General features: G+C 40.6%; 2 protein-coding genes across 2 annotated transcripts; one reads left to right on the forward strand and one right to left on the reverse strand.

Moving 5' to 3' along the window:
* The first annotated feature begins 31,101 nt into the window (after positions 1-31,101).
* LOC107831809 (large ribosomal subunit protein uL24z) lies at positions 31,102-31,782 on the forward strand. The gene has a single exon (XM_016659603.2). It carries the CDS (start codon positions 31,175-31,177, stop codon positions 31,613-31,615), a length of 441 nt encoding a protein of 146 aa, XP_016515089.1. The 5' UTR covers positions 31,102-31,174; the 3' UTR covers positions 31,616-31,782.
* Positions 31,783-33,906: 2,124 nt separating this feature from the next.
* Positions 33,907-40,267, reverse strand: LOC107831810 (mitochondrial outer membrane protein porin 2). The gene is made up of 6 exons (XM_016659604.2): positions 38,963-40,267; positions 38,736-38,803; positions 35,010-35,120; positions 34,824-34,910; positions 34,530-34,738; positions 33,907-34,433 (listed from the first exon to the last, which is right to left on the reverse strand). The coding sequence occupies exons 1-6, from the start codon at positions 39,009-39,011 to the stop codon at positions 34,127-34,129; spliced, it is 831 nt and encodes a 276-aa protein (XP_016515090.2). The 5' UTR covers positions 39,012-40,267; the 3' UTR covers positions 33,907-34,126.
* Positions 40,268-52,303: the final 12,036 nt, after the last annotated feature.

The raw sequence follows: 52,303 nt of genomic DNA on the forward strand, positions 1-52,303 counted from the left end.
TTTTTCCTCTTTTTGTCGAGGACCACGTTATTTGTCTAGGGCATGGAATAAAAAATTAAATAACCTGATACTGAACTGTCATGTATTGAAATAGGTAACTAAAATGTCAATAAATAAAAAACTAAGAGGGAAAGTTATTGTACTACCTTCGTTCACTTTTACATGTCCACTATTGACTTTGTACACAGATGACGTCCAAAACATACCTTGATAAGATATATGCTACGGTCTTATACAATATAATTTACCCAACTATGAGTCGAGGTCGAATCCCTCAGGGAGCTAGGAAGCATTCTAGTTGACTCAATTGCTAAATAATCTAAGTTGAACAAAGAGGGACAAATATACTTGGATTTTGTGGGTATTAACTAATGAATTAGATTCGACTAACTAACAACAAACTAAACTAAAAATCGAGAATAACTTAATTTGTAGATGATAAAAAGGCCTAAGGTAGAGAATCCCCCAATTGTCGGGCTAACTCTGAGTGAAATCCTGAAACTTTGTTTGACATTATTCTATCAACCTTGGACCTAAAGTTGTTGTGCTAGAGTTTCCCAACTACTAACGACACCATTCTTGAACTATTTTTTCCAAAATAATCAAGATAATAAACTCGCCCAATTCTATGTCACAGTTGAATCATGATGTCCCCGTAACGATTCTAAATCAGCTTAAGTAATTTCTTAATTCAACCTGAAGTACTGTTGTTTCACTGTCCCAACCTTGTCAATCTTTCCCAGGAATAGCAAGAAATAGGGCATAAACAATTGCGAGCTCAAACAATTGAATTTATTAAAACTGCAGCCAAACAAATAGAATAAGTATCAACGATTCAGGAATCTTTACTCAAAACCACCCAACAATAGGTTCACCAATACTCTAGATAGGGAATTTAGCTACTCATGTTTATACTAAAAATAACATAATAACTATTGTCAAAACAATCTCCATAGTAAAGGAAAATAAGAAAAGTTGAGAGAAACTCTTCAAATCTTCGATTAGGATAGGGTTTTTTCGGACTCTTCCAAGCCCTTCCTTGCTTCGAAGGTAGTGTTCTCTTCTTTCCAAGTCGAGATTGTGGCTGGGGAAGCGAAAAGAAGCTTTATATCGTGTTAAATTTGCTCTAAAGACCAAAATATCCTTATAATTTTCGCCCAGAAATTTCTGCTCGCGTGCACCGTGCGTTCTGCATTTGACCTTGTCTAGATGAGCGCACAGTCAAGGGAATATGCGATGTTTTTGTATTTTGTCCTTTTCTTAAATTTAAGCAAATTTTCGTCCCAAAACTTCAAACATTCCTTCAATTTTTATTTCAACTCCCTATCAACCAAAGAGCATCAATTAGGCATATTGAACACATTAACGGAACACATTAACGGAAGCATTTAACATTTAAAGAAAACTGTTGAAACATAAAAAAAAATCCCAAAATAATACAATCTAGCCCAAAACCAGGGTGTCACTGAGTACATGAGCGTCTAGATCAGTAAATACAGTCTACTACAGTATCTGAAGATATAAAGTGAAAGTATGACAGAGATAAAGAAGGAGGGTCAAGGCCCGCGAATGCCATGCAGCTACCTCGACAATCTCCAAACTCTAGAACCTGGATCAACAATCGCCGCTACGACCGGTATTGCCTGGATCTGCATACGAGGTGCATGGAATAACGTGAGTACACCAACTCAATAAGTGTGATGACTCGAAAGGTCATCACTTATTTTAAAAGTTAAATTTGTGTTTTAAGGCCTTAAAACCTCCTTTTGTCTTACCTCAATTTGTGTGCGCAGTCCGACATATATCTGGAAAGCCCTTATGTGAAAAATTTGAGAAAAATGCTAATTTTGCCTTTAAAATTAAATTTAAGTTGACTTCGGTCAATATTTTAGGTAAACGGTCCCAGAGGGTCCGTAGAAAAATATGGGACCTGGGCGTATGACCGGAATTGAATTCCAAGGTCCCAAGCCCGAGAAATGAATTTTTGAAAGATTTAACTAAAATTATAAGAGTTTTTGAAAATTTAGCGATGTTTGAATTTGGTGGTATCGAGCCCGTATTTTAGTTCCGGAGCCCGGTACAAGTTTAATATAGTATTAAAGTTGTGCCTGTAAAATTTGGTAAGAAACGGAATTCATATGACGTGAATCGGACCCTCGGTTGTGAAATGGAAACTTCAAGAGTTCTTGAGATTTTTCTTTGATTTTGATGATAACTCGTAGTTCTAGGTGTTATTTTGGCGATTTGATCACATGAGCAAGTCCGTATGATATTTTTAGATTTGTGTGCATGATTAGTTTGGAGCCCTGAGGACTCGGGTGAGTTTCGGATAGGTTTCGGGATGTTTTGAACTTAAGGAATTCTGTTGTTTTGCTACTTCTGGTATATTGATACGTTATTCGCGATATAGCTCTCGCGAACGCGAAGTACAAGTTGGGCTAGGGAGGGATTTCTCCTACGCGAATGCGAGGTCTTGGTCGCGAACGCGGAGCACTGGGGGGATTGCTCTTCGCAAACGCGACTAGCCACACAAGAACGCGTAGTGCAATGGAGGTGGCTGGAGGGAGTCCTTGAGTTGTTCTTCGCGAACGCGGTCCCAGGCCCGCGAACCCGAGCTGCTCATAACGAACGCGGAGGCCCTTCTAGCCATAAGCTTCGCGAACGTGAAGAAGGTCTGTCCAGCGATTTAAAAACAGAGGCAGACCGGGAATAAGCCATATTTTCATATCTCCTTCCATAGAATCCGACCTAGGGCGATTATTGAAGAGAAAATTCAACACCAAATCATAGGTATGTGTTCTTGAACTCATTTCTTTCATTTTCCATCAACACCCATTAGATTTCTAGGCCTAAATCTTGTTCTTTAAGGGTAGAAATTAGGAATTTTAAGAGAATTGAGAATTTTACAAATTTGGGGATTTAGACCTCGATTTGGGGTCGGATTCCGAAACTAATTGCATATTTGGACTCGTGGGTGAATGAGTGAACGGGTTTTGGTTCAAACCTCGAGTTTTGACCAAGCAGGCCCGGGATCGGGTTTTGACTTTTTTGAAAGAATGTTGGGAAATTTGTAATTTCTCATTTGAATTGGTTTCTTTGGCTTCAATTAATGTTAATAAGTTAATATTGGCTCGATACAATTGAATTGGAAGTGGAATCAAAAGAGAAAGCGATATTTGAGGCTTGAGTTTGGCCGTGGAATCCGAGGTAAGTGTTTGGTCTAACCTTAGCTTGAGGGAATATGTGTTGTGCCTTAATTGCTATGTGTTAGTGTCGAGTACGATGTATAGGTAAAGTGATGAGTATCTATACGTTGGTGTCAAGCATGCTCGTGAGTCTTATATTAAGATTGTTGTGATTTTATTATGTCTTGTTCATGCTTAGATTGAAGATTAGCACTGTGGATCAAAACTTATGATAAATTCTTGGTAATTGATCATTGTCGAGTATTGGTTCAAGTTGGAAATTATTTTGTGAAGTAACTGTTAAACTAGGTTGGTTATAGCTGATTCCCTTCCCGGGATGATATTTTTCTATTGTTGACTCCCTTGCCGGGACGATATTATTTCTATTGATGTTTCTATTGTTGATTCCGTTGCCGGGATGTTAACATTGTATTTGTTTGGGTGAGGAAGAGTGTAAAGTACGAAGGGTGATGCTGTGCATGAGATTATGAGTGAGTGTTTATGCACGAAGGGTGATGTCGTGCCGATATTGTGAGTATTAATGCATGAAGAGTGATGTCGTGCCATATAAATGAAATTAAAAGCACGAAGGGTGATGTCGTGCCATGATTATGAGAGAGTAAAAGTACGAAGGGTGATGCCATACAGTTTTTTGTTGATTTCTATGGTGAGGACGAGAGTAAAAACACGAAGGGTGATGTTGTGCACTTGTTTCTGTGTTATTATTTCCGTTGCTTCAAGTTTGATATTTACTTTGTCGCCTTACTTTATCATTGTCATAACCCGATATCCCCCTCAGCATGTTCCCCTTTTTCCCCGTCTAATTATGTTTCATTCTTGTTATTATTGTTTCTCATATATGATTTAATTGCACATGTTTATGTGGTTGTCGCGTCCTAGCCTCGTCACTACTTCGCCGAGGTTAGGCTCGACACTTACTAAGTACATGGGGTTGGTTGTACTGATACTACACTCTGTACTCTTTTGTACAGATCCGGGTACTGGACCCTACAGACTGTAGTTCGAGGTTGCTGCCTTCAGTCCAGTGGAGACCCGAGGTAGTCCTACAGGCGTCCGCAGGCCTTGACGTCCCCTTCTATCATATTTCCATTTTGTTTTACTTATTTTAGAGACAGATATATATTTTCCTTATTCAGACCACTGTTTGTAATATTTGTAGACAGTCCGTGACATTGTGACACCAGTTTTGGGTAGAGTTTTACTATGGATTCGTATTTGTATTAAGTTAAGTTGTTAGATTTCGTTCTTCCACATTTTTATTCCGCTGTTGTTTTTATATTAGCTTACAAACTATTAAAAGATAAAGTAAAAATGTCAAATAAATCAGTAACGTTGGCTTGCCTAGCGGGTTCAATGTTAGGCGCCATCACTATCCCGACGGTGAGAAATTGGGTCGTGACAATAAGTAACAAGTCCAAACTTTGGACTGAAACATAGTGACGAACTCAATCTCAACAAGTATAACATAAGTAAATGTGCAGAAACGTAGGCATGCTTTCAAGTCAAATATACAGCTCGAGTAGTAAAGTAAACACATATCTGAACAGTGTACGATATACAACTCAGCTATCTTTACATGCCAATGCACAAACCGTATGAAATGCATCATGTGCCTCCACTCTCAAGTGCTCAACCACTCGGTACTGTATATGGTCATCCGGCCGAGGAAAATCCATCTCGGAACATATACAACACTGACTGCAAGTCACCCAGTACTGAGGAAAAAGGACAATCCAACCCTGTGGAGAAATCCATCTCCAGGTATCAAGTACTTCGGAAATATCCATGTCCAGAAAAATCCTTCTATCAATAATATCATCCCTCACTAGGGGTGTGTTACATACTCCGGAGGGGCTCCTGCAGCCCAAGCGCTACCATAATCATCAATATAACCGTTGCGGCGTGCAGCCCGATCCCATACTGTCACTCATAATCTGGCTCTCGGCCTCACTCAATCATCAACCTCTCCAGTCTCCCCACAGGCTCACAATGCCATAAAAATAACCCGGAACAATGATATGATGAATCAATGAATAACTGAGACTGATATATGATATAAAAATAAATGATCATGACTGAGTATGGAATATTAAATGAAAACTAGTGAGATGACAACAAGAAACGACCGCTAAGGGTCCAAACAATACCAACACAAAGCCTAAACAAGATATCTAGCATGATTTACAACTCAACTACTTTATCACACGATGAAAACATGGATATCAATAGGATAGAGTCATTAAACGGTGCCATGGAATCACCAAGGTCACAATTCTCACGGTGCACGCCCGCACGCCTGTCACTTGGCATGGTCACCTCAATACTAATCGCATAACACATAGTTCGAGTTTTGAACCCTCAGAACCAAGTTTGGAAGCGTTACTTACCTCAAATCAAGCAAAATCCTACTCCGCGATGCCTTTACCTCTCAAATCGACCTCCAAACATCCTGAATCTAGCCACAAGCAATACAATACGATCAATATAGGCTAAATGAACCAATTCAGCAAGAAAAATATCGAATTATAGTCAAAATTCGAAATCGACTCAAAATGGGCCCCCGGGCTCACGTCTCAAAATCCGACAAAAGTCACAAAACCCGAAAGCCCATTCACTAATGAGTCTAACCATACCAAATTTATCAAAGTTCGACCTTATTTGGTCACCCAAATTCCCAAAATCCACTCTTCAATTCTCAAACCCTAAATCCCCAAATTTTCTAGCTCAAATCTCTAATTAGATGATGAATTAAGCCATGGATTCACGAATTTATACCATTATGGGTTAGAATCACTTACCCCAACGTTGCTAATTGAAAACCTTCGAAAAATCGCCTCTCTCCCGAGTTCCTCAGTTCCAAAATTGAAAATAGAGAACAAAACCTCGAGCTGGGGTTTTCTGCCCAACAAAACTACACCCGCGGAACCGCATCTACGAACAGGGCTCTGCTTCTGCAGAAATTTATTAAAAGGCTGGCTCTGCTCCTGCGATCACCTGATCGCATCTGCGGCCATCACAGATACGAGAACCAAGCTGCACTTGCGATCCAACTGTGCATCTGCGCCTCTCAATCTGCTTCTGCGACGTGGTAGATGGAGGAATTCCATCGCACCTGTGGTCTGAGCCCATGCCTTCCTTAGCTGCACCTGCGGCTCTTCCTTCGCTCCTGCGACCTCGAACCTGCGGTTCCCACTCCGCAGGTGCGGAAACACCAGCAACAATAGCTTAATCTGCATTTTTCCAACTCCAAACACTCTGATAACTACCCGAAATTACCCCGAGGTCCTTGGGATCACAACCAAACATACCAATTGTCACACCTCCTTTTTCCGCGCCCGAGGGGCGCAGGGGAGTTTTTTCCAATTTAAAGGACAATCGAAACGGGATTGGTTTAATTATTTCAGAGTCGCCACTTGGGAGATTTAGGGTGTCCCAAGTCACCAATTTTAATCCCGAATCGAGGAAAAGAATGACTCCATATTACAGTCTGCGTACCAGAAATCCGGATAAGGAATTCTGTTAACCCGGGAGAAGGTGTTAGGCATTCCCGAGTTCCGTGGTTCTAGCACGGTCTCTCAACTGTTATATTCGGCTTGATTATCTGATTTTATACAAGTGTGAACTTATGTGCAAAATTTAACTTTTAACCGCTTTTATCATTTACTGTTTTTATCAAGAATTGCAACGTTGTAAAAATGTATCTCGAACCGCGTTACAATCAATGTACCCGCGGTCGTCGACACACTTTGACTCCGTTGAGATTTGGATTTGGGTCACATCAATGTGCACCCGATTTTAAGGAAATTAAATTATTAAAGGCGCGCCTAAAGCGACTAGCGTATTTATTTTGGGTAGGACCGTGGAATTTTACTAAACGGTCCATCCCGAAGTCTAAACAATTTTTTAAAACAAATATTTACTGAGGGCCCCGCAATTTGCATTTTTATTTGGCGAGGCTCATCTCATTCTTATTTTTTTTTTTAAAAAAATGAATTTGCAACGTCATGGACACGCATCTCGAACCACGTCTCAATCAATGTACCCGTGATTAGAAACACATTTCGACTCCGTTGAGAATTGGATTTGGGTCACATAAATGCGCACCCGAGTTTAAGAAGGTGAGATTTATTAAGGCGCGTCCTAAAGAGTCTAACGCATTGTTATTTTTAGGAGAGTTGTGAGATTTGCTAAACAACCCGTCCTGGAAACTAAATGCTTCACTAATATGCATTTAACAAGGGCCCCGTATCTGCGTTTTGTTTATTTTTATCGAGGCTCATCTCGTTGTTATTTTTAAGGGATATCCTATAGCAACTATGTTTCTCGTCGTGTTTGTCTCTATCAATTGAAAGCAGTAAATAGCCTTAGTTGATTATAAAACCGGATTTAAAGTGCTACTACAGAATAATAAAACGTGACTGCATTTATGGACAACTACTCGCAAATTATGGGCCCAAACCCAGCTCATGCGAGATGGCCCGACTTGGGCCCTGTTTTTCCGATACAGGCCTAGCTGATTTTCGATTTGGGCTCGGCCTTCCTGGGGTGGAGGCCTAGAACTGATTCTTTGTTCTTTATCAATTTATATGTGACAAACTAGCAAAAGGGGAAAGAACTATACTAATAGTGGATAGTTTACATGCCTGGCCTACATTAAAGAGTATGTTACACAATTTAAACCTAAGTCTGGGATACAACCTACTGCATTAGGAATATTCATCTAACAGCCTACATATACAACTAACATTCAATCCCCATACATTGATATTTACTAGGCGGGCAAGCTGCTTCCAGCATCCAAACCAAAATAAAAAAAATCATTCTACATTACATGATATTTAATGCAACAATCTACGTATAAAAGACATTCTTCAGGTTTTCTCATTTTTGTATTCATCCTCAATTTCCAATTACATCTGACAGTGTATTAGGTGTGTACCTGGTATAGAGAACAAAAGAAGAAAGGAATGATCAGCTGGGCAGTATGCAGTAAATACAGCAGCAGCAGACACACAGCAACAACCAACTAAACCAAGTGTTTTCCACAGCCACAGATAACCAACAATATCTCCCAGAATACAAGGACTAGCAGATAGTTGAAACCAAGCCAGCAATCCCAGGAAAGAGTAAGGAAATAACAGCAGTAACTGAGGGTTCAAATGCAGTAAAACTAACAGTTCAACAACCAACAAACAACTCAGCCAATGCAAGCAACAGAACTTGGCCAAGACAGCTTTGACCAATATGCACTATTGTACAACTTTCAGGCAGTGTTTGGTTACAATGTCTATTGGAAACTACCTTGTGTTTACGCTATTGTGATTTGGGACTCACTAGACCTCTCTTCAGACTAAAGTTTTTTCTTTCTGAAGACTCAAAAGTCCAGCCCTCTTTAAGTTCTCCAATGGCCTCTTTATAGGCCAAATGCACTAGTGCAGCTGAGCTGCCTGCCCTGCCAATTGGCAGAATACCCATACCCTTTAAACCCATGCCTAAGCATCTTTGGTGCCAGCCCCTTTTGTTCCCCACGCCTGGTCTTGTTTAATCAGGAGTTATGGGCATCCCTTTTTTATTCAATTTAAGCCCCATACCCTTGTGTCTTGCTCCCCATTAGTATTAGTTTAATCTTAATTAGTACCCTACTTGCCAGCTTCATTTAAACTAACCTTTTCTGCCTTTTTCAAACCCCAGAATACCCCTGCTTGACCTTGATTATTACTGCCCTGCCTATTGCAGCATCAGGGCATTTTTGAACTGATGAAAGTTCAAATTCAAAACTGCCTGGACTGAACCTTTTCAGTCAGTTTCACAATGCAAACAAACCATTTCAAACAGTGTTGGGGCATTCAGTCAATGGCAAAGTTCAATTAGTCATGCGACATTATTATCTCATTCGATTCATTAGTTATAGAAAACTGATCGACGACATTTATCGAGTCGACTATACTAATCATAACAGGTAATGATCAGTCGTTCAAATAAACAACACATACAGGGACCTAAAGGGCTTCAGACAACTTGGTCAGTCACTAGGAACCTATATAAGTTTATTCATGCGACGACTATACTAATCGGACATGCTTATCATAGGATACATTTAAATCATACACAGAAACCAATCGACCAAATAAAAGGTCTTTACAGAGATGAAGAAATCCGAATGAAAAATAACAAAAAAATAACAAACAAACACAACGAAACATGCTGACCACTTAATCAAAACTAACACAAAAGAAAGGAAAACTTACCGAAAATGTTTAAATCAAGCAGACCCAAATCTGATTCAACTTCGAACTTTTGAGGCCGAACAAACTTTAATCAGGGTGTTCTCACATGAGAACGCCTTGATTAAGGTCTATTAGACCTCAAACCCATGTCCAAACCGGCCGGATTCCCCAGGTGCATGTGTTCTAAAGTCTGGATTTCCAGATCTGATTTTTAGGGAGTTGTGGGTAGATTCGGACCAAACCAAGTTTGGTTTGGTCACGAGGAAGGTCAGGGGAGTGTCTGGTATGAAGATGGGATGGTTTGGCATAGATCCGGGTTCGACTCAAATCTTCAAATGAAGATTCGAGACGAACGAAAGTGATTCGAGGCTCGTGGTTAGTGGATTCGTGTTCAGGACAGTGAGGTGGTCCTAGGGTGTTCAGGAGGCGGTCATCAGCGTTCATGCCGCCGGCTTTAATGGCGAGGGATACTGGGGCGGCTGCTAGGGTTCGGGGGGTTTCAGATTTGGGTTTGGGGACGATGAAGGGTGGGGTTGGTATAGGGGGTGCGGGGTACGATAGGAGGCTTATATACGGGGAGGCTGATTGGATCTGAGCCGTTAGATCAGATGATCTCAACGGCTTAGATCTGATCCTGAGAAATGAGACGGGGTCGTTTGGTAGTGAAACGAGGTCGTTTGGTTTAAATGAGGGGTTGGGTCAGGCTGGTTATTTGGGTCGGGTTTTGAAACGGGTTACTGATAGAGGCCTTGAGCCGTTGGATTGGCCTGGACGGATGGCTCAGATCGAACGCCCTCATACGGCGTCGTTTGAATTGCTGCTTAGGCAGCCGGTTTTGGACTGGACTCGAGTGTCTGTTTGGGCCTGCATTGTTTTATTTCTTTGGGCCCAAACCGATTTTCCTTCACTCTTTTGCTTTCTTTTTTTTTTTTCAAATTAAACAAAAATTCCTAAAACAATGTAAAAATTAAAATAAACCTACACACATATTGAGTGATACCCACAACGATAAACACAAAAATGAACAAATAAAAATAAAAATAAAAATGGTTAGCTCACAGCTAAGAATGAACGATGCACACATACACATTTTTTGAATTTTCTTTTAACGACAGGCATTTTTGTATTTTTGTTTGATAATGCCTAGATGCAAAATGGACAGACCCACAAATGACCAACAACACATGTTACGGAAAGATCAAAAAATTGTACAGCGAAACCATTTGTCACTATTTTTATTTTCTTTTGGAGCGATCGTCCGTGAGGCAAAAATCACGTTCTTACAGCTGCCCCTCTTTGCACGAAGACACGAAGGGTTTTCGCGCAAAGATAAGCGAGCGATTTTTGCCCGTCCGAATACTCTGTGTGAAGCATTTTTTGAAAAAGATTTGACCGAACCTTTGCTTCAGAGGTTTCCTACATATCCTGGGCTGAACAGGAATCAGGTCAATGTAGTTCGGGAAATCTTTGGTAGCTGGGACTACCGTGTGACTGTAGTGTCTGCTGTTGTTGTGCGTTGTTGTATGCTGCTGTAGGATGCTACGGCTCAACCGATCTCCCTATTACATTGCTCTAAAAGGGAAAACAAGAAGCTAAGATAAACTGAGGATCCTGAAATCTCATCCATCTTCGACTTGTTCTTGTTGCCTTGCTTTCTTATCGGCTATCGCTTTCCTCCGATGCCTTTATCTTGTGACTTTGGGAGATGATGTTGGTCCTTTGCTGACCTTTGAATGCCAGTTTTCATCACTTTGCTTGATTCGCTGGGGATACGGCTTTCTTCTTTAAATCTTCCAATGGTTTCTTCAGTGGTATGTTTCTTCATCAGCATCGTTATACTGGGCATGCTACAACGTTCCCAAACTGCTTCTTTTGAGACGCGTTCCTTTTTCCTTTTGAATTGTGCGCTTGCCTCTGCAGTTGTCTGCTTCTTGGTGCTGGGATTTCATTGTTTCCCGTTTGGGGATCTCTGTTGTACCCTTCCGTCTTCAGGTGGGGTGACTGATTCCACAATCTAGAGCTGAATGTATTCCCGCATTATACTGGTGGGCGACCTAGAACTTGAATGCATTCCCGCATTATACTGGTGGGCGACCTAGAACTTAAATGTATTCCCGCATTATACTGGTGGGCGACCTAGAACTTAAATGTATTCCCGCATTATACTGGTGGGCGACCTAGAACTTAAAAGTATTCCCGCATTATACTGGTGGGCGACCTAGAACTTAAAAGTATTCCCGCATTATACTGGTGGGCGACCTAGAACTTAAATGTATTCCCGCATTATACTGGTGGGCGACCTAGAACTTAAAAGTATTCCCGCATTATACTGGTGGGCGACCTAGAACTTAAATGTATTCCCGCATTATACTGGTGGGCGACCTAGAACTTAAATGTATTCCCGCATTATACTGGTGGGCGACCTAGAACTTAAAAGTATTCCCGCATTATACTGGTGGGCGACCTAGAACTTAAATGTATTCCCGCATTATACTGGTGGGCGACCTAGAACTTAAATGTATTCCCGCATTATACTGGTGGGCGACCTAGAACTTAAATGTATTCCCGCATTATACTGGTGGGCGACCTAGAACTTAAATGTATTCCCGCATTATACTGGTGAGCGACCTAGAACTTAAATGTATTCCCGCATTATACTGGTGGGCGACCTAGAACTTAAATGTATTCCCGCATTATACTGGTGGGCGACCTAGAACTTAAAATGTATTCCTGCATTATACTGGTGGGCGACCTAGAACTTAAATGTATTCCCGCATTATACTGGTGGGCGACCTAGAACTTAAAAGTATTCCCGCATTATACTGGTGGGCGACCTAGAACTTAAAAGTATTCCCGCATTATACTGGTGGGCGACCTAGAACTTAAAAGTATTCCCGCATTATACTGGTGGGCGACCTAGAACTTAAATGTATTCCCGCATTATACTGGTGGGCGACCTAGAACTTAAAAGTATTCTCGCATTATACTGGTGGGCGACCTAGAACTTAAAAGTATTCCCGCATTATACTGGTGGGCGACCTAGAACTTAAAAGTATTCCCGCATTATACTGGTGGGCGACCTAGAACTTAAAAGTATTCCCGCATTATACTGGTGGGCGACCTAGAACTTAAATGTATTCCCGTATTATACTGGTGGGCGACCTAGAACTTAAATGGATTGAAATTGTTTCCCCGTTCTTCCGAGAAAATTTGCGACAATCGGCAGAAAATTTTCTGCCCCGGTTTTTGGTGACTTCCATGGCGTTGCATCTTGCTGCCCTCATCAATCCTCTGTTCCCCTGCAACAGACAAAAGGATTTGGTCAGTTTTAATCGTGGTGGTAGAGGGTGCCTTTCTGGCGAGCAATTTTTCTCTCTTCCTCTTTTCTTGCTCTTTGTCCCCATAATTGGTTGGCGGGCAAAGTTGCCTGTTGGGGGTCTCTAGCCTACTGGGGATTGGTTTTCAATTTATCCCCTTTTCTGCTTTCTTTTAAAACATATGATGTGGGAGTCTGCTTCTAACTCCCGAAACCACTCCCTTTTGGAGCTTACTTCTTCCAAAATTTCCGGGCACAATCACTGCATTGCCCGGGACCGGCCTTTAAGACTGTTTGTATTATCCTGCACTGGATGAATTCCCCTTTGGTTCCTGGTAGTAAGCTTTTTTTTAAAAAAAAAAAAATCCTTTCAAGACACATTTTAGGAAAAGAAATAGAAGATATGGAAAGGAGAAAATCTTTCTGAACCAATATTTTTTGTGGGAGGAGACAATCAAAAGAACTTATCTGGAGGACACAACTGGTCCCTGTGATCATGGCGTGCACCATAGATTCCTGACCCAGTCTATTTGTATCAATTGATTTGCCCGATGGTTTGACTTGCTGGGGATGATAAAGGAGTGTTCCTTCCGTTTCGAATGTGGTAGTTTCGCTGATCTGTCTCGTCGCCTCATAGTGCCCTTCGAGGGGTTTTCACTAATGAGACTCTCTCTTTTCTCTCATCTCCCGGCGCCTTATGGTGCCTGTGAGGGTTTTCACCAATAAGACTCTCTCATTTCATATCCCTCATCTTACATCGCCTCTCGGTGCCTGCGAAGGTTTTCACCGATGAGACTCTCTCATTTTATTTCTTTCTAGGAATCGGGGCGTTGTAGATACGACCCTCTCTTCTGGAGATTCCTTCGACTATCAATTCATTTCCAGTCTTACGATCCTCTTCTTTGCTGGGGATTGGTGTATTATTCTCGGTCTTATTTGCCTGACTTGGCATCTCTTGAACATTGATCGGGAGGTCTTTGGGACGTTGATGTTGGTTTTGGTGTGGAGTTAAAGAAAGGCTATGAAAAATGAAAATAATTTGATGGGTGATGTGCTACAACTTTTGGAATCAAACCTTTGTTGGAATTTAAAACATAACCTCTGCCCCAGTTCTCTCGCTTGGGGAATTTATTTTTTATACTTATGTTGCGCTATGTGCGTTACGCACGCTGTGCTTATTATGCACACTATGTACCTTATGCATCCTATATTCACTATGATGCATACTATGACCGAGCCGTGAGGCGCCTACGTATCCTCTTTGAGGAATCAGGTCAAACGTAGTTCCCACGGTTTTATATTCCTTGATTTTTCTTTTCTTTCTTTTCATTTTCTTTTCCTTTTCTTTCTTTTTCTTTTCGTATCTTTCCCATTAGTGATTCCAAAAGAGGGGTATTGAAAGAATTTGCTTAAGGCTCAAAGGGGGAAACGAGGGTTAAAAGTGTTTGGATAGAAGAAAGAATTGCCTCCGTCATCTCATTATTCAATAAATGCCAAATACAAACAAATAAACCAAAATTGCCATAATTGAAGAAGTTACGCATAATATCTCTTGACTGCATCTGAATTGATAGCCATGTCGACACATCTACCTTCGACATCTGTCAAACACAAAGCATCGTTGGACAATACTCGGGTCACGATATAAGGCCATTGCCAATTTGGGGCGAATTTGCCTTTTGCCTCGACCTGATGTGGGAGGATCTTCTTTAATACCAGCTGCCCTACATCAAACTTCCTGGGTCGTACCTTCTTATTATACGCTCTTGCCATTCTCTTCTGGTACAGCTGACCATGGCACACTGCTGCCAATCTTTTCTCATCTATCAGGCTCAACTGTTCCAATCGAGCTTTGACCCATTCATCATCATCAATCCCGGCTTCAGCGACAATTCGGAGGGACGGAATTTCGACCTCCGCTGGTATCACGGCCTCAGTTCCATACACCAACAAATAAGGAGTTGTGCCTATGGAAGTCCGGACGGTAGTGCGGTAACCCAACAAGGCAAAGGGTAATTTCTCGTGCCATTGTCTGGACCCTTCCACCATTTTTCGCAGTATCTTCTTGATATTCTTATTGGCTGCTTCGACTGCTCCATTCGCCTTGGGACGATATGGGGTGGAATTGCGGTGTATAATCTTGAATTGTTGGCATACCTCTTTCATCAAGCTACTATTAAGATTCGCACCGTTATCCGTGATGATCACTTTTGGGATCCCAAATCTGCAGATGATATGGGAGTGAACAAAGTCCACCACTGCCTTCTTGGTTACTGATTTGAAGGTTTTAGCCTCAACCCATTTGGTGAAGTAATCAATGGTCACTAGAATGAACCTATGACCGTTGGACGCTGCTGGCTCGACGGGCCCAATGACATCCATGCCCCATGCCACAAACGGCCAGGGTGCTGACATCGTATGTAACTCTGTTGGCGGAGAGTGAATCAAGTCTCCATGTATCTGGCACTGATGGCATTTCCTCACGAAAGTGATACAGTCGTGTTCCATGGTGAGCCAATAACACCCTGTTCGAAGGATTTTTCTTGCCAATACATATCCACTCATGTGTGGCCCACAAACTCCAGCATGTACTTCTGCCATAACCGTTGTTGCCTGCCTGGCGTCTATGCATCTCAACAATCCCAGATCCGGGGTTCTTTTGTACAATATTCCCCCACTGAGGAAGAAACCATTCGACAAACGCCGGAGGACTCTTTTTTGGTCTCCAGAGGTATGTTCTGGATATATCCCCATCCTGAGGTATTCCTTGATATCACGAAACCAGGGTTCGCCATCCGCTTCTTCTTCTATGGCATTGCAGTAGGCGTGCTGATCACGGACCTGGATGTGTAGAGGATCAACATACATTTTGTCAGGGTGGTGCAGCATTGATGCCAAGGTGGCCAAGGCATCCGCAACCTCATTGTGAACTCTCGGGATGTGTTTGAACTTCACCGATCGAAATTGCTTGCTCAGATCATGCAAGCATTGTCGGTATGGTATGAGCTTTAGATCTCGTGTTTCCCATTCACCCTGAATTTGATGTACCAAGAGGTCCGAGTCTCCCAAGACCAAGACGTCTTGGACATCCATGTCGGCAGCCAGGCGCAGACCCAGAATGCAAGCCTCATATTCGGCCATATTGTTGGTGCAATAGAAGCGCAGTTGAGCCGTAACAGGATAATGCCGTCCTGTTTCAGAAATGAGTACTGCTCCTATTCCAACCCCTTTTGCGTTCGCAGCTCCATCGAAGAAAAGCTTCCAACCCGGTTCCTCAGGTAATTCCAACTCATTCGTATGCATCACCTCTTCGTCAGGAAAATACGTTCTTAAGGGCTCGTATTTTTCATCAACGGGATTCTCTGCCAAATGGTCTGCCAGTGCCTGGGCTTTCATGGCCGTCCTCGTTACGTAGATGATATCAAATTCTGTGAGCAGAATTTGCCGTTTTGCTAACCTTCCCGTGGACATAGGTTTCTGAAAGATATACTTCAACGGGTCCAAACGGGATATGAGATAAGTAGTATACGAAGACAGGTAGTGCTTCAATTTCTGAGCTACCCAAGTTAGGGCGCAACACGTTTTCTCGAGTTGAGTGTACTTGACCTCATGCACTGTGAATTTCTTGCTAAGATAGTAGATGGCCTGCTCCTTCCTTCCTGTGTCGTCATGTTGCCCCAATACACAACCAAATGAATTTTCCAAGACCGTCAGGTAAAGAATTAGGGGCTTCCCGGGCTTAGGCGGGACCAATACGGGTGGATTAGACAGATACCCTTTGATTTGGTCGAAAGCCTCCTGACACTCTGCCGTCCAACCTACTGCAGCATCCTTTCTCAGTAGCCGAAATATGGGCTCACAAGTTGCTGTGAGTTGAGCGATGAACCTGCTGATGTAATTGAGTCTACCCAGCAAACTCATTACCTCTGTTTTGTTCCTTGGCGGTGGCAAGTCTCGGATGGATTCAATTTTGGATGGGTCTAACTCAATCCCCCGTCGACTGACGATGAATCCTAGCAACTTTCCTGATGGAACCCCGAATGCGCATTTGGCCGGGTTAAGCTTGATATCATACCTCCGGAGTCTTTGGAAAAATCTCCTTAGGTCTGCCACATGGTCCTCCTGACGCCAAGATTTGATGATCACATCATCGACGTACACCTCAATTTCCTTGTGTATCAAGTCATGAAACAGCGCAGTCATTGCTCGCATGTATGTTGCCCCAGCGTTCTTTAACCCGAACGGCATTACCCGATAGCAATAGGTTCCCCATGGCGTAATGAACGCTGTCTTCTTAGCATCCTCCTCGTCCATTAGGATCTGATGATAACCCGCATAACAATCCACAAAGGATCCGATCTCGCGCTCAGCGCAATTGTCGATCAGGATATGAATGTTGGGTAGCGGAAAATTGTCATTGGGACTTGCTTTGTTGAGGTTGCGGTAATCAACGCACACCCTAATTTTTCCATCCTTTTTTGGGACTGGTACCACATTGGCCAACCACTCGGGATATCGAGTGACCCGAATGACCTTCGATTGCAACTGCTTGATCACTTCTTCTTTGATTTTTACACTCATTTCTGTTTTAAATTTCCTTAGTTTTTGCTTGACCGGAGGGTATGCCGGGTCAGTGGGTAGTTTGTGAACCACTAAATTGGTGCTCAATCCAGGCATATCATCATATGACCATGCAAAAACATCTTTGAATTCCCTGAGAGTTTCGATCAATTCTGCTTTGACATTCGGCTCAATGTGGATGCTAATTTTGGTCTCTTGGATGTTATCAGCGTCTCCTAGATTCACAGCCTCAGTGTCATTTAGGTTAGGCTTGGGTTTCTCTTCAAATTGGCACAGTTCTCGGTTTATTTCTTCGAAGGCTTCCCCTTCGTCACATTCAGATTCATTATCACAAACGACCTCTTGCATCATTGAGTCAGATTCAGATTGATTTATTAGACTAGGTCGAAGATCCGTTGTGCATGCCATGTCATTAGGACCAGTAAAAAGAGAACTGTTCAGAAAGAAAAAGAACAAAACAAGAAATTAAAATGGGACAAAAGAAAAGAACTTTATTAAATTTGCAGGATAAAAAGGGTTCACACTTTTACAAAACGAAAGTAAAATTGGGATTACACCCTTGAATAATCCGATCAAACAAACAAACAAACAAAACATTAATCAGAGCCTACTACCAAGACTCCCCTCGGACAGGAAGAGGAGTAACCGTCCAATTGTTGGTCTTGGCCTCAGGCCCCACGAATTGTATCTCTGCTCTGCTGGAACCCTCTCCAGCTTCCACCATACTGACATCCGCGAATAGTCTCTCAAAACTCTGATTCAGGTCTTCACTTATGCCGATCAAAGGTCCTCGAATCTTTGGGATCGCTGACCCTTGGCACTAGCTTTAACAAAAGACCTTGAGAGGCGTGGCACTGGTTTAGGCAGAGACCAGACTCTCTTCTTCATTTTTCGCGCTTGCTTCCTGTCTGCTGCGGTTGGTTTGAACCCCAACCCGAAAGTTTCCAGATTCTTAGGAAGGGAGACAGGTTGGATTATCCCTTGAAGTTCAACTCCCAGGCCTTTTCCCGGCACAAACCCATTACCCAGCATTTCTGATACCATCATGACTGTTGCGGCAGTCACCCTAGGGTGCGGGATGATTTCTCCTTCAGAAATTTTGTTGGCCGACCCTGTATCGAGAATCTGGTAGACCCAGGGACCCTTGTCATCAGTGGTCTCTATGAAAGGCACAATGGTTCCGCCCATGGTGCATGTTGTATCCTCGCCGTGCAACACGACCTCTTGTCTTTCCCACTCGAACTTCACTGTCTGATGTAGGGTGGAAGGCACCGCTTTAGCTGCATGAATCCAAGGTCGTCCTAACAGCAAGTTGTAAGATACTGTGGCGTCCAACACCTGGAATTCCATGGTAAATAGGACCGGACCAATGGTTAATTCAAGTACAACATCCCCCACAGTGGCGGTTCCGTTTCCGTCAAACCCCCGGACACAGATGCTATTCTCCCGGATTCTTCCACGGTCAATCTTTAACTGGTCCAAGGTGGATAATGGACAAATATTGGCGCTTGAGCCGTTATCCACCAATACACGAGTTACCACCGAGTCTTCACATTTGACAGCTAGGTATAGAGCTTTGTTATGCTCCGTACCTTCCACCGGCAGGTCATCATCTGAGAATGTTACCCTGTTCACCTCGAAAATCTTGTTGGCGATGGTTTCCAGGTGGTTTACAGAAATCTCACTGGGTACATGGGCCTCGTTCAATATCTTTAACAGGGCCCGATGATGTTCCTCGGAATGGAGGAGTAATGACAATAGTGAGATCTGGGCAGGTGTTTTTCTCAGCTGCTCAACCACAGAATAGTCTTGTACTTTCATCTTCCTCAGGAAGTCTTCAGCCTCTTCTTCTGACACTGGCTTCTTGGTTGCCACTGGGTTGGTTTTTCTTAACTCCACCGGAGCAAAACATCGACCTGATCGAGTCAGCCCTTGCGCTTCACAACTGACTTCTTCCACCTGTTTTCCTTGGTACGTCACCACTGCTTTTTCATATTTCCAGGGCACAGCTCTGCTGTCAAGCATTGGCAGTTGGACCACCGGCTTTATGGTCACCCGTTCTCCACATACCCCTTTCAACATGACTGCCAGTGTGGGCAGGATCCCTGGTATTACCAACTTGCTTGGCTCGGGTTTGCTTGCGATGACGGACGGGCTCTTCCCCCATATTACTACCGGCTTGACGCCTTCTCCCTGCGACTGTACATTTGTTCCTCCACTGGTTAAGACTTCTTTTGGGGCAGCTTGGATCATCATCACTGTTTGTGAGGGTTTTCTTAATTCTCCTCCCTCACACACCAACTCAATCATGTGAGTTTCGTGGTGCACTGGCAGTGGGTTTTGGTTGATGTTAGGAGCCTCCGGTGTCTGGACCTCGATCTTATTGGTGTCAATAAGATCCTGTATGGCATGCCTTAACTTCCAGCACTTCTCGGTATCGTGCCCGAGCATCCCTGAACAGTATTCACAACTGATTGAACGATCCAAATTCTGAGGCGGGGGATTTGGTTCCCGAGTATGGACAGGACTAACCAAACCCAATTGTCGCAGCTTGTGGAACATAGTGGTGTAGGTTTCTCCCAGTTCGGTGAAGGTTCTTTGCTTCCGCAACCTGTCATTTCTGGCATCTGGATTTCCCCGGAAACCTGCCCCTGAAGGATTTCTATATGCCCTTGGTGGAGGGTAAGTGTTTTGTGGTGGTGCATATATGTTCTGGGGATCCGGTGCACGCCATTGTGGGCGAACCAGAGGCTGAGTGTATACCTGGGCTTGGTGTACGGAACAATGTGGTTCTCGAGGTGGATAGAAATTTTGTGGTGGGTTGTATGGGTAGTTTGACCTGTGAGGCCTGGGTTGGTTGTAGTGCGGCCTGCCAGCCCTGGACCAACTGCTTGCCTCGATCGTGGCAACCTCTTCTTTCTTTCTTCTTAGCGCACCTCCCGTGCCGCTTTGAATAGCCTGGGTTGTGGCCTTAAGTGCCGAATAGTTTAAGATCTTTTCCGACCTCAAACCTTCTTCTATCATGACCCCTATTTTGACCACCTCGTTGAAAGATTTTCCAACCGTTGTCACCAAGTGACCAAAGTAGGTTGGATCCAATGTCTGCAAAAAATAGTCTACCATCTCTCCCTCTCTCATGGGAGGATCGACCCTAGCTGCTTGTTCTCTCCAGCGGAACCCGAACTCGCGAAAACTTTCCCCGGGTTTCTTCCCAGTTCTCAATAACGTGAGACGGTCAGGGACTATCTCCAGGTTGTACTGGAAATGACCTGTAAAAGCCTGCGCCAGATCATCCCACGTGTACCACCTGCTGAAATCTTGCCTGGTATACCATTCCAGTGCAGATCCACTCAGACTTTGGCCGAAATAAGCTATCAAAAGCTTATCCTTGCCTCCTGCCCCTCTCATTTTGCTACAGAATCCCCGCAAATGTGCCATGGGATCACCGTGCCCTTCATATAAATCAAACTTGGGCATCTTGAACCCAGCCGGGAGTTGGACATCTGGGAAAGGGCACAGATCTTTGTATGCCACGCTGACTTGATTGCCCAGCCCGTGCAAGTTCCTGAAGGATTGCTCCAGGCTTTTGAACTTTCTTAACACTTCATCCTGTTCAGGGGCCTTAACCGGCTTCTCAACCTCTGCCGGTACTTCCAAATGGGGATTGTAAGCCTGTGGTTCCGGTGCGTGGAATGTAGGCTCAGGGGGATAGTATTGTGTATCGTGAGCCTGAAACAATGGCTCACTGGTCGTTCGCTGCAAAGGGGCTGATGCAGGTCCCACAAAAATGGGAATATTGGGTGTTGGGAGAGGTTGATGGGGTGGTGGAGCTTGGGAATCATGAGGGCTTCTTTCTTGATGATAGAGGGGATTTGGGCGGCTTGTGGAAGGGCCAGAGTGAGGGTACTCCGGCACGTGTCCTAGTGTCTCAGGGCTCTTTTGCGTTTTGGCCAGGGCTAGCTGCATTGCATGCATCTCTAGTCTCATCCTTTCAATCTTTTCCATTGCCTCTTTTAGCAACTGGCTCATCGGCCTTTCTTCCTCATTACTATTCTCTGAAGTAGTCATGCTTGTTGCTACCGGTCCTTTGGATCTGGTTTGGTATGAATGTGTTGCCAGAATTCTTTAACAACTAACTGTCTGGTATCAGACAACAACAAACTTTGTTAGTGTTAGAGCTTAACAGATTTGATCATAACACATAGAGGATGCAATGCACCTAGGCAGTTAACCGTTTCTACATGCTTTGCTTCAAACCACATGCGTCATCCCGGTTTGTTCATTCGTCTCTTTTTAAAGTATTTTGCGAAACCCCGCGTTTTATTTTATTTACATTTTTTCTTTATTTATTAAAAGCGGTCGAATCTTATGGGGATTGCCTACGTATCACGTCCCCGCGTGAATCAGACCAGGCGTAGTTCTGCCTCAAAGTAAAGAAACACACAATTCTTGTGAAATCATTAAATTCATTCTCAAAATTTTGCTATTACAAATTACATCAAGCGAGAAATAGCAATCGTACAGACTCCACAGTTCTTAACCCGTTTTGACTAAAAGAAAGGAAAACAACATATGGAAAAGCGACAAAGCCAAATAAACAGGACTCAACCAAAGATTAATTTTCCAACTTAGGGACCCGCGAGGCATCATTCGGCCTTTCCGCGGCCCTAGGTGTGAGGTCCCTCTGCAGGTTTTTCAGCTCATTCATGATTCGGTGGACGCAACCCATGATGGAAACAAGGAGGGTCTTTCGAGGCTTTTGCTCGCATGCCAGGCATCTCATGTAGATGTAATGCCCGATCTCGTCGATCTTTCCCCGAATGTTGTCCCTTTCCGCGAACAACTGCCTTATCTGTCGGTTCTTCAATCCTAGTGTTTGTGCATTGCTGGCAAGCCGGTCTTGGAACATCTCCATCTGCCTTTCCATTCTGGTCATTGCCTCGTAACATTGCCTTTCTATCGGCTTGGGCATCTCGTGTTTGCTTGAAGATCCTCTCTTGAAGAGAGGCATTCGTTTCCCTTAATGTCCCGATGCTCAGTTCATAATCCCTTATGACTCGTTGCAGGCGCTGCCTCCGAGCTATCGCACCCTTTGCCCACTTGGTTCGCAATTTTGCTGTGCTGTCCCTGGCCTTTTCCAAATCTTCCCGGCATTCCGCAATCTGATCCTTTAACCCTGCTATCAATCTTTTATCTGCCCGGCTTCTCAGTTGGCTATTAGCCTCTTTTTTCATTCTCCGGATCTGAGCTTTGAGGATCTCGCCTTCTCTGATTAACCTGCTCTTTTCTCCCTCGTGGGCGGCAGACTGTAATTGGCACTCAAATCTCATATCCTGAACTTGTTGCTTCAGTTTGCCTGCTTTGACAAGATATTCCTGCTCTTTGGCCAACCAGCCCCACTGTTCTTGTGAAGATTTGGCAAATTCTTGCAGGTGAGGTCTTTTGGTCGGTCTTCCAGATGATGTCTCCCCTTTGTACCAGGCCTGATACCCGGGCGAAACTTCCCCTTTTGCCCGATTCATTACACAAGTATTTGCTTCTAAGTATTGACATTGGCTCCAAATTTGACGAACCCTTGCTTTAGGAAACTGGCCGTCGGGACTGATCTGGATTACCTGGATGCTCAGATCCTCGTCTTTCGGCACTATCTGATACCTCCCAAGTTGCCTTAAAACCCGATGCGGCGCGTATGGTTGAATGCTCTTAAGTCCCATTAAGAGAAAATGGGGCCTGGCTGCTGGCATGTATATGACTTCGTCGATCGGTAACCATCCTAGCGCCCACTGTATTTGACTGGCGTTGAGGGTATGGAAATATGAGGTCCATGCTGTGACTCCTTCTGGTAGGTAGGTTTCATTAACTCTGGTATAGAACTCCTCTATGCAGGTCTTTCCAGCGGATCCATGGCTCAGAAACTGGGCTCGGTGACATAGGTGTTCGGTCATCCACATTTGCAACAACAAATTGCAACCCTCGAAAAAGCTTCCTCCGGCTTTGCAAGAAGTGAGTGCCCGGAATATATCAGATACTATCATGGGCGCCAACGTACTATCACTCTGTGTGAGCAACGTACTGACGACCCCTGCTATCTTTATGTCAATATTCCCGTCTTTTCTTGGGAATACTAGTAGTCCTAAGAAAGCTATCATGAAAGCAATCTGTCTATGTTCTTCCCACTTTTGGCGATTACCTTTGCTGCACAACTGGTTTTCTGGCTTGTCGAATCCTCCTATGTGACCATATCTTTGATATATGAAACTCATGCTGCAAAAACCTTTTGCCAAGTCAGGGTTATGGATTGTTCTGACTATCTTTAAGGAATCCAGGAACCGGTGTATTGCTACAGCTCTTGGAGCAATCAGATATTTGTGCCTCAAAGGAGTCTCAGCGCTGCCGATATACCCTGCTATTTCTTCTAAAGTTGGGGTAAGTTCAAAATCTGAGAAACGGAAGACATTGTGCGCAGGATCCCAGTGGGGGACTAGTGCCCTTATGATATCTCCTCGTGGCCTGATATCCAACAAACTCGTGAGGCCTTTCAGATACTTCTTGATTTCGTCATGCCCTTCTTTGCCCAAATCATTCCACCAGAGCCGCAATTGGAGGGGGATTTTATTCATGATTGAAAAGGGTTCATTCGGAATCGTGCTCATTCTGCACATTTATTAATAAGATTTTAACAAACGACACTTATCCTGATAAAAACAAAATATATGCGATTTTTTGTGAATTTTGAATTTTCGTATATATATATATAAAAACTTTCTAAAGAAGTCAATAACGGAAAATATTTTGGATTTTTGTTTCGAAAACTGGGAGCCTGAAAGGACTTTTCTAGACCTTTAGCAAGACAAATACTTTTGCCACAAATAAAGATATATATATACATTTTGAAGTAAAGCAAAACTTTTGAATTTTTCATATATATATATATATATATATATATATATATATATACATATATTTGCAACAAATAATAAAAGTAAAGACAACACAAGACTCTTTTTATTATTATTTTCATAAAAAACCATTTTAAAAACAAGACAAACTCTATATTTCTATTGATATTTTATTTATATTTTTTTTTTCTTTTTTGAAAAACAGAACAACGACTTTTTTGGCAGAGTTTTGACAGTATTTGTTTTTTTTCTTTTTTTTCAACAATAAACGATCAATTCCTAACCGTTATTTCACTCTTTTTTTTTCCACAATATTCCAAATATTCAAACACCGGTCAGCATGCGGGCATGAGACAAATAAATGCACGGACAACAATAGGATGCATCAGAATGGTCTTTTCATATCAGGTTGCTAGTCCTAGACGGACCCAACCCCTGTGTTGAGTCCCCTAAGTCATATGCAACATGATGCAAATAAGCGTTCCTACTAGGGATCCGGCATGAAGTCACGTTATTCTATGTTCAAAACCTGGGTCGGTGTTCTAGACAGTGTACCCGAGCGGACAACTCGAGTTGAGGAAGGAGCTCCTTTCCGGGAACCAAAAGGCCAGCCGGCTTAGAAACTTTCCGAGCCTCTTTTATTTAGGGTACGACACTAACAGAATAGGGAGTCTCAACCAGTAAGCACATCCCCAGAGGTAAGAAGAGAAGGGTTTCGGCACAGTTTATATACAGTTCAAATAATATCAAAGCGGTAAAAGTAGCATTTTGCACATTTAGGCTAAGACAAATAATAATAAAATCAGATAATAAATAAAGCCAAATAATAACAATTATTCTAAGCTCGAATTCTTAACCCTGAACTAGTGGTTCTGGGTCTGGTCCCCAGCAGAGTCGCCAGAGCTGTCACACCTCCTTTTTCCGCGCCCGAGAGGCGCAGGGGAGTTTTTTCCAATTTAAAGGACAATCGAAACGAGATTAGTTTAATTATTTCAGAGTCGCCACTTGGGAGATTTAGGGTGTCCCGAGTCACCAATTTTAATCCCGAATCGAGGAAAAGAATGACTCCATATTACAGTCTGCGTACCAGAAATCCGGATAAGGAATTCTGTTAACCCGGGAGAAGGTGTTAGGCATTCCCGAGTTCCGTGGTTCTAGCACGGTCGCTCAACTGTTATATTCGGCTTGATTATCTGATTTTATACAAGTGTGAACTTATGTGCAAAATTTAACTTTTAACCGCTTTTATCATTTACTGTTTTTATCAAGAATTGCAACGTTGTAAAAATGTATCTCGAACCGCGTTACAATCAATGTACTCGCGGTCGTCGACACACTTTGACTCCGTTGAGATTTGGATTTGGGTCACATCAATGTGCACCCGATTTTAAGGAAATTAAATTATTAAAGGCGCGCCTAAAGCGACTAGCGTATTTATTTTGGGTAGGACCGTGGAATTTTACTAAACGGTCCATCCCGAAGTCTAAACAATTTTTTAAAACAAATATTTACTGAGGGCCCCGCAATTTGCATTTTTATTTGGCGAGGCTCATCTCATTCTTATTTTTTTTTTAAAAAAATGAATTTGCAACGTCATGGACACGCATCTCGAACCACGTCTCAATCAATGTACCCGTGATTAGAAACACATTTCGACTCCGTTGAGAATTGGATTTGGGTCACATAAATGCGCACCCGAGTTTAAGAAGGTGAGATTTATTAAGGCGCGTCCTAAAGAGTCTAACGCATTGTTATTTTTAGGAGAGTTTTGAGATTTGCTAAACAACCCGTCCTGGAAACTAAATGCTTCACTAATATGCATTTAACAAGGGCCCCGTATCTGCGTTTTGTTTATTTTTATCGAGGCTCATCTCGTTGTTATTTTTAAGGGATATCCTATAGCAACTATGTTTCTCGTCGTGGTTGTCTCTATCAATTGAAAGCAGTAAATAGCCTTAGTTGATTATAAAACCGGATTTAAAGTGCTACTACAGAATAATAAAACGTGACTGCATTTATGGACAACTACTCGCAAATTATGGGCCCAAACCCAGCTCATGCGAGATGGCCCGACTTGGGCCCTGTTTTTCCGATACAGGCCTAGCTGATTTTCGATTTGGGCTCGGCCTTCCTGGGGTGGAGGCCTAGAACTGATTCTTTGTTCTTTATCAATTTATATGTGACAAACTAGCAAAAGGGGAAAGAACTATACTAATAGTGGATAGTTTACATGTCTGGCCTACATTAAAGAGTATGTTACACAATTTAAACCTAAGTCTGGGATACAACCTACTGCATTAGGAATATTCATCTAACAGCCTACATATACAACTAACATTCAATCCCCATACATTGATATTTACTAGGCGGGCAAGCTGCTTCCAACATCCAAACCAAAATAAAAAAAATCATTCTACATTACATGATATTTAATGCAACAATCTACGTATAAAAGACATTCTTCAGGTTTTCTCATTTTTGTATTCACCCTCAATTTCCAATTACATCTGACAGTGTATTAGGTGTGTACCTGGTATAGAGAACAAAAGAAGAAAGGAATGATCAGCTGGGCAGTATGCAGTAAATATAGCAGCAGCAGACACACAGCAACAACACAGCAACAACCAACTAAACCAAGTGTTTTCCACAGCCACAGATAACCAACAATATCTCCCAGGATACAAGGACTAGCAGATAGTCGAAACCAAGCCAGCAATCCCAGGAAAGAGTAAGGAAATAACAGCAGTAACTGAGGGTTCAAATGCAGTAAAACTAACAGTTCAACAACCAACAAACAACTCAGCCAATGCAAGCAACAGAACTTGGCCAAGACAGCTTTGACCAATATGCACTCTTGTACAACTTTCAGGCAGTGTTTGGTTACAATGTCTATTGGAAACTACCTTGTGTTTACGCTATTGTGATTTGGGACTCACTAGACCTCTCTTCAGACTAAAGTTTTTTCTTTCTGAAGACTCAAAAGTCCAGCCCTCTTTAAGTTCTCCAATGGCCTCTTTATAGGCCAAATGCACTAGTGCAGCTGAGCTGCCTGCCCTGCCAATTGGCAGAATACCCATACCCTTTAAACCCATGCCTAAGCATCTTTGGTGCCAGCCCCTTTTGTTCCCCACGCCTGGTCTTGTTTAATCAGGAGTTATGGGCATCCCTTTTTTATTCAATTTAAGCCCCATACCCTTGTGTCTTGCTCCCCATTAGTATTAGTTTAATCTTAATTAGTACCCTACTTGCCAGCTTCATTTAAACTAACCTTTTCTGCCTTTTTCAAACCCCAGAATACCCCTGCTTGACCTTGATTATTACTGCCCTGCCTATTGCAGCATCAGGGCATTTTTGAACTGATGAAAGTTCAAATTCAAAACTGCCTGGACTGAACCTTTTCAGTCAGTTTCACAATGCAAACAAACCATTTCAAACAGTGTTGGGGCATTCAGTCAATGGCAAAGTTCAATTAGTCATGCGACATTATTAGCTCATTCGATTCATTAGTTATAGAAAACTGATCGACGACATTTATCGAGTCGACTATACTAATCATAACAGGTAATGATCAGTCGTTCAAATAAACAACACATACAGGGACCTAAAGGGCTTCGGACAACTTGGTCAGTCACTAGGAACCTATATAAGTTTATTCATGCGACGACTATACTAATCGGACATGCTTATCATAGGATACATTTAAATCATACACAGAAACCAATCGACCAAATAAAAGGTCTTTACAGAGATGAAGAAATCCGAATGAAAAATAACAAAAAAATAACAAACAAACACAACGAAACATGCTGACCACTTAATCAAAACTAACACAAAAGAAAGGAAAACTTACCGAAAATGTTTAAATCAAGCAGACCCAAATCTGATTCAACTTCGAACTTTTGAGGCCGAACAAACTTTAATCAGGGTGTTCTCACATGAGAACGCCTTGATTAAGGTCTATTAGACCTCAAACCCATGTCCAAACCGGCCGGATTCCCCAGGTGCATGTGTTCTAAAGTCTGGATTTCCAGATCTGATTTTTAGGGAGTTGTGGGTAGATTCGGACCAAACCAAGTTTGGTTTGGTCACGAGGAAGGTCAGGGGAGTGTCTGGTATGAAGATGGGATGGTTTGGCATAGATCCGGGTTCGACTCAAATCTTCAAATGAAGATTCGAGACGAACGAAAATGATTCGAGGCTCGTGGTTAGTGGATTCGTGTTCAGGACAGTGAGGTGGTCCTAGGGTGTTCAGGAGGCGGTCATCGGCGTTCATGCCGCCGGCTTTAATGGCGAGGGATACTGGGGCGGCTGCTAGGGTTCGGGGGTTTCAGATTTGGGTTTGGGGACGATGAAGGGTGGGGTTGGTATAGGGGGTGTGGGGTACGATAGGAGGCTTATATACGGGGAGGCTGATTGGATCTGAGCCGTTAGATCAGATGATCTCAACGGCTTAGATCTGATCCTGAGAAATGAGACGGGGTCGTTTGGTAGTGAAACGAGGTCGTTTGGTTTAAATGAGGGGTTGGGTCAGGCTGGTTATTTGGGTCGGGTTTTGAAACGGGTTACTGATAGAGGCCCTGAGCCGTTGGATTGGCCTGGACGGATGGCTCAGATCGAACGCCCTCATACGGCGTCGTTTGAATTGCTGCTTAGGCAGCCGGTTTTGGACTGGATTCGAGTGTCTGTTTGGGCCTGCATTGTTTTATTTCTTTGGGCCCAAACCGATTTTCCTTCACTCTTTTGCTTTCTTTCTTTTTTTTTTTTCAAATTAAACAAAAATTCCTAAAACAATGTAAAAATTAAAATAAACCTACACACATATTGAGTGATACCCACAACGATAAACACAAAAATGAACAAATAAAAATAAAAATAAAAATAGTTAGCTCACAGCTGAGAATGAACGATGCACACATACACATTTTTTGAATTTTCTTTTAACGACAGGCATTTTTGTATTTTTGTTTGATAATGCCTAGATGCAAAATGGACAGACCCACAAATGACCAACAACACATGTTACGGAAAGATCGAAAAATTGTACAGCGAAACCATTTGTCACTATTTTTATTTTCTTTTGGAGCGATCGTCCGTGAGGCAAAAATCACGTGCTTACACCAATACGTCATATAACCCCATACAAACTTATCCGAACATTTGAATCACCCAAAATAACATCACAATTACACTCGGATTCAAGGCTAAGAACTTCTAAACTTTCAAATTCCGCAAATGATTCGAAACCTATCAAACTGTGTCCGAATGACCTCAAATTTTGCACACAAGTCAAAATGACACCACGAACCTATTCCAACTTTCGAAATTCCATTCTGACCCCGATATCAAAATTTTCACTGCAGGCCAAAATCGCCAAAATTCTAACTTTAGCTAATTCAAGCCTAATTCTACCATGGGCCTCCAAATCACATTCCGGATGCGCTTCTAAGTCCAAAATCACCTAACGAAGCTAACGAAACCATCAAAATTCAAATCTGAGGTCGTTTACACATAAGTCAACTTTTCCAACTTAAGCTTTTATAAGAGACTATGTATCTCAATTCACTTTGAAATCACTCCAAACCTGAACCAACTAACCCGGTAGATCATAATATAGCTGAAGAACACAAAAGAAGCAGGAAATGGGGAAAGGGGCTATAACTCTCTGACCGGGTCATTACAAGAACACTTGAGAATTAAGTTAAACTACTAGTATTAAAATATAGAAAATTATGTCAAATATCATACACCCTAAGAAATAAGAAATATAGTGCATAATTTACCATGATACCCATATTAATTGGTGTGTAACCTTAATGGATTTGAAAAATAATTTGGAATGAATAATTAATGCGCAAAACAGAAAATTGATATGAGAAAAATGATAAGTAGAAATGAAAATTTATTTTTAAAATACTTGACAACTAAAAGTGGATGGAGGGAGTATGTTTTAGTGAAATAGGCTATTCAATGCTCACCCTAAAATTAGATCATCCTGTGTGAAAGTATTTTAGAGAATTGAAATAACCCAAGCTAAACAAGTAATGAAGTTTTATAATGCAACCACTCAAAGAGAAAGCTTATGAAATTTATTTCCACATTTGAGAGGGGAAAACATAAAGACTAAACAGGCAAACTAGTATTCACCGAGGACCACCTCTTGTTTGGAACAGAATCAGTGCAGTAAAGTTTTACAAATTTTGCTTCTGTCAAAAAAAGGAAGTACACGAACAACTATTCTTATGGCTGCTATTAAGGAATTAGTCAATATTTATTTTATTATGAAAATTTAAACTAAGAATTTCCCTTTTGATCATAGATTTTGGTTGCTTTTTTCCAAAAAAAAAATAAATTGAAAATATTATTTGTTTAGGGAATATGATCAGTTTTTTTAAAAAAAATAATTTTTTTTTCAAGTTGCCAAAAATTAGTTTAGGGCAGTTTTGCGTGAAAAATTATCTTTCACTCACAAAAATTCAACTTTTTTCAAATAAAATGCATGTCCAAACACAACGTCAACTTCCAAAAATTATTTTTCAACACAGCTTTAAAAACTCTTTTTTAAGTTTCAACCAAATCAACTAGCTTAGTTTCAAGATAATTTATCCCGAAAAATTAAATTGAAAAACGAAAATCAGGATACATTAGCTAACTTCTAAATAGCTTTAGAGTGGCTTTTCTACCCAAAAAAAAAAAAAAAAAAAAAGCTCAAGTACATCAAGTTAAATCCAATATCATTCAGTTGGGCCATAAACTTACAAGTATCTAACTTAACACCGTTCCGTAAATACATGCCCAAATAACCGGCCTCCCACTATAGAAGGGCCCAATAGATACCCTAGAAATTCCCAGCCCCCTTTGTGCCATATAAGATCACAAAAACCCTAACATCGCTTTGTCTCCACCGGCCACATTTGCAGAGAGAGTGAGAGAGAGAAATCGGCGAAGATGAAGTACAATCCAAGAGTATCCTCCTCCCGCCGCAAGAGCAGGAAGGCTCATTTCACAGCTCCTTCCAGCGTTCGTCGCGTGTTGATGAGCGCACCTTTGTCATCCGATTTGCGAACCAAGTACAATGTCAGGTCTATGCCGGTGAGGAAGGACGACGAGGTGCAGGTTGTTCGCGGGACCTACAAGGGCCGTGAGGGCAAAGTTGTTCAAGTTTACCGTAAGAAGTGGGTGATTCACATTGAGCGCATTACTAGAGAGAAAGTTAACGGATCTACCGTTAACGTTGGTATTCACCCGTCCAAGGTTGTCGTCACCAAGCTCAGGCTCGACAAGGACCGTAAGTCTCTTCTTGACCGTAAGGCTAAGGGTCGTGCTGCTGCTGATAAGGATAAGGGTACTAAGTTCACCGCCGAGGATATCATGCAGACCGTTGATTAGTTTTTCTGCCACCTCTTGTGTTTCTGTTCTGTTATATCTTATTGCTATTGCTACCTAGTGCTTGTTGGGATAGCTAAAGGGGTTTTTTCTGAGACTCTGAATTTTGTTGCAGTATTTAGTGATAACATTGTGCAATTTTTGCTATAATCAAATGTCATTCTCGTTAAGTATCGTGTTAGCTACATTTTTATCTGTTGCCCTGTGTCTATTACCCCTGCTACTGCTGCTAGTTTGCTTGCTCTACTAGTTTATGCATTAAACATGTTTGTTGGCAAACTCAATCAGGTGACTGATAATTGAGCGTTTGATTTTCGGACTAGCTTTTACGATAAAGCATATGGTTGTTAAAATGGGCTCAAAAATTTGTGTGTCTGATCTAGGTTTGAAGTGCCTATTAGTAGTTCAGAACTATGTAGATTTTGAGCTGTATTCAGGTTTCTTATCTATAGTGATTGCATCCGTTGCCAACTATCTAATTTGTAATTGAAGCTCTGCTGAGAGCCGGTGACTGGTGTGATGATTCTTTGTTCACTGGTAACTAAATCTAATGCTTGATTTTCTTTGGAGCCGGAATCTCTAAATGTACTTGAATATTAGTCAGGAGGTGAAACAAAATGTCAGTACAGTTGTTGCTGCATTTTCTGCTTCTGGAGCAGAATCTGTACCAGTTAGCGAGCTAGCTGCTACTTCAGCTACCAGTCATCTTTAATAGTTTTTCTCTTATACATTCACTGCTGCATCGTGACAACTCAAAGTAGGAGTTCTTGATGTTGAACACCATCGATGGTCTTTTTCTCATATGTCCAATTCTTAGACTGAGATACCTGGTACTTGTGATGGTAGGAGGTACTAGTTACTTAGTGGAATTAGTTGAGTTGTGTGCAGAGATACCTGACCCGGACATCACATTTATCCAAAAAAAAAAATAGGAGTGATTGATGCAAAGGTGAATTCAAGGTCTTAAGCATGTAGGTGGAGAGTGATGCTGTATCCACTAATCTTTATGACAACGAATTTGTACTTGCTATACATGTACTGTTTTATAAACTCATCAATTATTTATATGCAGTTCGAATTGAAAGTGTGTTGCACCTACCATCAGAATGGTGTATCCGCTCCTGTTCTGATGGTTCGGATGGAATAGAACACAAAAGAAAAGCTTTGAAATGTGAGGCGCTAGACTTGTATCTTCTCTATACAAGTTTACATACTTCCTATAATGATACTCCTGTCCTTCTATTCCCTCAAAGTTGCATAATCAATTTGATTTTGTCACTTCTTTGCATAATCGATTTGATTTAGTCATTTCTTATTAGCACTAGTTGATTACATAGTTTTTTCTAGTTCTGTTGTACAGTTTCTGTCCTTTGCTTAGAGTAGTCTCACTGTGCGGACTTAGCTAGATTTTCTTCATTTGTAAAAGGTGGCGTCTTGGCTAGTCGATAGATCACACTTCCACGCCCCAATTGCTGAGACTAACATCTTGTGGCTTCAAACTCCCTGCATGTTAACTATCGAATCACCGCTATACTTCAATTAACCCCAGAGCAGTATGCAAAGTTACAGGATAAAATAAAATGAAAACAAAATATTATTTGGCCTTTGAAACGAAAGTGGATAATCCAGTCAATGGACCATATACTAAAAGATCACCAGAGTAATAGCCAGGACAGGTTTAAGAGCTTCTCTTCAATTGCAATTGCGCCTCCAAGATAACAATTTTGGTTCGCGAACAACATTTCGTTCTGAGCTGTAGAGTTAGTGGTTCTGTTTTGCAGAAAAGCTGGAAGGCTTAAGTTATTACTTCTTAGCTTTCGCTTTTTAAGCCTCACTCTGTACGAGTAATCTTAAGGCATAACACCAGATAGTAGACAGATCAAAGGCAGTTAATAAGCAAATGTACTTCCAGTAAGCATAGGCAAAGAATTTAGTACTATGTGAAAGGAGTCTGGTCTAAGATGACATAGGTAACGTAGTAGGGATGGTATGAAACTTCTTTAAAAAAGTTTCATCTAGTAGTACATTTTTAGCCACAGAGCACGTGGAGATGCAACTATTGAAAGGGCTTCACAGCGAGGAGGCTAAGACGCTCAGTAGGCTCCGAACTTATTTTCGGAACACTAGGACTGGATCTTATTCAGTTTAAACGACAGATTATGCAAATCACAGCAAGCAAATCCAAAGAACACAATTTAGCAATTGAAGAGATCAATGTAGCAAGTTAAATCTAAATTTAGGCAATCGATAAATCAGCTATTGCATCATGCCCCACAAAAAAGCTCTTCCAGAGGGAACACAAAAAACTCTTCATCTCTATACTTTCTCAAAAGGGAATGAAAAGACAAGGAAAACTAAAGAAAGACCATAAAAAGGTCCTAGTATTGGAGCAACTCCTCCAGAAATCATTTAATCTGTGAAAAAAACCACCAGTTTGTTGAACTATTTATTGAGCACCTGTCCTCCAGGCACTACCCAAACAAATTTTTGGTTGTACACATCCGAAGATGCAGTTCAAGGCTTAAAAGCAAGGGCCACACCAAACCTGGGTGTCTTATCCAAGGCCTTGGTGTCAAACTCACTAGAAATAGTCAACAATGACTTCGGAATGAGCTCATGCTGCAGTAGAGCCCCCAGCTTGCCATGATTATTGAGCTTGAGCTTCAGAATTGTCAGGTTATCAACAGCATATGACCCTCCAACTGTGAAAGTGTTCTCATTTGTGGAGAACCTTCTAGTGATCTCTCCCACAGCAGCAGTCTTCTTCACTTCATCTAGATGATGTATATATGATGCCTTTATTGTGTCCCCTTTGTCACCCCTGAGGAAAAAAAGTAGAGCAACAGATATGTCAAACTTAAATCTTCTTAACATTTATGCTTCATAGATATACAAATGCTCACACTGATTAACTTACAGTATTATAGCAGCACAGGAATCTGGTTTTGTCACACTAATGCCAGCAGTATATTTTGCAAGTTTACCACCTGCAGTATCATAACTCGCCTCTGCACCGATGGCGAAAGTGGGAGTACCAAGCGTGACCGATAGATCAGCTGTAGGACTTTGATTCAGACTGACAGCTGTACTAAAGGCAGCATGATGGTGATAGTACTGAACCTCTAGCTGCAAGAACAACCAAATTCAAGTTTCAGAAACTTCTATAATTTCTGGCAATTGATCATAGCAATAACATATGAGTACTTTTCACCTTGCCAGAACTGTAATCAGGGAACTTCAGAGAGGCAATAGTTTTTGTTGAGGGGACAATGTCGTTGAGAGTAAGAGTAGTTAAGATCTGCAAGCAAAAGGTTGAAACATGAAGACGTAAAACAGACAAAAATGACAAAGAGACGGGTATGATTCTGCAAAGAAGATCACGGCATGAGCAACTCACGTTTGACCCTGTATCAACTTTGACATCAATCAAAGTGTTCTTATATTTGTACTGTGCTCCAACATCTCCAGTTGAAAGCCCTCCCTTCTTTACTGCAGTTGATGTAAGGGCCTATATCGAGAAATCAAGATTAAAGAACGGGAAATTGGGAATTCCAGTTGATCTATTAATGTGGCAAAACAAAATAGAGAAAATTTTTGCACATAAAAAGCTGAAACTATCTACTGGAGCGAATAAGACCATTCACTTTAGGAAAAAAGATTTTTTTCAAGTCAGCCAAACACAGGTGCCACCTTAAGGTGAAAAGGCTAAATGCTTTAAGAATCATCCTGGATTTTAGAAGATGGCTTTATGAGAGCTTACTCAAATTCTTTCTGTATCATTTCCCTTTTTTTTTTTCTTTTGGAGCAACACAGGAGATTATTTTATTTCTAAAAAGTACAGCACCAAGAGACTGCTATCATCAGTACAGAGATGGGCCTAGAAGATTGTGCATGGATCTTAAGCAATATCCTAAGAAAGGCAAAAACCATATGATACAATGAGGCCATAAACTGCACAAGCTTCTCAGTACCGTGTGCACTCTCTTGTCTGTACCAGAAAGATAACAAGTCTGACGCATCGAGTTTCAATCTAGGGATAAGCATGTAAACACCAAAGTTTAAGTTTAATTGCTCTTTCCACGCATTGTCATCTTTTTTTCCTTTGAGCAGGTGGGGTGGGGTGGTGGGGCTAAAGGCATCCAGATGAATAGAGGCGTGGCAAGGTGCAGCTTGCATTGGGAGGGGTGGCTGGTATTGGGGAAGAATGGGCGGTCTTGTGGGGAGAGGGTTATATGAGGCTGGGGTTTGGGAGGAGAATGGGAATGGTGCTTTGATTTCGAAAAGGAGGGTGAAGGTCTGGCAGGGAGGGGCTTGCGAACTGTGATGGTGGAAGGGAGACAGTGCATGTGTGTTCAGGTTTTGGGAAGGTCCAACTGGAAGTGTTCACACATTCAGATTTGGGTAAGGGTAGGGGTGGCATTTGTAATGATGAGGAGAAGGCACAGTGGTAAGAAGAAGGTACCATTAGGGAAGGGGAAGAGGAGAGTTGACTGTTGGAGACGCAATTACAATTTTATCGGCTTGGCATAATCATCTACTTGAAGTCAACTAATCTGTCTTCCCTATTATTTTTAAGGTAAATATGATTAGCTCTGTCGGAGTTTTCATAATTTTTAACTTTCTCTAGATTCTCTAAATGAATGTTGATGGTATAAGAGATCATTTCACAACATATCAAAGCTAGAGGAGAGGTCTCATATATTTCTTGAAATAGTGTAGAGGACATTATTTTGCTCAACCTGACGAGAGGTCATCATTCCCTTTGGTTTTCACAACCAAAAAATTATTCTAAAGGTTTACAAGAAGATCAAAAAATAAGAGATTGTATCAAGAATTATGTACAAAGAATATGAGATTGAGAACGTCCTCTGGCGTCGAGGGAATTGCACGTATAGAGATTCAAAAAATAATCGATTTGAAATCTTTATGGGATTCCCAAAATTATTAATAGAAAGTCGACCGCGCGGAATCGAAGAATTACAAATGACCTTACAAAAAGAATTTAATTGTGTAAACCGAAAACTGAACATTGTTGTCACAAGAATAGCAAAACCTTATGGAAACCCTAATATTCTTACAGAATTTATAGCTGGGCATTAAAGAATAGAATTTTCTTTCGAAAAGCAATGAAAAAGGCTATTGAATTAACAGAACAAGCAGATACAAAAGGAATTGAAATACAAATTGCGGGACATATCGACGGAAAAGAAATTGCATGTCAAAAATTAGGTAAAAATTGTCTGCTTAGAAATTTTCCAATAATCAAAATCTTGCCATTTTCCGTCACTCAAAAACTGCAAGAACAGGAATATAATCATTTTCCTTTTATGTGACTCCCTCCATTAAGTTGGACTTTCTCAAGAATTTGCTACTTCTTTTTTCAACATCAAGAACAAACTCCGGCTAAAGCAAATCTTTAAAGAAAATATACTTCAGACAAATACGTCAAATAAACAATGAAAAGAAGAGGTAGAACTTTCTCTCTGTGTCTTGCCAAATCAATACTACTTAAACACCTAGTGTTCACATCAAAATTCTACAGCCTTTTGTTTCAACTTCAAATGTATAAAGGAAAAAGTCAATTGTTAGAATATTACTACCAAATTATTGAACAACATCTTGTGCCAAGTTTGAAGTTCCCAAATACTAAGGTATAGCATTGGTCTCCACTCTCCGCTTGTGTAAGTTTTGGTTTTCATAAAATATCAACAACTTTAAATTTTTTTGATATCTGAGAAATCCATCTAGAGTCTACCCTTTGGACCAATCCAGCCTTCGAAAATCGGGGAAGATGGGCCCACCCCTCTACCCTTCTCCACTTAAACACCATTGCATGACCCTTGATAGGAAGGTTTGGAGGGAGAGCATTAGGGTTGAAGGTTAGTAGGTGGTTAAGTGTTTTTCTTATCCGTTCTGTGGGTAAGTCTAGTTGGTCAGTGTTGTGTTTTATTATGCCAGTGGTACAAGTTGTGCTCGTACTATTTTCTAGGACTTTGTCACTGCACTGATTATTGACACTGCTTGTCCAGGTATATTTTCTGACTCTTGGCTCGCTGGTACTATCTTGCTAGTTATGTTGTTTTTACTATTCTATTGTCGCATTTCATCTTCTTGTGCCGAAGGTCTATTCGAAAACAACCTCTCTACCCTCTCTCTACCCCCAAGGTGGTAAGGTTAGCGTACACACTACTCTCCCCAGACCCCACTTGTGGGATTATACCGGGTTATTGTTGGTGTTGTTAGTTTGCTTGGCATAGAGCTCGAACCTGTTACCTAAGACACAAGTCCCTCTACCTTTGCCGATTGAGCTAATCCCAGAGGGGGCTAAACAGCTCTAATATTTTTCTTTGAAATGGAAGTATCAGCAGCTTTATTTACCACAAATGACGAAAAAATATCCTACTTTACCTCAAATGGTTAAAACACATCCCCTGGGAGACACATATATTAACTCCGATAATATAAAACACATCCACAAATGTTGTTTGTTGATAAGATTTCACAGGAATCAAGGGCTGAGCTAAGTTAAAGGTGATGTTTGATCATTTTGTGAGGTAAACGGAAGAGATGGATTGAAATTTAGCTGCGATATAGAATCAAAGGTGTATCATATCAAAATAGTACGGAATACTATTTCTGCAATAGAATCAGCAATACCCTTAAAAAATTGGAAGCTATAATTAAATATATTTTCCTATATGAGAATATGAGATCCATGGTCAGTGAAGATATAATGTATAGCTTTGCTAAACAGCATTATCCAACTTTTGTGTTTTGTAACTAAAGTTTAAACTTACGCACTGTTATTTTTGAATTAAAAATTCATAACACACTTAAAAAAAGACCCAGACATCTTACAATTTATCATAGACGAATAGCTGTTTTCCCATAGCCATACTGAGTAACAGAAAATTCTAAATAGGAAAAGTAGTTAAGATGTTGGATCAGGGCTTCAAGCCACACGACAACTCAAATCATGAATTGATATAATAAGAAGATTTCATGAAACCCTAAGCGTACAAATTCAGCACCTGAATAAACCAAAAACGAGTTTCTCGCCGGCAATGATATGAACTATTACGAAATAAAGATCAACGAGAGCTAAAAGTCAATAAAATCGTACCACTCCAGTGTCACTGTAGGTTGAAATAGATAGTTTCTGATCGAAGATATAGTCCTTTGTCAGCAGATCTGTCGATTTTAAATCAAATATCAGGTGTCGAGTATCAGTATATGCAGCTATATATGATAATTCATCTTCCTAACTAATATAGTCATCGCTCATGAGTAACAAAATTGAAATTAAAATGAAAAGAATATGAAAGTTTAGTAAATGAATCGGAAAATTACCTCTGGCTTTCTTGCCAATATCAGAGAAAAGTCCAGGTCCCTTGCTCATTTTCTCTCGGAAAGTGGTGAAAATTCGTATATAAACTATAGAGATAGAGAGAAAGAGAGAGAGTAGCGCAGCAAGGCGGAACGTGAAATGGGAGCTGAGAGGGAACTAAAAAATATTGAGGAGAAAGGTCCGATCAACACCAGAACGTGACAGTTCGTGGTTGCCAACATGGATCCAATACAGCCCGTCGTTTTAATCGGACGGCTAATATGTGTGGTCTGGTCTATTGGAATTTTCCTTGGTAAATGTATGGCAACTGATTTGAATCTTCATTAAATCTAAAAAATTATTGAACTATTAAATGAAAACAAAAATTAAAAAGAGATTAGCATTGTCGTATTCGTAATCTACATTTGATAGCGTAGAAGAAAAGGGATAATATATAATTGTTCCATTGGGGTTGTCGCACTTTATCAAATGCACATTTCTACTTTACAGTTTACGGGAGTCCTATGGCCCACCTTAACAACTTTGAACAAATATTATTATCCCTTTTGGAGTCCACATGGCATGAAGAGTGTGTAACACTTGCTTAAAGAGAGTGAGGGAATCAAAAAAGAAAATTAAAAATTTAATTTTTTGCAAGATTTGCTACTAAATGTATTTTTTACTTTTCTTTCTTTTTTGGTTTACTTTTCCTCATCGTTTTCCTTTTCTTTCTTCTCTTCTTCCTTCTTCTTTTAGTAACAGATAGCTCCTGCCTCCTCCATCACTTCACCGCCTCCATCTCCACCAAATCCACCGGAATTCTTGTTCTACAAAAAGAAAAAAAACCTACACTACCCATATTCAGCCATTAAACCATACCCCTACCACTTTGATTACTACAATCTTCACCACATCAATTTCAAAAAATAGAAAAGCTTAGGAAGCTTCAACCAGAAAAATATAAAGACCTGATTGATATCCCACGATTTTGTTTTCCAAAGACTCTTTAGGAAGAACAAAATCGCGAAGCTCCGATTCAAAATATTTGTGGGTCTTATTCGCTTATTTTAGGAGATGAAATGAGTATTGCTGAAATCGAAAGCTTTCTCTATATTTATTGAAATTGTTTTCTCTGATGAAACGAATTAGCAATGAAACTAGCCTTGGAATTACTTGTCTCCTTCATAAATTGATTTCATTTTGTCAATTGGAGAATCTGGGAATGGGCTATTTCTTTTCCAACGTGATATGTATTTGCTGAATAAGTTCAAATATTTCCTTTAATTTTCTAATTGAACTCTATTTTTTTTGTCTAATTTGAAGGCTGGCGACTGTTTTGCTGGTGGTTGAGAAAGTGAGGAGAGGTTAATGGAGTTATGAGCAGGGGTTTGCAGGGAAGGGGCTGGAAATCATTTTGGCCTTTTGGGATAGATGTATTTTTTTTAGCATTTTGACGTGTCAAGCAAATATTGGTGCGCGCCATCACTCCCTGTGTTGAAAGTGGAGTTGGCCTAAAAAGCGTGTAATAATACTACTTTAAAGTTGTACAAGGGGGTCATAGGACTTGCGCAAAGTAAAAGATGCGACAATCCTAATGAGGTAATTATGTATTATCCCATAAGATTCAAACCATACATACACATTACATCTCTTATTTCTTGAAACTTGATTTCGTCATTTATTGTGTAATCCACGACTTATAGTTCGTTTGGCCAAGCTGCAAAAATCAACTTATTTTGAGAAGTGATTTTTTTCAAAAGTGCTTTTCTCAAAAGTACTTTTGGTGAGAAGCAGTTTGTTTTTGGCTAATTAGTTTGAAAAGCACTTCTGAACAACAATTAGTGTTTGGCCAAACTTTAAAAAACTGCTTCTAAGTGTATTTTTCTCAAAAGTGCTTCTTAAAAAGTGCTTTTGGAGAGAAACTACTTTTTTCTGCTTCTCCAAACTGCTTCTGCTTCTCCTCAAAAGTACCTTTTTTCCTTCCAAAAGCTTGGCCAAACACCTCAATTTTTTGCCAAAAGTGCTTTTGGCAAAAAAAAAAACGCTTTTGACCAAAAAGAAGCTTGGCCAAACAGGCTATAGGAAAAGGCGTAATTACATTTGTAGGTTTTAAAGGTATTGATGTTGGCAAAGTAGAGTCTAAAGTTAAAACTTATAGGGTATGTTTGATATGAAAGGAAAATATTTTTTGGAAAATATATTTTAATTTTTTTGTGTTTGATTGGCGTAAATATTTTGGATAATATTTTTCTCATAAACTAAATATTTTTTCCAGTGTCGGCTCAAGGGTAAAGCTGGTAAAGTAGCTGCTTTAAACCCCTATTTTTTGGGGCCCGAAATTTTCCTAATAAGTGTATATATGTTATTTTGTTTTTAAAAAATATTTAGAGTTTTAAATGAGAAATTACAATTTTTCATGGTAAAAAAAAAGATTTAACCACTAAGCATAAATCGAGAAAAAGAATAGTCTTTTGGGAATCACTCTCTAGACCCTATATTGAGAAAGAATTCGATTATTCATAACTCAAAAAAAGATTGAAATTTTAGTTCAATCCCAAAAAGAGCCCTTGATAAAACTTTAACGAACAATAAATTAAAAGTCCTAAATTAGAAAGTATGTCTCAAGAAAGATTAAATGGATTATATATATTAGAAGAAAACGGTTATAAAACTTATTAATAACTTTGCATATAAGAAAACGAGAAAAACGAAAATTAAACGAAATTATATATGTGTCACACCTCCTTTTTAAATACCCGCGAGGGTACAAGGGAGTTTTTTCCAATTAAAGGACAATCGAAACGGGATTGGTTTATTTATTTCAGAGTCGCCACTTGGGAGATTTAGGGTGTCCCAAGTCACCAATTTTAATCCCGAATCGAGGAAAAGAATGACTCCATATTACAGTCTGCTTACCAGAAATCCGGATAAGGAATTCTGTTAACCCGGGAGATGGTGTTAGGCATTCCCGAGTTCCGTGGTTCTAGCACGGTCGCTCAACTGTTATATTCGGCTTGATTATCTGATTTTATACAAATATGAACTTATGTGCAAATTTTATCTTTTAACCGCTTTATTATTATTGTTTTTAAAAGAAATGTGAACATCGCTTAAAACACGTCTTTGGACTGCGTCACATGAAATGCACCCACAATCCGGAATACGTTTTATTTGATGTTTTGGGATTTGGATTCGGGTCGCATGAAATGCACACCCAGGCTTAAGAAAGTAAAATATTAAACACGCGCCTAAAGAGACTATCGCGTTATTATTTTGGGGAAGACCGTGAAATTCGCTAAACGGTCCTTCCGAATTCTAATTAAACCATACATTTTGTGAGGGCCCCGCAATCTATACATTTTATTTGGCGAGGCTCGTCTCATTTTTATTTTTAAAGGATAAACCTACAATGACTATATTTTCTATTAAGTTCGTCTCTAAAATAAAAGAAAATCTCTTAATTATTTACATGCTGAAAAACGTAACTTATTAGTTATTAGTTTACGGCTAATGTGAATGGAAAATTGCGATCGAGTTTGTACAAAGAAAAACTGCTTTCATTTTATATTCTGTTATTCAATAATACTAGAACATGAGATTGACCATAATATCAAAACAGATTAATTATTCTCCGATTAATTTAAACTAACATTATTAGATGAAGAAAGTATACATATGCAACCTCATTATTCATTAATCATTCAACTACATCTTTATACGAAGAAAGAAAAATTATATTCAACCACAAATCTAAACAGGAGGAATTCAACAGGAACAAAGCCTGATTAATATTTCATTTTTTGCTTCAAGCCGAGATTGTACAAATGTGTACCTGGAAACAGCAGTACAAGAACAAAAGAAGGAGAAGTCAGCAGCAGTAATAACACAGCAACAGCAGATTCAGCAACACCGCAAACCAGTACAGTAGGAATAGCAGAAAACCCAGGAGAATATAAACGACTCCAAGTATAGAGAAGAAGTAAAAGGCAGGAAGGTTCTGACTATTTCAGATCTTAAGCAAGACAATGAAGCAGTAACTATTCTTTTTCAACTTCAAAACTCTCCAAAATGAATTCTGCCCCTGTATATTCACTGTATCCAGAATGTATATCGGGTGTATACTTCTCACTCCGCCCCCTCTTTTTTTCTTCTCTCTATCTAGTTTTTTCTCTCTTTTTTTCCACCCCTTCTTCTTAAATTTTCTCTTCTATTTATAGTAAAATTTTCGAAATTTTCAGATTTGTTTTTTTATTATTTTATTATTTTTTTAATTAAAAGAAATCCCACTTACAAATTGCTTTTATTTTTTTAGAAAAAGAAATCCCACCTTTATTTACTTTTATTTTTAAAATTCCAACTTTAATTACTTTATCTTATTTAAAATCCCACTTTTTATTTTTTTAAAAAAGAATCTCACTTTATTTAACTTTTCTTTAAAAAACAAACCACTATCTTTTCTTTTTCTTTTAAAAATGCTACTTTCAATTACTTTAAATTTTTTAAATTTTCAGATACCTTTATATTTATTTTTTAATTCCAACCTTATTTTACTTTTAAATTTTTTAAAACTTTTTACTTTTTTTAAATTTTCTACATTCTTTTACTTTTTTTTATTTTTTTTATTTTTTATTTTTTTAAAATCATTTCCGAAATTACTATATATATTTTTTTAAAAAAATAAAAATAATAAATAAAATAAAATATTTTCGGATTTTTTTTATATATAAAAAAACAAAAAAATAAAACTATTAATAGTGATAATTCACTTTTTATTTTTTATTTTTTTGGTTTTGTTTTGTGTTGGACAAAAATGAAGAAGGGGTGTTGGGTTAATGGAGCGGACCGGATCGACCCGGTTTGAAACGGACCGGGTCATGGGGAAAGTTGGGCAATTATTTGGGCCTGTGGTTTGAAATTGAAGAAGTGGCCCAATCCGATTTTTCTTTGTATTTTTGTTCTCTTTTCTTCTTTTATTTTTCTAAAACTAAATTATAAAAGTACCTAAATTATTATTAAGAACTAAATTAAGTTATAAAAGCGCAAATTAACTTCCAATAACAATTAACGCACAATTAAGTAATAATTAAGCATAAAATTATTCATTTGGACATTAAATGCTAAAAATGCAAAAGATGCCTATTTTGTATTTTTTATTAATTTAACAAATAAACATGCATAGACAAACATACAAATAGTTACACAAAATATCACAAAAATTGCACACCAAGAAAAATTATTTTATTTTTGAATTTTTTGGGAGTAATTCTCATATAGGGCAAAAATCACGTGCTTACAGCTGCCCCTCTTTGCCCGAAGACACGAATGGTTTTCGTGCAAAGATAAAGCGAGCGATTTTTGCCCATCCGAGTACTCCGTGTGAAGCATTTTTTTTTATTTTGAAAAAGATTTGACCGAACCTTTGCTTCAAAGGTTTCCTACATATCCTGGGCTAAACAGGAATCAGGTCAATGTAGTTCGGGAAGTTTTGGTAGCTGGGACTACCGTGGGACTGCAATGTTACTGTTGTTGCATGCTATTACCACTGCTTACCGATCTCTTTGTTACACCGTGCTTAAAAGAAAACAAGAAGCTAGGCTAGACTGCAACTTGTTCTTGTTGCCTTCCTTTCTTGTCGGCTTGTGTTTCCTCCGGTGCTTTTCTTCCGTGAATTTGGGGATGACACTGGCCTTTTGCTTTTCTGAATACCAGTTTTCATCATTTTGCTCGGTCCGCTAGGGACATGGCTTTCTTCATCAAGCTTTTTGGCGGTTCCTCTGGTGGGTACGACTCTCTTTATTAGACTTGTTATGCTGGGCATGATTTAATGTTCACCAGCTGCTTCTTTCAAGACGCCTCTTTTCTTCCTTTTGACTCATGCGCCTGAATTTGTGCTGGGACCTCTTGTTGCAACCTTCTGTTTCCGGTGCTGAGATTTTATTGTTTCCTGCTGGAGATTCTTGTTGTAACCCTCTGTTTTATTGTCTTCTGACTTGATCTTGAAATGTATGACTCTGTTATTATGGGCGGGCTCCCAACTTCAACACTTGAAAAGTAAAGACTGGAATGTATGCCTCTGTTATCTGGGCGGGCTCCCAACTTCAACACTTGAAAAATAAAGACTAGAATGTATGCCTCTGTTATCTGGGCGGACTCCCAACTTCACTACTTGAAAAGTAAAGACTGGAATGTATTCTTCTGTTATTATGGGCGGGCGCCTGGCTTCATCATCTTGAATTTAACAACCTCTATTCTCCAGGTGGGATCCTACAACCAAAACAAACAAAACAAACGAGAATTTCCTAACCCAGTTTGCACTGGGAAGATTTGTGAGTCGTTAGCAAAATTGTAACCTATTTATACTACTGATGCAATGATGAGAGTAAACTAAAGACTAGGCTAGGATGTGCATCTCCTACGAGTAAAACCAAAACTTTTGCTAGCAAATGTGTCTGCTAAAAAAACCTCAATGACTCAAACTAGAAAGTGCTTCTTCTATAGTTGAATCGGAATGAGCTAAACTAGGAAGTGCGTCTCCTAAGGGTGAAAACTTCAAAGAACTAGACTAGGAATTGTGTTTCTTATGGTCGAACTCAAAATGAATCAAACTACGAAGTGCATCTCCTAAGGGTGAAATCTCAATTCCGGAAGCGCGTCTCCTGAAATAAAGTATAACCTGAAAAAGCCAAACTAGGAAGTGCATCTCCTAAAGTAAAAGTATAACCTGAAAAATCCAAACTAGGAAGTGCGTCTCCTAAAGTAAACTTAATTCAGGAAGTGCGTTTCCTATGCACGAAATTAAACTTAGGAAGTACGTCTCCTAGGGGTTAAATAGTCTTAGGAAGTGCGTCTCCTATGGGTGAAACCTTAATGATTTTGAACTAGGAAGTGCATCTCCTATGAATGAAAATAATTTAGGAAATGCGTCTCCTATGCGTGAAATCTTAATTTAGGAAGTGCGTCTCCTATGGGATAAAAGTAAACTTAGGAAGTGCGTCTCCTATGGGCAAAACTAAACTTTAAGGAAGTGCGTCTCCTATTGGGTACAATAAACTTAGGAAGTGTGTCTCCTGTGGGTACAATAAACTTAGGAAGTGCGTCTCCTATTGGTAGAACTGAACTTGGGAAGTGCGTCTCCTATGGTAAAACTGAACTTAGGGAGTGCGTCTCCTATTGGTAGAACTGAACTTAGGAAGTGCGTCTCCTATGGTAAAACTGAACTTAGGAAGTGCATCTCCTATGGTAAAACTGAACTTTAGGAAGTGCGTCTCCTATGGTAAAACTGAACTTAGGAAGTGCGTCTCCTATTGGGTACAATAAACTTAGGAAGTGCGTCTCCTATTGGGAAAAACTAAACTTAGGAAGTGCATCTCCTATTGGTAAAACTTACTTAGGAAGTGCATCTCCTATGGGTACAACTATACTTAGGAAGTGCGTCTCCTGTTGGTGAAATAAACTTAGGAAGTGCGTCTCCTATTGGTGAAATAAACTTAGGAAGTGCGTCTCCTATTGGTGAAACTTTTCTTAGGAAGTGCGTCTCCTATTGGGTAAAACTAACTTAGGAAGTGCGTCTCCTATTGGGTGAAATAACTTAGGATGTGCGTCTCCTATTGGGTGAAATAACTTAGGAAGTGCGTCTCCTATTGGTACAACTAAACTTAGGAAGTGCGTCTCCTATTGGTGAAACTATTCTTAGGAAGTGCGTCTCCTACTAGTGAAACTATTCTTAGGAAGTGCGTCTCCTATAGGTGAAACTATTCTTAGGAAGTGTGTCTCCTCTTGGTGAAACTTATCTTAGGACTAACTTAGGATGTGCGTCTCCTCTTGGTGAAACTATTCTTAGGAAGTGCGTCTCCTCTTGGTGAAACTATTCTTAGGAAGTGTGTCTCCTTAGGATGTGCGTCTCCTATTGGTGAAACTTAGCTTAGGAAGTGCGTCTCCTATTGGTGAAACTTAGCTTAGGAAGTGCGTCTCCTATTGGTGAAACTATTCTTAGGAAGTGCGTCTCCTATTGATGAAACTATTCTTAGGATGTGCGTCTCCTATTGGTGAAACTGACTTAGGATATGCGTCTCCTCTTGGTGAAACTTACTTAGGAAGTGTCTCCTCTTGGTGAAACTTAACTTAGGATGTGCGTCTCCTGTTGGTGAAACTAACTTAGGATGTGCGTCTCCTGTTGGTGAAACTAACTTAGGATGTGCGTCTCCTCTTGGTGAAACTATTTTTAGGAAGTGCGTCTCCTTAGGACGTGCGTCTCCTATTGGTGAAATTTTTCTTAGGAAGTGCGTCTCCTCTTGGTGAAACTAACTTAGGATGTGCGTCTCCTCTTGGTGGAACTTACTTAGGATGTGCGTCTCCTATTGGTGAAATTGACTTAGGAAGTGCGTCTCCTAATGGTGAAACTTATCTTAGGATGTACGTCTCCTATTGGTGAAACTTAACTTAGGATGTGCGTCTCCTATTGGTAAAAATAAACTTTAGGAGGAAATACATCTCCTATGGGTAAAAAACAAACTTAGGAGGAAATGCATCTCCTAAGGGTGAAACTAAAACAAACTTAGGAGGAAATGCATCTCCTATGGGTGGACCAAAACAAACTTAGGAGGAAATGCATCTCCTATGGGTGGAACTAAAACAAACTTAGGAGGAAATGCATCTCCTATGGGTGGACTAAAACAAACTTAGGAGGAAATGCATCTCCTATGGGTGAAACTAAAACAAACTTAGGAGGAAATGCATCTCCTATGGGTGGACTAAAACAAACTTAGGAGGAAATGCATCTCCTATGGGTGAAACTAAAACAAACTTAGGAGGAAATGCATCTCCTATGGGTGGACTAAAACAAACTTAGGAGGAAATGCATCTCCTATGGGTGAAACTAAAACAAACTTAGGAAGAAATGCATCTCCTATGGGTGAAACTAAAACAAACTTAGGAGGAAATGCATCTCCTATGGGTAAAAATAAACTTAGGAGGAAATGCATCTCCTATGGGTGAAATAACTTAGGAAGTGCGTCTCCTATGGGTAAAGCTTAGGAAGTGCGTCTCCTATTGGCAAAACTAGACTTAGGAAGTGCGTCTCCTATTGGTAAAGGCTAGGCTTAGGAAGTGCGTCTCCTATTGGAACAGACGTGGAATGTATTCCCTTGTTATACAGGTGGGCGCCTAATGGTAAAGACATGAAATGTATTCCCTTGTTATACAGGTGGGTGCCTGAAATATGAAATGCACAGACAAAAAGTATTCCTCTCGTTATTCAGGTGGGCGCCTGTCTATACTAAGACATAAAAGTATTCCTCTCGTTATTCAGGTGGGCGCCTGTCTATACTAAGACATAAAAGTATTTCTCTCGTTATTCAGGTGGGCGCCTGTCTTCGAGAAAATTTTCACAATGAGAAAATTTTCTGCCCCGGTTTGATGATTTTCTTTATGGCCTGTCTTTCCGCCATCAATAACGTTCATTTTCCCTGTTTCTAAATCAAAGAAAAATTTGTTAGTTTAAAAACATGGTAAGCGGTCATGCCACTCTTGTTGGGGATAGTTTCCTCTTTCTCCTTTCCCAGCTTTGTGTTCCATTATGCTATCAAACTTGTTGGGGATGATATTAATTGCTGACACTGGCCCATACCTTTTATCAATCTCATCTTGATAGGGATACCCTTCTTGACACGGGTTTTGCGCCTGTTCCTTGTACCACTTGGATGTACTAGTTGATGGCCTATTTTGAAGTCATTTCCCACTGGTTCCGACCAAACAGACTCTACTAGGGAATTTTCTTATGAAAGGAAAAAAATAAAAAGAAACAAAATAAAGACAAAGGAAAAGATGACTCTTTAACAAAAGAAACTATAAATAAAAATCTATCAAACGCAGATACCGACTCTAATGGCCATGACATGCGTATGTGGCCTATCCTCTGCCGTCAATCGTCTCTCAAGACCTTCCCTTGACGATTCCCCATCTGATTCCCAATCTTATTCGACTTGTAGTGCCCGAAGGGTTTTTTCACTATCAAGCCTCTCTCATTTTGGTTTTCTCTCAGCTTTCATCGCCTTATGGTGCCTGTGAAGGTTTTCACCGATAAGACTCTCTCATTTGTATTACTTTCCATCTGGGGATTTGGAGTGTCGCCGGTATGACTCTTTCTGTTGGAGATTAGAGTCCTTTCTGCTGTGGAACAGAATGTTATGTTCGCCGGTAAGACTCTCATTTGTCTGACTTGGCATCTTTTGAAGACTGGTCAGAAGGTCTTTCTTTGGACCGTAATGTGAGTTTTGGATAGGCTAGAAAGAAAGGGTATAAAAGGCTAAAAAAAATACATTAATTTTGGGTTATTAGTTACAACCTTCGGAATTAGATTTATTCACAATAAACGCAACCTTTGCCCCAGTTTCTTGCTTGGGGATATCCTAACTGATTTTTTTTTCATTTTTCAAAACTATGACCGAGCAGTGAAGCGCCTACGTATCCTCTTTGAGGAATCAGGTCAAACGTAGTTCCCAATTCCTCTTTTCATTCTGACTTTCTTTTGTTTGTTTTTTTTTCTTTTCTTTTTTTCTTCTTTCATTTTTCTCTTTTTTCGTTTTTTTTTCATGCCATATGCTTGCGTTTTCTAGTCATTTTTTCTGATTCCGAACGAGGGGTATGACAAAAAATAAGTAAGGCTCAAAAGGGGTAACGAAGGATAAAGTGTTTAGGTAGCAGAATAAAATGCCTTCGTCATTCCAGTCTTCAAACTATGCCAAGTGCAAACAACACAATTTAAACAACGATTTGTAGCCTCTTCCGATGGTGCTGGACTTGACAATTATATTCAACATTTGCTTTTTCATTGGTCCTTTCTAAAGAACCGTTGGGCGACACTCTCATTATCATGAACGACCCTCATCCCAATTTGGCGAATCTTGCTTTTAACGATTTTTCTTCATATTTTACTTGCCCCAGTTCCATATGACTCGAGCTCTGAATAATCTCAACCGTCCTTATTTACTTTAAATGGTCTGATCGGGGTTTTATAATTAACTTTAAGATTAGGCCCCAAACTGTGTGCGCATGTCATGTCACTAGAATCGTCGTTGAAAAAATGATAAAAGGACTAAACAAAAGAAGATTGGAAATAATAAAAGACCGGATTTTGCATTAGACTACCGGCGAAATGGTTTGAATAACAAAACAAAACAAACCAGAATAAAATCCTAAACAACCCTGACAAAACTTAAACAGACCGCTATGACAAAAATGGAAAGATAAGCGGCATGATATTGACACAAAACAATCCGAATTACAATCCTAATGATCCGAACAACAGAAATGAAAACAAAATAAGCCACCACAAGCTTCTCTCCTGTTAACCAAGTAACAGAGCGTCCTTCCACTTTATCAAGACTGGCATCTTAGCCACTGAGCTTCGCATCGATACTGCCAAGACCATTACCAGCTTCAATATCATCAACATCGGTCAACAAGTTCTCAAGAGGATTCGCGTGCTCCCTGTCACTGTCATCGATCACAATTACCCCTTCCTGAATCATTCTTTCTATTTCCTTTTTCAAAGAACGACAGTCTTCAATGTTATGTCCTTGGACATTAGAGTGATACACGCATCGAACAGCAGGATCGAATCCTTTTGCATATGGGTCTGGAGTATAGCCAAGGAGCGGCTCAATCAGTCCTGAAAGCTTTAGCTTTTCAAACAAACTCGCGTAAGACTCCCCAATTGGCGTGAAATTGTTTCCTTGCCTTTGTTTTCCCCCATGCCCCTGTTTTCTAGGGTCGTTGGGTGCTTGAAAACGTTGTGAAGGCAAGAATGCATCACGTGGTGCTGGCTCTCGCCAGCGGGGGTGACCTGATGGTTGACCCTACGACCGGACCTTGTTCGGAGGATAATACTGAGGCGGATTATATGGAGCTCGGGGGCAGGCTTGGGCATGATGGTCTGAAAAGAGTGGCTCTGATGGTGGGTAGTAGGGTTGTGGAAGGTTGTATGGAGTGTGTGGATAATTTGGATGACTGGGCCTGGGCTGGTAGTGAGGGGAAGGACCTCTGAATTTGGACCCAGTACCTGCTTCGACTGATGCGACCTCGAGCGCACCTCCCGCGCCGCTCTGAATAACCTGGGTCGTTGCCTTGAGCGCTGAGTAATTTAGGATTTTGTCAGACCTTAGACCCTCCTCTATTATGACCCCTATCTTTACCACCTCATTGAAGGATTTCCCAACCGTTGTCACCAAGTGACCAAAGTAAGTTGGATCCAATGTTTGCAAGAAGTAGTCCACCATTTCTCCCTCTTTCATGGGAGGATCAACTCTGGCCGCTTGTTCTCTCCAACGGAAACCAAACTCACGAAAACCTTCCCCAGGCTTCTTTCTAGTCCTCAACAATGTGAGACGGTCAGGGACTATATCGAGATTGTATGGAAAATGACCTGCGAAAGTCTGCGCCAAATCATCCCAAGTGTACCATCTGCTGGAATCCTGCCTGGCATACCATTCTAGTGCCGATCCACTCAGACTTTGGCCGAAATAAGCTATCAGCAGCTCATCTTTGCCACCTGCCCCTCTCATTTTGCTACAGAATCCCCGCAAATGTGCCATGGGATCACCGTGCCCTTCATATAAATCAAACTTAGGCATTTTGAACCCAGCCGGGAGTTGGACGTCCGTGAAAGGGCATAGATCTTTGTAAGCTACGCTGATTTGGTTGCCCAAACCATGCAGGTTCCTGAAGGACTGCTCCAGGCTTTTGAACGTTCTCAATACCTCATCCTGTTCAGGGGCTTTAACCGGCTTTTCAATCTCTGTCGGTACCTCCAAGTGCGGATTGTAGGCCTGTGGTTCGGGGGCATGGAGTGTAGGCTCAGGGGGATAATATTGCGTATCGTGAGCCTGAAACAATGGCTCACTGGTCGTTCTTTGTAGGGTGACTGATGTGGGTCCCACAAAAGTGGGAACATTTGGTGTCGGGAGAGGTTGATGGGATGGTGGAGCTTGGGAATCATGGAGGCTTCTCTCCTGAAGACAACGGTGATTTGGGAGGCTTGTTGAAGGGCCGGAGTGGGGGTATTCGGGCACGTGCCCTAGTGGCTCAGGGCTCCTTTATGCTTTGGCTAGAGCTAGCTGCATTGCGTTCATCTCTAGTCCCATCCTTTCCATCTTTTCCATCGCTTCCTTTAACAACTGGCTCATCGGCCTTTCTTCCTCGGTACTATTCTGTGAAGTAGTCATGCTTGTTGTTATCGGTCCTTTGGGTCTAGTTTGGTAAGGGTGTGTTGCCAGAATTCTTTAACAACTAACTGTTTGAGATTCGGAAAACAACAAACTTGTTAGCGTTTAGAGTTTAACAGATTTGATAACAACACATTGAGGATG

The sequence above is a fragment of the Nicotiana tabacum genome, chromosome 3 (assembly GCF_000715075.1).
Source record: "Nicotiana tabacum cultivar K326 chromosome 3, ASM71507v2, whole genome shotgun sequence".
Classification (NCBI taxonomy): Eukaryota; Viridiplantae; Streptophyta; class Magnoliopsida; order Solanales; family Solanaceae; genus Nicotiana; species Nicotiana tabacum.

What these genes read in the sequence shown, in the direction of transcription:
- LOC107831809 (XM_016659603.2), top strand. Translation starts at nt 31,175, where the DNA reads ATGAAGTACAATCCAAGAGTATCCTCCTCCCGCCGCAAGAGCAGGAAG.
- LOC107831810 (XM_016659604.2), bottom strand. Translation starts at nt 39,011, where the DNA reads ATGAGCAAGGGACCTGGACTTTTCTCTGATATTGGCAAGAAAGCCAGA. An exon ending in AAGTTGATACAGGGTCAAAC is followed by an intron (nt 34,911 to 35,009) that starts GTGAGTTGCTCA and finishes TTTTGCTTGCAG; the next exon opens with ATCTTAACTACTCTTACTCT. An exon ending in CTGATTACAGTTCTGGCAAG is followed by an intron (nt 34,739 to 34,823) that starts GTGAAAAGTACT and finishes TTGTTCTTGCAG; the next exon opens with CTAGAGGTTCAGTACTATCA.